Genomic DNA, 72089 nt, shown 5'->3' with positions numbered 1-72089 from the left:
TTAAATGTGAGCCAAAATCATCACAATTAAAAGAACCAAGACTTAAGCTACTTCAGTCTGTGTGCAAATTTATTTAATACACGAGTTTCAAAATTAGAGTTGAATAACTGAAATAAATGAACTATTCCACAACATTCTAATTTATTGAGATGCACCTGTATGTTTTATACCAGGGGTCTACATTCTTATATCATTTGAGAGCTACTTTCTAAGAAAAAAAAAAGTGTCTGAGAGCAACCCAAGTAAAAAAAAAAATTAATAATTTACCAGTTCAAACTTTTGTTACAATGTTCTGAAAACGTTCAAACAATACTGATACACAAGTAATATAATTTTACCAATTTTATTTTGAAAACCAACAAATAAATTAGCAACACTATGCTGTTTTTGTTTCCATAAATATTGAAATAAAAATATTAAATTATGGCCAGACTTTTAATGAAAACATTCATTTTATATTCATCATAACAAGTTATCTGCTAGACTGTACTACATACAAAAAAATAAATAATAATAAATAAATAAAATTAAAACACTAACAAATAAAGTTTTGTCCAAAACAAACAAACAAACAAATAGTTTATAAATTTATGCAAACAAAGTTTCTTGTTATTATTTTTGAACTTACTTATTTTAAGGACTTGTTTGCATGAGATGTAGATTCAATAGCAAATTCAGTGAGTTCACTCGTCAAATAGATTCAAAGTATAGCATTTCCTGAAATTTTAAGCCTGATTCATTTATAATAAATGTCATTTTTATTTATTTATTTATTTTATTTTATTTTTTTCTGGGTTTGCTCACATTCAAAAATGTTTGTGCAAGTAAAAAAATGCTTCAAAAGCCAAACATATTTTGCATCAAATCCTGAATTGTAGCGAGTAAGTACACTTGGATAGTCTTGTGCATATATGCGAGCATTGGGCTGTCAATGTAAGTGCACTGACTTCTTCAAAGATCAGACAGACTGACCCACCTGCAGGCTTTTCTCCCAGCAGCATGCTAAGTCAGTGTGCAGGTCAGTCAATCAGATGTGCCAGTCGCATGCCATAACTGTTGCAAGCTTCCACTTGACCTGCTTGCAGAGATGAGGGTGATTTTCTCAAGTGTTTTGTTTCTTTTGCATGAAGCCAGCTGAGCCCACAGAGAGGCAGAGAGAACCGTACTCACTCCCAAATTGTTCTTATTAGCACCATGGTGACAAGTCTAAGTTTACTGCATGTAAGAATACTTAATTGCATATTTGATGAAGTGTGATTGAGGTATTGTGTGAAAAATGGTGTTGAGCTGCCACTTTATGAGCTCCAAATCACACAATCTGACAGGTGATGAAGAGAAAAATGTTGCCTTTTTAGCACATATGTGACATGACATGCCTGCATAGTTAAAATGTGTATTTGTTTGCACATATGTATGTATGTGTATATATATATATATATATATATATATATATATATATATATATATATATATATATATATATACACACACAAGTATATTTAAAACATTAAATTTTACAGTGTGTAAGAGGTTCTATGATTTTAAAATGTATTTAATTTATACAGTGAAAGATGGGATTGGTCAAAAATATAAACAGTACATAAAAAATAAAAGAAAGAATAGTAAGTAAGGTAATTAAGTATAAAAGTAAAAAGTTAAATGCAATCTTTAGCAAATCTTGTAATGAATATGCATTTTTCATACTGTGCTTTATAATATAGTGCCTAAATTGAAAGCATGTATTTTAGTGTAGTTTATATAATTTTAATAACCGCTTTTTATAGGTTATCTATCAACACAATTATCAACTTATCATATCATCAAGAACTTTAATAATGGTGCATTCCTTTTTTTGTACCTTATTTATCAACTTTTCCAAGGCATGCTTCAACAAAATGACATAACTCAAAATACAAAATTGTACATTCCCCCCACCCCCGTAACGGTGGATTCCTAATTTACATATAAAATAGAATAAGACATATAATATGGTAGTACACTAGTCCAACAAAAATTTTACTTTGCGGATTAATAATATACATATTATATTATTGCAGTGTTTGTCTTGTTAGTAGATAGTTTTCTCTGCTTTAATGGAGTAAGAGAAAACAATCTGTTTAGAAGAAGCAATAGAGGAATAGCTTTAATATAATATAAATTATGTCAAATCAAATCAATATTTTATGTTATTATTGGAAATTAAAGTCCTGATCCACCCGGTCTGGTTTATTTGGCAATAATATCCACCTGACTATATGTTATGCTTAATTCCTTTATCTCTTACAATATTAAGAAAACTACATTTATACATGTAGCCCTGTTGGCAGGATGGAAATAGTTTTTAATCTTCAGAGTGCACATCGGGCTGTGGGCGGCTGGGCGTTGACATTTCAGTTTAGGGGCTAAGTTGTGCGGCTGAGGTGATGAAGACTACATTAGTGGAGCCCGGTCTATCTCACTGAGGTTCAATTAATCACGGCCCATAGCCACTTGAGCAAAGCAAACACATTGTCGGGTGCGTACCGCCTTATGGTACACCAGATGTGGGGAGATTAACTAAGGCACCATATTAATGTAGGAAAGATGCATTCACACACACTATAATACTCCCATACTTCACAGTTAAAAGCAGAGCCGCCCTGATTTGAATATAAAACACGCAGAGGTTGCCATGTCTGCAGTGTAGGCATAAAAATGTTCCCGGCAGAGTTGAGAAATGGTTTCTTGACAGTGATACATATGCTCGCTGGTCTGACGTTCCTTTTGATGTCCTTTGGGCTGAACATACAGTCGGGGAGTACTGTAAAATTTTCCAACACGACGAGCAGCACAGCGTGAAGGATCAAATGTAATGGATTATTTCAACATCAGATGCGTTCCCGCCATGCTCCAAGGAGAGCGGCTTGAAAGCAGGAAGAACTAAGTGAGAATTGAGCCGCCTGGCACCTGAGCTGCATCGCAAAGCAGCAGCATGGGCTCACAGAGGAGAGAGGATATAAAATGTATATAATCTTCACGAAATGACTCGGAATGTATTTGAAACAGCTCATTGCCAACAGGGAAATAACGCCGTACATTTATCACGTTTGCACTCTGACATCTCTGAGCTGCTTTGTTTTCATCGTGACTGTAAGACCATCTGTCATAGGCAGAAATTTTAATTGACGAAAAACATCTGTGCCAAGCTTAGAAAAGAATTTAACTAATCAACTTTTGGTAAGCTGTACAAAGATGTAGAGATGACAGCTGACAAAGGTTTAAAAAAAGTCAGAAGCCTGTTACTGTCTATATATACATATATAATAAAAAAGTATTGGATTGAAACAATTTACACTTAGTTTCATCTTATTAATATCAATATTATTTATAATAATTAGGGCCCGAGCACTGCAGTCGAGGACCCTAATGGAATTGCTCCGTTTATTAGGGCCCGAGCACTGCAGTGCGAGGACCCTATTGGAATTGCTCCATTTATTAGGGCCGGAGTACCGATGGTGTGAGGACCCTATTGTATCTGCTCTGTTTCTTATTATTATTCTTCCGCTTCTCCAAAATGAATCGCATTTTTGAGGGCTTAAACATGCTCAAAAAATCATGAAACTTTGCACATGCGTCAAACCTGGTGAAAATTTTCATCTGATATAGGATTCAGAAGAGGGTGTGGCAAAATGGCTCGACAACGCCGCCTATACTAAAAAATCAACAGCCTTCCAGCTATGTTTCACGTACATGCACGAAAATTGGCACACATATGTAACACACCAATACCTACAAAAAAGACTCTTGGAGCAAAATTCTGAACCCAACAGGAAGTCGGTTATTTTTTATATTATGAGCAAATTTTGTGTAAATTTTGTCATTTCCATGCATTGTATTTTAACGAACTCCTCCTAGAGATTTATTCAGATCAACACCAAATTTGGTATGCCTAATCTAAAGGCCTTTGCGATGTTAAATTGCGAAGATCTCGAGTTTTCGTTGAAGGGTGCGTCCGTGATGGCCTGGTGAATTTTGATGATTCGCCATGAAAAATGAAGTTGCTATAACTCAGACATACAATGTCCAATCTGCCCCAAACTTCACATATTTGATAAAACTCTGAACCTGAACAGATTGACATGCCCATATTCAGTTATAGTCATAGCGCCACCTATTGGCAACAGAAAGTGACATATTTTACACTGCGACGAACTACTCATTGAAATTTTATGACATCAATGTCTTTTTTGTGGTCAGTCTAATCTAAAGGCCTGTGCGAAGTTCAGTTGTGAAGATCATGATTTTTCGTTAAAAGGCGTGTCTATGGCGCCGTGACAAAGTTCGATGTCTCGCCATGGGAATAAAAGATGTTATAACTCATGCATAAAATGTCCGATCTTCCCCAAACTTCACATGTGTGATAAGAGTCCTGGCCTGAACAGATTTGAAGGCCAATATTCCATCGGGTGTGGCAAAATGGCTCAATAGCGCCTCCTATACACTTTCAACGGAGTGCACCTCGAGCTACGTTTCATTTACATGTACAAAAATTCGTACACACATATAACACACCAATACCTACAAAAAGTCTCTTGGTACAAAATTCGGATCCCAACAGGAAGTCGGTTATTTTGAATTTTGTCTGCAAAATTTGTGTTGTTTTTGCCATTTCCAGGGGTTGTACTTTGACGAACTCCTCCTAGAGATTTATTCAGATCAACACCAAACTTGGTCAGTTAAATCTAAAGGCCTTTGTGATGTTAAATTGCGAAGATCTTGAGGTTTCGTTAAAGGGCGTGTCCATGGCGGCCTGACAAATTTCGATGTTTCGCCATGAAAAAGGAAGTTGCTGTAACTCAGACATACAATGTCAAATCTGACCCAAACTTCATATGCTAGATAAGACTTCTGCCTGTATAATGTTAAATTGTGGAGATCTTGAGTTTTTGTTAAAGGGCGTGTCCATGGCGCCATGACAAAATTTGATCTCGCCACAGCAAGAGAAGTTGTTGTAACTCAGGCATAAAATGTTTGATCTTCCCCAAACCTCACATGTTCGATAAGAGTCCTGGCCTGAACATATCTGAAGGCCAATATTCCATTATAATGATAGCGCCACCTGCTGGCAACAGGAAGATTGGCACATATATGGAATATTCTTCTTCTTCTTCTTCTTCTTCTTCTTCTTCTCCAAAATGAATCGCATTTTTGAGGGCCTAAACATGCTCCAAAACTCACGAAACTTTGCACACGCATCAGGACTGGCGAAAATTTACATCTGATATAGGTTTCAGAAGTGGGTGTGGCAAAATGGCTCGATAGCGCCACCTGTTAAATTTCAACGGAGTGCGCCTCGAGCTGTGTTTCACGTACATTCATGAAAATGATTATCGGTACACACATGTAACACACCATTACCAACAAAAAAGTCTCTTGGTACAAAATCCAAAACCCAACAGGAAGTAAGTTATTTTGAATTTCCTGTATGATTTCTGTGCAGTTTTTGCCATTTCCTCCTACAGTTTTAATCTGATTATCTTAAAATTTGGTGAGGGTCATCATAAGACCTTTGTGATGTTAAATTGCGAAGGTTTTGAGTTTTCGTTAAGGGGTGTGTCCCTGGTGGCCTGACAAAGTTTGATGTTTCGCCGTGAAACAGGAAGTTGCTGTAACTCAGGCAAGCAATGTCCGATCTTCCCCAAACTTCACACGTGTGATAGGTGTTTTGTCCTGAACAAACACCCATGACCAAAGTCAGTTATAGTCATAGCGCTACCTGCTGGTAACAGGAAGTGAACAAGGTTAACACTGTTATGGACTACTAGGAACATATTAAAAAGCATCAACAAGTGTTAAATAGGTTGGCAACATGCTAGAAACATAATAAAACATGCTAGCAACACTTAGCTAAGTGTTAAAGCATTCTACTAAGGCAGTGAAAAAGGAAGTTGCTGTAACTAAGGCATGCAATGTCCGATCTTCCCCAAACTTCACATGTGTGATAGGTGTTCTGTCCTGAACAAACACCCATAACCAAATTCAGTTATAGTGATAGCGACACCTGCTGGTAACAGGAAGTGACATGGTTAACACTGTTACAGACTCCTAGGAACATATTAAAAAGTGTAAACAAGTGTTAAATAGGCTGGCAACATACTAGATACATACTAATATATGCTAGCAACACTTAGCTAAGTGTTAAAGCATTCTACTAAGCCAGTGAAAAAGGAAGTTGCTGTAACTAAGGCATGCAATGTCCGATCTTCCCCAAACTTCACACGTGTGATAGGTGTTCTGTCCTGAACAAACACCCATGACCAAATTCAGTTATAGTGATAGCACCACCTGCTGGTAACAGGAATTGACATGGTTAACACTGTTACAGACTCCTAGGAACATATTAAAAGTGTAAACAAGTGTTAAATAGGCTGGCAACATACTAGATACATACTAATACATGCTAGCAACACTTAGCTAAGTGCTAAAGCATGCTAATAATGTAGTGAAAAAGGAAGTTTTTGTAAGGCTGTAACTCAGACAAGCAATGTCCGATCTTCCCCAAACTTCACACGTGTGATAGGTGTTTTGTTCCAAACAAACACCCATGACCAAATTCAGTTATAGTCATAGCGCCACCTGCTGGTAACAGGAAGTGTCAATGTTAACACTGTTATGGACTCCTAGGGACAAATTCAAACATGGCAAAATTCTAGAAACATAATAAAACATGCTATCAACATTTAGATAAGTGTCAAAGCATGCAACTAATGCATTGAATAAGGAAGTTGCTGTAACTCAGGCTAGCAACGTCCGATCTGCCCCAAACTTCGGACATTTGACAATAGTTCTGTACTGAACACATCAACATGCCCGTACTCCATTATAGTCATAGCGCCATCTACTGGAAACAGGAAGTGTCATGTGTAACACTGTTATGGACTCCTAGCATGTGTAACAATGTTATGGAGTCCTAGCAACATATTAAAAAGTTCCAGCAAGTGATAAATCCACTGGCAGCATGCTAGAAGCATACTGAACATGTTAGCAATACTTAGCTAAATGTTAAAGCATCATATTACTGCAATGACCCACATGGAAAAAACCTATATAAACATATATGTTTCAATATAGGTTTTGATATATGTTTTTAATATATGTGACATATATAAAATTGGCCGTTTTCCTATATTATATGTACATATATGTAAATATATGCACACATATATATGTACATATATATGAACATACATATTATATATACACACATATATTTATACATATATGTACATATATGCACGCATATATTTACACATATGCACACATATATATGTGCATACATATACCTATATAGGTGCATATATGCACGTATATATGTACCTATATGTTCACCTATAATAGTAAAATTAAAATCCATAGCTGCTAGGCAACATAAATAAAAGTCCAAAATGTAGAAATGTAAATTATTTATTTACTCAAGATCAATCAAATAGTACAAAACAAAAAATATAGTACAAGAACAAAAATAAGACAAAAAACCTGCTTGGCAACATAAATAAATGTCCAAAATATAGAAATGTACATTATGTATTTACAAGAACAATCAAATAGTACAAGAACAAAAATAAGACAAAAAACTGAACAGAAAAAAAAATATCTTTAATATTCTTTGAAGGTCTGTCATGAAGTGCCTCATCATCCTCCTTCTCCGCCGCCTCCTCCTCCTCCTCCTCTTCCTTCCTGCACTATCCAATGACGTTTGATAGGGTGTCCGAGATTTTTATTTTTTCCTCTTTTTTTTCCGGCGCACAAATTTTTTTGTGGCTAGGCCTTTTCGTCCACACGGATCTGGCATTTTGGAAGAGTAAAACCGATGTTTTGAAATCGGGTCCCAGAGTGGATATATTTGAAAACGCCACCTTTGCATTTCTTCTCGATGGCGAATTTCTGAAAATATGGCGTCATCAGCCCACATCTCGCCCCTAGTCAAACACCACTACATCACTTAACTGCAACAAAAACATGAACAAACACTGAACGCTAACATTAACACGGATTAATAAATGTATTGTTCCATGTTCGTTTGTGTACCACGCGCAGCAAATCCATGTCTTCTTCTCCGTTTTAAGTGTATCTCTGTGGCAGAATTACAGCGCCAAATGCTGGTCTGGCATGTATACTACATCGGTTTCGTGTGGACGCGGATATTTGTTGAGACGAGGGAAAAAAAGATCGGGGTTCCGTCTCCGTGTGGACGGGGCTGAAAAAGTAAAGGGTACTTACGGTTATGGATAGAAATGTAGCGGAGTAAAGAGTACTATATTTGCCTCTCAAATGTAGTTGAGTAAAGTCATGAGTACTATGGAAGCATATGGGTAGCAATATTCAATTTGGAATGTAATATGCAAAATGACAAAGCAATATGTAAAATGGCAATGCATTTCTGTATTTACATTTACTTTTTCCAATACATTTGTGCAACGTTTGGTGCAAAATGAAAATTAAAATTAAATAACATAATTTTCATTTGCCATTTCTTGCACCAGTTTTAATATGTAAAATGAATACTAATTTCAAGGCTTTATAAGTTGCAAAATTAAACTGAAAATGTATTACAGAAATGATTAGATATGTATAACATGTTCAAGCAAAAACTGTGGCAAAATTATCATTTAAAGGCTATTTTTCTTAAATGCATTAACACTCACAGTCAAGACACTTCGATTGCATTTTCATTCAATGTCCCGCAATGAATGTAGCAAAATTCAATGTGCACATTGAAAATGCATTCCGAGCCAATCACGTGTCCGCCCCCTCCCGCCATGTCAATCACTGCGTGAACAAGGCGGGGCTTGCAGAAGGTCAGAGACTCAAATCTCAAGAAGAGGATTCAAGTGAGAGAACATGGACAAGACCGTTAGTCCGTGTACGTTTTGATCATTTCGGTTTTTGGCTTCAATATTTCAATCGTACATGTGGGCGGCGCTGTAGCGCTCCTTTCATCTGATTGGTCGAATCGCTCCACCTTCAGCACAGTCTTTTCATTCTTTCAGGCAGAATAAGAGTCAGTGCGAGTGAAGCACTGTAATGTCTGAAACCACCGCTCACTGTTAATTAGCATAATATTTGAATCCGATTATGCTGGCCACATAATTTGTTCTGCTGCCACTTGCAAGAGACCCCGATAAATTATTTCTAGGTTATAGTATTGTATAAATATTGTCCCACTGATAAAAAAAGTGCAAATAGTTCTGTCTCCTTGGATAACAGTGAAGTGAAAATAAATATAGTTAAATTTATGAAATAAAATTAAATAGGATTTTTTGGGAAGGTAAATCTGGCCAGTTATACAGCAACACGAGTCAAAATGTAAATGTAAATACAGAAATGCATTGTCATTTTACATATTGCATTGTCATTGTGCATATTACATCCCAAATTGAATATTGCTACCCATACGCTTCCATAGAGTACTCCCCAAAAATGATACTCGAGTAAAGTAAAGATCCCTCAAAATTCGTAGTTTTTGCCTTGATAATAGAAAATATGAGCTAGGCATCATGTATGACAGTCAAAAATGGGATATGAGCTACAAAATGACCAGATCCTGCCATTAACTATACAGAAGACATATCTTGTATGTATAGGGCTTATATGTGGATATGAAGAAGCAATACAGGAGACCTATATGCACATATATGCACCTCAATTTTGCCTATATGTGGCATATATACGCATATATGCAGCATATATGCTATATATATACGCATATATGCAGTATATATATGGCATATATGCAGTATATATACGCATATATGCAGCATATATATTATCATATAAGTGCATATATGCAGCATATATGTGCATATACACTGCATATAGGTTTCATATATGCGCATATATCCACATATAGGTTCTTTCCATGTGGGGAATTAGGAAGTTACTGTAATTCAGGCATACAGTGTCCAATATGCCCCAAATTGAACAAGTTTGATGAGAGTCCTGTCCTGAAAACATCAACATGCCCATATTCGATGATAGTGCCACCTGCTGGCAACAGGAAGTGGCATTTTTAAAACTGTTATGGACTTCTTACAAAATAACAAAAGCATCAACAAGTGTTAAATAGGCTGGCAACCTTCTAGAAGCATACTAAAACATGCTAGCAACACTCAGCTAAGTGCTAAAGCATGCTACTAATGCAGTGAAAAAGGAAGATGCTGTAACTCAGGCAAGCAATGTCCGATTTGCCCCAAACTTCACATGTTTTTTTTCTTCACATGTCATTTTTAACACTTTTATGCACTATTTGCAACCCATATAAGAGTCCTGGCCTGAACACAACTAAAGGCCAATATTCAACTATAAGTATAGAGCCACCTGCTGGCAACAGGAAATTACTTATTTTATACTAACTTAAACATGAGATGTCTGATCTGCCCAAACTTTGCATGTTTGGTAAGAGTCCTGGCCTGAAGACATTAACATGTCGATATTCAGTAGTCATCATAGCGCCACCTGTTGGCAGCAGGAAATGTGGCACAAATATTTAAAATTTTATAACCATATGGCCCAACGTTCACTGTTCTTCCTATGGGCACCGGGTGGTGGTGAGCCCGGGTGCGAGGGCCCGTTCATCGCTGCTTGCAGCTTTAATTACATTTATATTCAAGTATGTTAATATCTAAACATGCCCTGATTTGCTTGAATCCTTCAGTGAATTGAGAGCTAAAACAACTGGCTGTGTAAATGAACATCATTATCAGAGGGTGTGATTAATTCCTAGGTAATTTCCACTGTATTTGTTGCAGGTTGGTTCCAGTGAGATATTATATATAACAAAACAGGTAGAAAATGTCTCGATGTTTTAGCAAGGCTTTGTAAAGATGCATATTATGGACTGATATACACTTGTCAGTCTGACTGTGTTACAAACTGATATCCACACACTTTCTGAAATGAAATCTCCGGATGCAAGATGTTAAAATTGGAACTGTTACAGATGTGTGAAACGAAAATAAAACCTCACATTGTGTTAATCACAGTTTACACACTCCCTTTGATCGTCAGAAAAAAATTGGATCAGGTTAGATTTTCTGCATTTTTTGCATCCGTAGCAAGCATTTTGATAAGAATATGGAGGACTAAACCTGCAGAAATTAAAAATAAATTAATTAATATATAGATAAATAAACAAATGTAATAAAAGGGAAATAAATAAATAAATGATGTGATAAAAACAAAAATAGTTCATTTGTAATCAAATGTAATCCTGAATTTATATTTTAAATTACCTTTTTCCTTTATGTATTTTCTGTATTTTACATTTATTTGTATTCTTTTTTTGCTTTTATTTAATTATACTTTTCATTTATATATATTTTACTTATTTATTTTTAAATGTATTTATTCATGCATTTATTTTTTATATGTATTTATTTATGCCCACATGTATTTATTTCCAGATTTATTTATTCATATATTTCTTTTTACTTTACAGTGTGTAACTTGGAAATGAGGGAGGCGGTCCTTGTGGAGCGCAGTTGAATCATTGGTTGAGAGCTCACACAGAAGCCTCAGATTAAACTAATAATAGAGATTGGAGTTTGAGAGTGGGATGTGCCAGATCAACTGGAGAGATCCAATATATTTTCACAGGTTCACGTTATTATTTCTATTTATATTTTAGCGACTGAATTCAGTTACTTATCCTCATAGTTGCATCATTAAGCCTGGAACTATCAACAGTTTGTATGTTGATGACACTACTAGACACTCGGTGGAGGTTCCTAAGGCTTGTCTTCATTTTGTAATCACAGATAAAAGACTCCCAAAAGAACTGTGAACCTAAGTTTATCATAAAACCAGTTGCACTAAACGTCTCCAGTCAACTCAGGCTCACAATGCTTTTTGGAAACGCGAACCACTGGCATAAAGTTGGTTTGGTGCTAGACGCTCGATATTCGCAAGTGAAGGGACAATCTCTAAGGTTTCATACGACATTGTTATATGGGTTCGATTTTTTTTATATTTATAAAATAAACTTAAATCATATGTAAATATTACTAAATCAACCTGACTCGTAGATGAACACTTTACAGTTGGTTTAGTGACTGTAATCTATTCTCTTAAAATGATATTGAAATTAGAAACGTGTATACGTACTATTGTTGTATTTAACTTTAGCGATGTTCCCTGAATTTGCAAATACCGAGCGTCTAACATAAAGCCAACTTTATGCCAGTGGGTCGCATTTCCAAAAAGCATTGTGAACATGAGTACACCGTAGAGACCTTAGGTATAACTGGTTTACGATAAATTTATGCTCACAATGCTTTTGAGAGTGAAGATTTTCTCTGCGATTACAAAATGAAAACACACCATAGAAACCTCCACTGAGTTTGTCTAGAGGCGTCATCAACTTAGACTATTGACAATGTTTAATGATGTAACTAGGATAAGTAACTGGATTCGGTCACTATTAAATAATTAAACATAAAAAATGGGAATCTGTGAAAATATATTGAATCTCACTAGTTGATCTGGCACATCCCACTCTCAAACTCCCAAAAAAAAAAAAAAAAAAAAAATACATAAATTAAATAAATATAAGTATATAAGTAATATAAGTAAATAAAACAAAAAATATTAAAAAAAGTAAAATAAATACAGATAATAATAAATAAAGGAAAAAAGTTATTTAAAATATAAATTCAGGATTAAATTTTATTACAAATGAACTATTTTTGTCTTTATCACATCATTTATTTATTTGCCTTTTATTAAATTTATTTATCTATATGTTTATTTATTTTTAATTTCTGCAGGTTTGGTCCTCCATATTGCAAAGGATGACGAATACGAGAAGAAGAAAAAAACGCATACGAACATTTTGGACTCGTTGTACAAGGACCTTTAGAGGAAAAAGAAATAGTTATTGAGTTTGTGACTCCGTCAGTTTAGAATTAATGCAAGTCTTTGAAAACACAACAGCTTGAATAATACTAGTGTGTGTGATTTTTCTTTTGTTTTAAAAGTTTACGGCATTTCGACTTTCTACTCAAGCTTATCGGTTATGCAAATATACACTACAAGTCAAAAGTGTAATGTCTCCACGTCTTAAACTATTGGGGATTTAAAAACTTTAACTGTAGAAAAAAAGACCTTTCTACAGGTGAAGTTAAATGGTGTTTGGAAAATTCTTCTCCACACTGCTGCAGAAGTTCCCACAAGTCTTCTCAAACCAGCTGGATGAGGTTTAGGTGTGGACTCTGGAGAGTCTGGTGGCTATTCCATATTAGGGTGCTTTCACATCTCTAGTTCGGTTCATTTGGTCCGAACCAAGGGCAAACAATTATACATTGTAGCATTTTTCAGCTTTTTTGGTTCCTTTTCACACCACACTGATTGCTTTGGTCCGAACCAGTTGAAATGAACCAAAATGCAGTCACATGACAACATCTACATCACTCATTGGCCATGACGTATATTTCCTAAATTGCTTTCGAGTGGTAGAGTTTACATGCGGGAAAATTCCAACATAAGAGGGAAAGCCAGCAAACAACACGGAGACAACACAACTATGGAGAGACGACTGCGCAGGCTGATTTTGTCCCTGGCCATAATCTATTACATTTTTTGTATACACCACAATATGCGAAAAATTAATTTCTATAATGAAGCGCGAATGCGGCTTGAAAACAACGTTCTAATGCACTGCAAACGGCGAGCGAGCATCGCTCGTAACTTCAAGCGGAGGCGTGCATTAATTCTTCTTAACTCTGACATGCTCATGGTCATCAGACCAAATTTCTATGAGGCTCCGCACCTCCTCACTACTCCAAGTTTGTCCACGAGCTTTCATGCTAAAGTGCAAACTGTCAACAAACACATTTCTTCATCCCATAATGCACAGCACAGATGAATACAGCAGCTGGTTTAGTCCAAAAATGATCAGTACTTTTTGCAGTTGGGTCTGTTCGAGGTCGGATCAGGTTTTCACCACAAACGAACCACTCCAGAGTTTGTTTGAAAGCATAACGAGACCACCTCTTCAAGCAGGTCTCGGTACGCTTGTTTGGCCCGCCTTTGGTGCGCACCCGAGTGCGATTGCTGCTTTCACACCTGCTCAAACGAACCGCACCTAAGGGGGAAACGAACTCTCCATGATTTGAATCCTTTTCTTCTTGCTGTGATATAGCCTGCAAGTACAGTATGTTTATGGTCATTGTTGTATTGTAGGAGCAACCCTTGATCAACAAGGTGTAGACAAGTAGATACAGCACTTTTGGGTTTAGAGTGCCACTTGCAGTTGCAGCTGGTTTTACACTTTAAAGATCCATCCTTTTGACTATTGAATGCTTACAAAAACCAACCAAATGTACCAAACATTGCTATAATGTTTGGTTTGCTGGTCTGCAAGACCTTCTTCCAGTCTTCAGTAGCCCATTAGTGGTAGGGGTGGGGGGGGGGGATATCAATGCGGCATTGTATTGCAAATTTTCTGAGGCAATACTCTATCGATACACTGACGCCAAATATTGACCTTTTTATTATACTATTTGATACAATAATAAAACCAGTTTCTTTACAATCCTCTATATGGTGTTTTTTTGTCTGGTGAGGTCAGCTGGGTCACCATCAGCATGCTGTAAGTTAGTGAAATAAAGATGGCAGCATCACAGAAAGTTATCAGGAAAGCCCCGTCCAAATTAAATTGGATGTAAGACTGTTTCATTTATTTTAAATTTAACAGTAATTTATTTTCAAATGGCCCAATTGCTGAAGGGTCTGCACAACTTTTTTTGTAAGTTCAGGTTACAGTACATTGTTCAAAATACCTGTAGTAGCACAGTAGTGCATAACGGTTTACATTTTGTTAAACTGGGCTACATTAGACTGTAATACAAATAATTGAGTTTGCAAGTCCATACAACATTTATGACATGTTTTTTTGAAAGTTTTGGTCAGTTTGTCTGCTTGACAATCCCATTTTACACTGCAGCATTGAATCGCAATAAAGTAGTATTGTGACACAAGTATTGTGATAAGATCGTATTGTAGGGTCTCTAGTTATTCCCACCCCTAATTAGTAGTGCTTTATGATCCAGACAGTCCTCTCTTTCTTGTTCTTATTATGTTGGTTTCGTATGTTTATGACAAAGATTTATAGCAGTTACAATCTTTATTTTTGAAAATAACCATTTATAGTGTATATTTATTTAAGCATATTTTGAGAAAAAAAAAAAAAATATATATATATATATATATTACAGAAAAAAACTGTAATATTGTGAAATATTATTACAACTTAAAATAATAGTTTTCTATTTGAATAAACTTTAAAAAAAATAATTTATTCCTGTGATGCAAAGCTGAATTTTCAGCATCATTACTCCAGCCTTCAGTGTCACATGTAACATCCAGTCTATCACATGATCATTTATAAATCATTCTAATATTCTGATTTATTATGAGTGTTGGAAACTGTTCTGCTGTCTAATATATTTGATGAATAAAAGGTTAAAAAGAACTGCATTTATTCAAAATAAAAAACAATTTCTAATAATATATATTCTAATAATATATTTTCTTTACTATCACTTTTTATCAATTTAACACATCCTTGCTGAATAAAAGTATTGATTTTATTAAAAAAAAGAAAGAAAAAAAACTACTGACCCCAAATTACTGACCAGTAGTGTATATTGTTATTACAAAATATTTATTTTTTAAAAACATAGCTTCTTTTTTTTTACTTTTATTCATGAAAGTATCCTAAAAAAGTATCACATGTTCTGAAAAAATATTAAGCAGCAGAACTGTTTCCAACTTTGATAATGAATCATCATATTAGAATGATTTCTAAAGGATCATGTGATAATGATCCTAAAAATTCAGCTTTGCATCAAATAAATAAATGATAATTTAAAGTATAATAAATTTAAAAACAATTATTTTAAATTGTAATAATATATCACAATATTACATTTGTTTCTGTTTTTTTTTTGATCAAATAAATGCAGGCTTGATGAGCAGAAGAAACTTCTTTCAAAAACATTAAAAATAGTAATAGTAGTTTCCAAACTTTTGGTCTGTACTGTATATACAGTATATATATATTTGCTCATTTAGGTTTTGGAGAGTCATACTGCGTGACATTTTACTACCTGAATAATTTGTCCTGCGTTTCTTCACTTGGAATATTTTTTGAGTTACTTGTCTGATACGACTGTGTGCAGGTATCCATGGATTGAGAATCGACCAGTCAAGGTTCATGGTAGGAGCAGAGAACATTGAAGAGCAGATCCGATTCAAATCACAGGTAGTATGCTACTACTAGATATTGTTGACTATTCATTCAATTTGGTTTGATTTCAACTGGTTCAGAGAGAATAAGAACAAGTCGAGCACCAGAAAATAATAACTTTAACTGTTCTTTTTTTGCTAATGTCTGGGAGGTCACTGTGTAGAGAAGATGCGTTCATGGGTGACTGTTTTTTGACCTTTTAATCAAAATGTTTTCATCTACTGTGAGTTTGTCTCTAAAAATACTCACTTAAAACCACTGATACTTTTGACCGAATACCCAATTCTGAGTCTGCAAGGTATTGGAGAGTTGGATGAACGACTGTCAGTCTCATGACCTCAGACTAATTTGGCACATCGCTGTGCTGTTCTGAGATATTTCATTTGTGTGTGCTTCTCTTTTTTGTTGTATTTCTCTAACCTCTATCATACCTTGAAATTGAGTTCTGTGAAAGGCTTGTGGAGATTATAATATTTCATGGTAGGCTGACTGGAGTTGATATGCTTTAGTGCATTAAACGTGTCTGGTTGCTCTCTATACCAGTTTTATTAAAGCAATAAGTCATTATAGGCCATCCGTGAAACATGCTTAAAACCCCTTCAACAGAGGTAAAATCACTGTAATGCATGTCCTCAAGCGACTTATCCTTTATGTAATAAAAGAGTAGCAACTGCAGCTAGGCCTGTCACAATAAAAAATTTTGCTGAACGATAAATTGTCCAAGAAATTATCGCGATAAACGATAATATCGTCATTCTAAGACCAGTTTCAACGAATATAATGTTAATGTCATAAAAATGCAGGTACACCTTTTCAAAGATCAATAAACTTTTATTTTATGGCAGTTTCAGAGCAGGAAATACCAACATGTTGAGTTTGTGTGGCTTAAAATGAATAAATTTTGTATAAGTAATTTCTAATTACTTATACACACGCCTGTGTGTGTGTTAACTGGGCGCATTGACACATGCAACCACACGCCTACAGGCATATTTAGCTGAGCAAGCCAAATGAAGCGAGCGAAAATAAGGCCAATTTCGACAGAAAGGGCAACGAAGTTACTTGCAAAATATGTTACGCGGTATTAAAATGAAGTACAATAGTTGTGCAAGTACACAGCTGTATCGCTTGTGACGCAAACATCCACAAGCAAATGAAAGGCACTTCCCAAAGCTGGTCACTCTAGCGAGACGTTATCTCTTTATTCCTGGGACATCTGTGCCATCGGACAGGGTGTTTTCTGCCGCGATCTGTCCACAGGCTGCGCTCCAGACTAACCGCACATCACATCATGACATGTTTCATTATTCAAATAAAAATAGAAAAAAATTATCGCGACCGAAAATATTATCGAGCTCATTTTTTTATCATGCGATTAATTGATTTATCGACTATAGCGACAGCCCTAAACGCAGCATCATAATAGACATCCCTTCCATTTTCTCAATCACTATTAAATTCTTGTCAAGTAATAGAATTCATGAAAACATGAGCTATTTTGAAATGTAGCCATTTGGTATATTAATGAACAAAATTACATTTTAGTAGATATACACTACTGTTCAAAAGTTGCTTAAACTAATGACTCATTGGATATATGAATAATACAATATTTGTCTTTAGGTACTCAAGATAAACATGAGATTGGGAGAAACAAATTATTATTATTTAATTTTTTTTTAGACATAACTCAAACATAGGGCCCTATTTTAATGATCTTTGGACATGGTTTTAAGCGCATGTTGCAGGTGCACTTAGGGTGTTTCCGAATCCACTTTTGCTAGTATAAAAATGGGAAAAATGCTCCCAGTGTGTGGTCTAGAAGGGTTATCCCTATTCTGAGTGATGGGTGTGTTTATGGGCATACTGTGCAATAAACCAATTAGAGTCTCCTCCCATTCCCTTAAAGAGCGAGTTGTGTTCGTACCATGGCGGATTCGCTATTTAAACTGCAGAATTTTAAGGCGCACAGACTGAACGCATCTCCAGAGAACAAACGGATCTGCTCATGCGTGAGCAAATAGGTAGGCTAATTCTATTAAACGCAATGACTATCCATTAAGACATGTATGACATTTTTATATTTATGTAGCCTACACAACAACATTCCTTTACACTGTTATCCTTTAATTTTTAATATCTGGTATGTTTCTGTGCTGCTGTGCGTATCTGTGTGTAATAAGTGAATGCACGTTGTGGACTCGGCGAGAGGTACATTTTCTGCTAACACGCTTTTAAATAACAAAAAATAATATGTAGATTGCACCATTGACTTTAGACCAGGTTCTAGTTGGTATATGATGCAGGACAGGAAAATGAGAACTGCATCGGGCTGAAACTAGCAAAAACATTTGTGGCGCACTTTGTGCCGGATGTATGATAAAGCCTAATGCGTCATACTGACTCCAAACATTTCGACTGTAATGTGTATGTGTATATGCACTACATGAACAACAGTATTAAAACACCTGCAAGGACCATTACATCAACTGGAACTTTAATTAGATTGCGTTCTAAATATGAAGAAATTTATGGAGTTGGTCCCTTCTTTGCAGCTATAATAGCTTTCATTCTGGGATGTCCTTCAACAAGATTTTTGAGTGTTTTTGTAGGAACCTTTTCCCATTCATCAAGTAGAGAATTTATAGTTTAGGCACTGATATTGGAAGAGAAGGCCTGGCTCACAATCTCCATTTCAGTTCAAACCTAAGGTGTTGATCTTCCAAACCAAACAAATTGAAATATGTCTTTATGGACCTTGCTTTGTGCAGCCATGCTGGAATAGTAAAGGGCCCTTCCCCAAATAGTTCCACAAAGTTGGAAGCATGGCATTGCCTAAAATTTTAATGAATCCAAAACTACAGTTGGCACAATGCAGTTAGGCAGGCAACATTCTCCTTCTTCAAAGGCCAAATAAGAGGTATCAGATGAACACTGGAAGATCTTGACTTTGCAGTGGACCTGGTGCTACTTTCACATACCAACCAGCACATGCAGGAGAAAACAACAGCACGTAGCCTTGAAGATCAGAAAGACAAAAAGAGAGGTGATATCTTGGAAAGATAACACTCCCAACCCTCACCAGTAGAAGTAGTAAATCTTCTGGCCCAAAACCATCTCTAATCAACAACTACTTGCCCAGGGCAAACAAGAATGTGTGGAAACCATCATCACGAGAAGGCAATGGAGATGAACTGGACATATCATCCAGAGGGAACAAAAGATGATATCTTCTGGATTGCCAAAAGAGAGGAAGACCTGGCACCGAATAGTGGAAGCAGAACTGATGGCCCTGAACCACACCAGTCATCAGACACTGGCCCCAAAAGACAGGAGTGGTGAACTTTTGTTCCACTATTCCAAAAACCAGTGGTAGCGTGTTTTACACCAACCTATCCGATGCTTACTTGGTGATGTGATGCTTGCATGCAGCTGCTCGACCTTGGAAACCAGTTCCATGAAGCATGCACTGCATAGTTTTTGTGCTAATATTAATGTCAGTGGAAGTTTGAACTCTTAAAGAGGAGGTCATATGGTATTTTAAAGTGTCCTAATATTGTGTTGGAGTCCCCTACAAAAGGTTTAATTGTCATTTGCCAATGATTCCAAAATGATTAGATCCTAGCAAGTTCGAAGTAAACCCCTCCTTTCCATAAGCCTACTCTGCTCTGATTGGTCAACGCACTTGTCTCTCCCACATATAACTCACCTATAACTGCCAGTGCAGCAAAATAAACAACAATTTCATAATGATTATAAAGTCTGTGTGCCACACTACATTCTTTATTATTAAACCAAGTAATTAGAACAACATCAGTCTACAATAATCGACACATTCTTAGGAAATAGTGGGTTCACAGCGAATTATCAGAACTACTTCAATAAGAGAGTAATATGCGTTACTTGGAAACCTAAAGCTGAAATTGAAAATGTACACATAAAATATCAATCGTACTACTTACAGGTTGTGGTTCAAAAAGCTTGTTAGTCCAAATTAAGAAGATTAGAAGCCAATGAAGATGAAAGCCAAGATTAGAGAAGCAGTCACTGATAAAATGACATGCACAAAACGAAAGGTAACGATGAGTTGAAGGCCACTATTCCAAGAAACCTGGGCTTCCATACCACCAGCAGTTCCACAAACTGATCACCTCCATGCCACGCCAAATTAAGGCAGTAATTAAAGCAAAAGGAGCCCCTACCAAGTATTGAGTACATGTACAGTAAATTAACATACTTTTTTTTTTATTGGTCTTATGAAGTATTCTTATTTGTTGAGATAGTGAATTGGTGGGTTTTTGTTAAATGTTAGCTAAAATCATCACAATTAAAATAACCAAAGACTTAAACTACTTCAGTCTGTGTGCATTGAATTTATTTAATACACAAGTTTCACAATTTGAGTTGAATTACTGAAATAAATTAACTTTTCCACAACATTCTAATTTATTGTGATGCACCTGTATGAATGTACAGTATATATACAGTATATATATATATATATATATATATATATATATATATAAGATTTAAAAAATTTTGACTAACGGGGTGGTATATTAAACTTGTATACCAAAAAGTGCTGTACATTGTATTGCATAGATGGGTATAACATATAACTGAATAAGACAATACAAATCTTCATGATCTCAAACACAAACACACACACACACACCTGTTCACTGTAAACACACAGCATTTTACTGTTTGCGGAAAAAGATTTTGGTCTATATAGCTAGTTTTGCCCTTCATGACAACTGCGAGGGGGGTGATTTTTTTATTTTATTTTTAGAACTCATCCTTTAAATTATATTAAGCCTTAAAGTTCTGTATAATTAAGGGTCGTGATCACTTGAGTGACAGGTGGATTGCCGCTTCTGACAATGTCATTGGGCTAGGTGGGCGTGGCTTCAGCAACCATCTCCCGTCTTTTGCCCATTTTAGATTTTTCGGGAGTGCTGCGCTGCCAAGATGGTAATGGCCCACTCCACCCACTTTGACCTTCAGAAATAATCTTCAGAAAACTACGGGTGACGTCACGGACACTACATCCATGTTTTTATACAGTCTATGGTTCATATGTGCTTCATTTTCACTGGAGGAAACAGCTGTGGTGTGATGAGGGCTGAACAAAGCGAAGACTTTAGTGTAGATGTGGAACTGATTGCTCCCCCATGATATTTTGTAAATTGTATTCCTGACAAAGAACTACGCAGATACAGATATTATAACAATCTATCAGTAAACACACACCTTGTCCTCTGTTTGTCGCTCTGCGTCGTCCCGGTCTGCAGACTGAAAAAGAACGCAGTGAAAGACAGGGAAAAGCCAATCGATGTCTGCCGCCATTTTTATGTGAAATTTAAGGGGGACTGAGACAATCACGAATTTGTGTACAGTTTATGGAGCTAATCAGAAAACTTTAGGGGGGGCTATAGCACCACTAAAAATGGCCTAGCGACGCCCATGTTATTGGAGCTTTTCGTATTATAGTACTTTTGCAAAATGAAAGATTATAGTATTTCTTGTTTTGTCCTATAAGGCTATTAATAATCTAATTTATAGCACGTAATGGAGGCAGCAACATATGATAGACTCCTCTATCTATCATATGTTGCTGCCTTCCTTACTGTGCTATACATACAAAAGAAATGTCTTTTAATTTGTTTATATTTATATAAATATTTTACTTGTTTTCAATAATGTATTTTACAATAATACAGAGAGCAATGTGTAATATTTTACCAGATTTAGTCCTACATATTCACTTTTATTGGTTCACCACTAAATAATGTTATTTCACCAAATGTTTAGATTTTATAAAATTGTGCACTCATGATTTTTCTAGAATAACTTTTGCTGCTAAATTATCCACTAACCTAGTTTATAATATAATTTTTGTCATAGATTATGATTATATATTTTTTCATTTGTTATTCTTCATTAAAATGAAGTTATATTAAGTAGATTGTGTTTAACACACAAAAGAGTGTCGGTCAGGTCAACACACAAAAGTATAGAAATTCTACACTGATTTAAAAGAAAAACTGTGCTGGTATCAGACCGGATCCGAATCGGCCGATACTCAGAATTTTCTGGATCGGATCAGATATGAAAAATTGTATCGTTGCAAACCTATTTTGCAGTTCAGTTTACTAATGTGAAAATTTATGTGCAAGGTCCTTAATTTGCAGGCACAATTAATATGCAATATTCTTGTTAATACCTGGTACTTTCCGCTGAGATTTCCTTCAAATAGCAGTAGTTAAACTCTTTTGAATCATTCATCCGTTTCTTAGCATTGGTAAGTGACATGCCTCAGCACCTCTGTACAAAGTAATTGAGTGCAGCATTGAATGAAAGCTAGTCAGTGATTAATTTGTAAATTATGGGGTCCTGGAACAGTGACAAATATGGCACTTCTATTAGAAAGAGCCCATAAAACAGGTGCATTGACATAGCATTTCTATATAGAGTGGTGAAGAGTTAAATATTTAATAGAAGTTTAAATGCAAAATATAATAATAATATAAGTTAATATTTTTTATTAATATGAGGATTTTGCTAGTTATAGTCAACATTACTATTAACTGAACTTGCTAATGCTAATCATATTCTTACAACACCCTAGCAATGGCATAGAAATAGCAAAGAAAACAAAAATAACGACTTTATTCAACAACTCTTCTCCTCCTCATCCAGTATGGTGTGCCATGATACTCTCTCCATAATGGCGGTGTGCAAGAGCATATGGGATAAGGAGGAGAAGAATTGATGAATAAAGCCTTTATTTTTGTTTTCTTTGCACATAAAGGTCTTGAAGCTTTGTAAAATTACGGTTGAACCCCTGATGTCACATGGACTATTTTACCGATGTCTTTGCTTTTTTTCTGGACCTTGATCGTGGTAGGACCTTTGCTGTCTATGAGAGGGTCAGAGAGCCTCATTTATCTTTTTTACAAAGATTATGTTGTTGAATTATTGAGTATATCTCACAAAAGTAGCTAGAACATCGACAAGCTCATTTTCAGAGCAGTGGTGGATGAAAATCAAGTGCATTTGTAGATATATAGAATAAAATCAGTGGTCTGAGGTTCTACACCATTTTCCAACAAGTCAAAAAAAAAAAGTATATTAATATACATTAATATAAGTTGCTGGGACAGGGACTCCAACAAACCATCTTAGACTAGTCTGAGCAGTTTTCTTAAGCAAGATTTCCCATTTTTACTGCATTGCCCTGTGACCACCTCAAAGTTTTCTTTCCTATCTGTCACCTCATTCGATCTTACTGGAGAGTCAAGTTTTTCACTCCAGAACTAGAGTTGGTTCAAATGTCAAATGCTCTTGATAGGAATTGTGTAACATTAATGTGTTGCATTCATTCTAACACCACCTCTTCATCTTAACCCTTATGCGTTGTTGGGGACGTTTTCGTCCACTAGGGGGTAAAGTTTAGTCTTATTTTGGCCACAACTTTCTCTGTGTTTGAGCTAATGGAATGATTTTTGGTGACAAATCTTATTTTGACCCATATTTTTGGAAAATGCTTTGAATTTTTTCAAAAACTCAACGTTACACTGTGGGCAAATTCACTACCCTTTCGGTATGTTCGTGGATGAAAACATCCACTAAATTAAACTGCTGTAAAAATCTATCGGATAAATATTTTTTTTCAATTTTTTTTTTTGCATAAATCTATTAATCAACCTCAGTCCTGATCAAAACTACCAAATGTTTAAAAAAAAATCCAAGATTTTAACTCTTTAATTACCAAGTTCATGTCACTGATTAGGGGAAAAAACACACAAAATTACATATTTTCAATATAAAAAGTGATTGTGGACTGGATTTTTTTTTACCTTTTATCACAGTCTTGGGCATGTCAAAGATTAGTAACAAGATTGGCTTTGATGCATTGTTAGTTTTTGTGCCGCATTAGATTTAAATTTTTTCTCCCTAATTTGTTGTTGGTGGCTGTTTTTGCCCCATTGACTTCCATTATAGCGACATTTTTTGATTGCAAAGCCATGACACCATATAATCATGCATTCTTGATTGTTTGTGGTTTTCCCTTTTGGGAAGAGGTAAAAAAAAATATTTTTACAGTTGATCACTAGGTGGGACCATTAACCCTTTAGATAAGCCTGTGCAAAAAAAAGGCTTAGTTTCTGGCTTGTATATGGAGTTATATGGAGCATAACATCAAATTATAGTGTTTGTGTGTGTGTGTCAGATTCTTGATTGTTGGTGGTTTTCCCTGTTGGGAAGAGGTAACATTTGTTATTTTTTACAGTTGATCACTAGGTGGGACCATTAACCCTTTAAATAGGCCTGTGCAAAAAAAGGCTTAGTTTCTGGCTTGTATATGGAGTTATATGGAGTATAATAGCAAATTATAGTGTGTGTGTGTGTGTGTGTGTGTGTGTGTGAGAGAGAGAGAGAGAGAGAGAGCGAGAGAGAAAGAGAGGGTGTGAGAGAGACCTTTGTGCACTTACCTTGATGTACAGTATCTGAAAAAATCAGGGGCTGATCTACAGTTACACCGTTATCACAGTTTGATGATAAATAGTATGTGTGCACACTACAAAATGGCACAGGCTATCATTTACAAACTTAATCTCATGCAATCAATGTCTTGCATTTGAAACAGTTCATATAAGGAATAAGTGACCAAACCCCATAAGCACCACCACACTCACTAATGCATACAGTATGTATCGACATGTAATTAAGAGCATTATATAAGATTCAGTGTTATCAATATGTCAATTTATTATAAGAAACACAAGACTTTAACAGCCAATTACATTTACAGCTGGGGAGACTCAACTGATTTTCTACTGTTTAGTGTTAATCGCCATCTAACTCAACCAGTCAAGAGCTACATTTAGCCTTAGATGTAATATGGTCCCTGAAGCATAGGTTTTATTAGCTGACAATAATAATAAATAAACATTATAGGCACAAATACAAATGTACTTTTAGAAATAGTTTTTGAAAAATGTGGTGTTATTATTTTGGCAAGTTTAAATTAAAACATCTATGAAAACTTGTGTGATATTCCTTTAAAATAACGTTTTAGTATATCTTTTTTTATATATATAATTTAATGTGCAATTTCTTACATAATTTCTTTGAGTTAGACCAAACTTTTATTTTGGTGGGTTGTAGACAGAGTTTCTGTGTTTTGTAATAAACTATTATTATTATTTGCTATTAGGCCTACTTGAAGTATGTCATACTCTTCTGTGCAATAGTACTATATTTCTGTTTGAATTTCTTCAAGTTATACCGAAATTTCATTTTGACAGGTTGTCATAAAGACATTGCCGTTACTATCAGTCTGTGTATACGATATGAATGAATGACGATAGTTTTATCAAATAAAATGGTGAAATCCTCTATAGCGTGCTTGCGTGCACATGTGTAGCCTACATCATTTGTCAATATGAAGAGCTGAAAACACCATGCGTGCTTCAGTATGTGTGTGTAGTAGAGCACACATTCCCAGAGATGTGTATAACAACTCCTTCAGGGCCTCTGCTGGCCAAACAGGTGCCCTAAGCAGGACTGTATTGTTGTGTCCCCCTTCCTCAAATATGATGATGAAAAAAAACACGTACCATAGAAAATAGAACTTTAATCAAATAAAAAACTTAATGAATAAATTTTATTATTTACAAATTACAATTGTAGCTCTAGACATTTACCTATGGCTATAACTTTATTATGACTCTAATTTATTTTATAGTCTCAAGCATAATGAAATCATGCAAAAGGAAATTAAGCAGTTTTACTATGATAAAACCATGGTTTATTTTTGTAAGGGTTGTGATATGCACATTTTTTGTTGAAGAAATTATAAAGGCTGTGTCATCTATAGCAAAAAGGTGGCCAAAAATGAAAGATTAAGTGAATATTTGAATTAAATTTCAGGTCAGTAGCCTAAAAAAGGATTTGATTGTCCTGTAAGTGTAACAGCAGCATTTACATGGCATTTGGCTCCCTTTGCAGGCATTTGTAATAGCGTACATAAATGGATTATTTTGTATTTGCCTACATTATGTATTTTAACAGTGTTATTATTAACCAATAATTATTGCCTCATTGTTTTTTATACAATGCAATAATAAGTCATTTTAAAAGCTATTGATGGCTTAGGTCTGTTTTTATAGCAACAACAACATCAAAAAATTATTAAGGATGATTTGTGGTGTTAAAACCATCTGTAATTTTCATAAGGGAACCTTTCATAGGAATGTGCATGAAAGTGATAAACGGACCTTGTTTTTACCTAAATGATTTATAATTTATTTTAATATATATAAAAAATGTATAAGGTGTGCATTGTAGCTGACACCTAAATGAACACATTACAGTTGTTTTTATGACTGCAAGTCTTTCTCCTCAAATGCTATTGAGCTTCAAATTTGCGTTTGAGCCCATGTGAAAAAGTGGCATAATTTACATATGATTTACAGTTTATTTTAATAAATATCAAACATTCAATTCAATTGTGCATTATAGCTGACACCCAAATGAACAATTACAGTTGTTTTTATGACTGTAAGTCATTCTCCTCAAATGCTACTGACGTTAGAAAAGTGTATACCAATATCGCATGTAACTTTAGAGACGGTCCCTAAATTTGAGACTCTCGAACGTCCAACGTCAAGCCAACTTTATGCGTTTTTTTTTTTTTTTTTTGTAACTTTCTTTAGTTTTCTTTTCTCTGCGCCGGATTGCTGATGTCCTTTACCCGGGCATAGATGTTCATCCATCAATTATGAACATTCAGCCGAAAACATGAGGTGCGAGCGGTCGCGAGCACGGATGGGAGAATGGCGGAAGGTTTTTTTTTTTTTTGAGCAACTGGGATGGTGCCCCCTCTGGGAGTTGGTGCCCTACGCAGATTGCGTACTCTGCGTGTAGGGAGCGACGGTACTGAACACCTTTAATATTCACAGACACTAGTCCATATCGAGATTTGATTAAATGTACATCTCTACTTTTGATTTATTCATTCAAAAATGGCCGAATTTCATGACGTTCTGCTTCATACAGAAATTTCCATTTGGTACTGAATTCCGCGATTCAATCAAGCTGTTATGTATCCTCACGCTTTTTAAAAGTGGGTAACGTATCACGTAGTAGACTAACATTACACCACTGTAACGTTAGCTATTTATCATCTCAAAGTCTGTGCTTTCATTAAAGCTTCATTTCTTGATAGATAGATAATCCATGTTTCTCCTGTGTCTCATGGTTCCCTCGCTTCGCGCGTACTGAGAAAGTTTTCCAAACAAATCAGTCTCTTGCATACTGTCTATAGTCTCTTGCCGCTGGCGTCTTCTCGTGCTGCTGCATTCACTGCAGTCGGACACTGGAGATTCGCGCTCGTAAATTTTCAAATTGGCCATAACTTTTAATTCGTTGCTGCCAACTGGGGTGGCAGCAGGGGTGGCAAGACTTTCTTTTAGGGTGGCATTTGCCACCCCATGCCACCCCAGTAGATCCGTCCCTGGAAAAAATCCAAATGTGCACCTCATGCTCTCAGAACTACATGGAGTAAACAATAAAAAAAGAAGTGTGTTTATGCACCTGCTTCCTTTTGATGGTGAAAAGTACAGATGGCCTATAAGTGAAATGCTCCTCTTTTCTTGATGGTAAAGCCAGTTTAAAACCTTAAAATCCTGTAAAAAAATCTACTTTGCATCAAATTTATGAACAATGTATTATGAACCAAAATGCTATACCAACTTCAAATAAGCTGCAGCTCGCTGGAGGGGTCAAGCTACATAATCATTTCTAAAACTTTGGTACAAGTCAAGCCCTTTCTCGTGTTGCTTGCTGCTCTTCTCACCATTAAATGACCAAAACGATGGCATGCAAGTGTTTAAATCCACGTACTTTGCTTTTGTTTAGTCTATTCGCTTGTTAAGTTTGACGTCACGTAGCAGCGCTTCCGTGTCCAAACGCTCTATCAGTTACCACGAGAAAACAACAAAAGGTGCTAATATAAACTCACAATGTGTTAGAATACTAGCGTTATAATATTAGACTTTAACTCCATACCGAAGTCCCAGATAGCCAGACAATGAAAATATAAATATATAAAAAATATATAAAAATTATTTGTGTTTGGGACGCTGTGAGCACGGAGACTGTAGTGTATATCGTACGTTTAACTTAAATTATCAATATGAATAAACAGTGCTCATAAACGGCTGCTGAGGTCATATTCTCAAGTGAAGCGAGTTGAGGACTGGACCCGGAAACAGCGCTTCTTACGTCATCACTTAACAACTGAATACTTTCACCACCATTAAAAGGCAGCAGGTGCATAAATACACTTTTGTTTACTCCATGTAGTTCTGAGAGCTGAGGTGTACATTGTGATTTTCTGAAATACATCAAGGTAAGTGTGCAAAGGTCTCTCTCACACACTCTCTCTCTCTCTTTCTCACACACACACACATACACACACAATATAATATGCTGTTATACTCCATATAGCTTCATATACAAGTCAGAAATTAAGCTTTTTTTGCACATGCCTATTAAATCTAAAGGGTTAATGGTCCCACCTAGTGATCAACTGTAAAAATAACAAATGTCACCTCTTCCCAACAGGGAAAACCACCAACAATCAAGAATCTCACACACACACACACACACACACACACACACACACACACACACACACACACACACACTATAATTTGCTGTTATACTCCATTTAACTCCATATACAAGCCAGAAACTAAGCCTTTTTTTGCACAGGCCTATCTAAAGGGTTAATGGTCCCACCTAGTGATCAACTGTAAAAATAACACATTTTACCTCTTCCCAAAAGGGAAAACCACAAACAATCAAGAATGCATGATTATATGGTGTCATGGCTTTGCAATCAAAAAATGTCATTATAATGGAAGTCAATGGGGTAAAAACAGCCACCAACAACAAATTAGGGAGAAAAAATTTAAATGTAATGCTGCACAAAAACTAACAATGCATCAAAGCCAATGTTGCTACTAATCTTTGAAATGCCCAAGACTGTTATAAAAAGTAAAAAAAAAAATCCAGCCACAGTTACTTTTATATTGAAAATAAGTCATTTTGTGTGTTTTTTCCCCCAAATCAGTGACATCATTTATTAACTTGGCAATTAAAGTGTTAAAATCTTGGATTTTTAAAAAAACATTTGGTAGTTTTGATCAGGACTGAAGTTGATTAAAAGATTTCTGCAAAAAAATTGAGAAAAAATATGAATCTGATACATTTTTACAGCAGTTTAATTGAGTGGATGTTTTCATCCCGAACATAACGAAAGGGTAGTGAATTTGAACAATCCACAAGGGTTAATATCCTACTGTCTCTGAGTGTCTATGGGAGATTACACAGGATGTGCCTTAACCATTTAGCCACTCAGGATTACCTCTCCATTATGGCTCCGACAATGATTTCACATGTCCAGTCGGTCAAAAAGACGCTGACGGTGGTCTGACTAGTACTGTAAAAACATTGGCCAGTGGCTGACAATTGGCGTTTTGTGGCACTATCCTCAAACTATTCAACCTGACCAGACTGGTATGCCATGGGTTGAGGTTGGTCATAACTTTCAAAGTTGACCAGCTGAAAGCCCTTTGATTTGAAAGTGACTTCTTTGTGAGCAGTGAATCATACATCAAAAATGTATTTGTGTTTTTTTTGGCTGTGAAAATTCACTAATTTGACTACATCTTTTTCTCAGCAAAATGCACCTCTTTTTTTATCCACTCCCAACTGTCACCTCATTTGTTTTTACTGGAGAGTCAAGCATCTCTCTCTAGAACTGGAGCTGGATCAAATGTTAAGTGCTCTTGAGAGGATTTACCCCTCTTTCCTTCCTTGAAGATCCACTTCAAGAGCTTTTGTGCCTCATTTATGTGTTGCTTTCTTTCTAAATCCATTTCGTCAGCTTAATTTTGTACCATCTCTGTGCTCTTACATGGGATTACGCAGAGGTGCCAACAGTGATTCAACATACACACCATAAAAAACTGGGCCAACAAATATTCAATGGACCGACATTGGTCGTGACGTGTGTCATGGCTAAATATCAAAGCTGTCCAGACTGGAAAACCAACAAACCATCTTAGGCTACTCTGAGATAATTTTCTCAGCACAATTTCTCTCAGTTTTACCATATTGATGTATGACTACCTCAAATTGTCCATTCCCAACTGTTACCTCATTGGTTCTTAATGGAGAGTCAAGCATTTATGTCCAGAACTTGAGTTTTGAGAGGATTTACCCCACTCCAAGAACCCTTGTGTCTCACTAACATGTTGCATTCATTCTAATTCCACCTCTTCATCTTAATATCCTACTGTTTCAAGCCTTTATGTCCAGAACTAGAGTTTTGAGAGGATTTACTCCACTCCAAGAACCCTTGTGTCTCACTAACATGTTGCATTCATTCTAATTCCACCTCTTCATCTTGATATCCTACTGTTTCTAGCTCCTATGGTGGATTACCCATGAAGTGCCTTATCAAGTCTGACCTGAGCATGTTCTCATCACAGGTTGCACTTCCCCCCGTTGACCGCTAAGTGCTCCTTCACATTATGTGCCCTCTGGAAGTAAAAACTTGAGCCTCCAGAAGAGGAACACAGCAAAGCTGATTCTCTTACTCCCTGATATGGCTCGCTTCTGATGAACGGCTCTTCGCAGAGCTGACTTTTTTGCACAGGTGAGGCAGATTAATAAAGTTTACAGTTCTTACAAGCTTCAGCCATTTATCGCTGACTGCTAGTAATGTTCTTCTCTCCTTCTCCTATTAATCTTTAGCTCAGACGAGCTTGCTACTGCAACACCATGCTGTGGCTATTCCCATGTTTCATCCTGCTAAGAGCCGCAGCTTTTTCACAGTCCCTAAACGACAGCTTTCCTCCCAGCATTCTTCAACAAGGGGTAGGTGTAAGCTATACAGGGAGATACGGTTCACGGTGCCTGTGTGTGTCCGTGTACACCTATGTGAAAGTGGTAAATGATCCTCCGTGGCGATGAGCTCAGTGATTTGTTCAGGCCCATGGGTATCGATTCCCCAGCTGCCCAAAACTAAACAAAACAAATGATGAGCATGGGTGAATCCTGAGCCATGTGAATAAGAGCTGCAATGAGAGAGAGAGCACTGCGCTTCACCCATTTATCTCTATCAGAATATTCACTTCCCAGAACTTGAGTACAGCATGTCATGTCACTCCTGAGCACTCACACCACTGCTGAACTCTTGTGTATGCAAGAACGTGAATGCAAACACTTGTTGCTATGCAAGATGTTTCAAAATGTTTCAAAAATGTATCAGACAATTCAAGTCAAGTCACCTTTATTTACATAGCGCTTTTAACAATACAGATTGTGTCAAAGCACAATAATGTCAATAATGCAAAACAATTATGTTTTGCATTCTCAGTGCTGTTGGCCCTGCAGTTAATCAACCTATTTATTTATTTATGTATAGTTCTTACCAGAGTGTTATTTCCACCACATAATCGAAAAATCTAACTGTGTTTAACACCATGCCATGACAGAAATTACATTTTTGGGATTTGGATTAGGTTTTTGGAATACAATGGATAACATCTTTGTTTTGTTAAGACTAATTTAATTGCTAGCCTTTTCTGTATCCTAAATACACACAATTAAATATTTTTCCACCATAATTTAATACAATTACAGATTGATTGATTCCTAATAAGAATATTGCAGTTATAAGCAGTGCATAAGCAGCAAACTGTCTTCTGATTTGATATTACAACAATAATTAGCTGATAATTTACTATTTATTGCCAAAATTATTAAAACATTTTTTTATGCATTCAGAATTTTAAACAGTTTAAACATGCATTGGCTCTTGATGTCTAGAATTTCTGTTAAACTAATACACACACACATTACAGACCAAAAGTTTGGACACACCTTCTCATTCAAAGAGTTTTCTTTATTTTCATGACTATGAAAATTGTAGAGTCACACTGAAGGCATCAAAGGCTATTTGACCAAGAAGGAGAATGATGGGGTGCTGCGCCAGTTGACCTGTATATAATTCCATATATAATTCCACATGTATTAATTCATAGTTTTAATGCCTTCAGTGTGAATCTACAATTTTCATAGTCATGAAAATAAAGAAAACTCTTTGAATGAGAAGGTGTGTCCAAACTTTTGGTCTGTACTGTCAAATACTGTACTGAGCTTATATATATATATATACAGTACAGACCAAAAGTTTGGAAACATTACTATTTTTAATGTTTTTGAAAGAAATTTTTTCTGCTCATCAAGCCTGCATTTATTTGATCAAAAATACAGAAAAAAAATGTAATGTCATATATTATTACAATTTAAAATAATTGTTTTAAAATGTATTATACTTTAAATTATCATTTATTTCTGTGATGCAAAGCTGAATTTTTAGGATCATTATCACATGATCCTTTAGAAATCATTCTAATATGATGATTCATTATCAAAGTTGGAAACAGTTCTGCTGCTTAATATTTTTTCAGAACGTGATACTTTTTTAGGATACTTTGATGAATAAAAAGTAAAAAAAATGTTTTTAAAATATAAATATTTTGTAATAGCAATATACACTACTGGTCAGTAATTTGGAGTCAGTAATTTTTTTCTTTCTTTTTTTTTTTAAATAAAATCGATACTTTTATTCAGCAAGGATGTGTTAAATTGATAAAAAGTGATAGTAAAGAAAATATATTATTAGAATATATATTATTAGATTTTTTTTTTTAATAAATGCAGTTCTTTTTAACCTTTTATTCATCAAATATATTAGACAGCAGAACTGTTTCCAACACTCATAATAAATCAGAATATTAGAATGATTTCTAAATGATCATGTGATAGACTGGATGTTACATGTGACACTGAAGGCTGGAGTAATGATGCTGAAAATTCAGCTTTGCATCACAGGAATAAATTATTTTTTTAAAGTATATTCAAATAGAAAACTATTATTTTAAGTTGTAATAATATTTCACAATATTACTGTTTTTTCTGTATTTTTTTATCAAATAAATGCAGGCTTGATGAGCAGAAGAATCTTTCGAAAACATTAAAAATAGTAATGTTTCCAAACTTTTGGTCTGTACTGTATATATATATATATATATATATATATATATATATATATATATATATATATATATATATATATATATATATATATATATATATATATATAATATCTTGTGCTCGTAAGTTGCAGAATATGCAAATATGTTAATAATTTAACATGAAAATTGCATGTTATTTTTTATTTAGTACTGTCCTGAATAAGCTATTTCACATTAAAGATGTTTGTTACATGGCTCTGTAGATTACTTGATTCTGATTGGTCAATTGCGCCATCCAGCGGTATGTTATTCCCAGATAACAATCGCCAAATTGAATAACACACCCCTTTTACGAGTACTAAGAGTTTTCTTGACTGGTACTACTTATATGCTTATGAGTCACTCCACTATTTTAAATTATAACCAATTGCACACAAGTCTGTTGAGCTTATAAATGCAATGACCAATCAGAGGTGTTCAGATGATTTGTTGCTTAAACAACATTTTTGTTGTTGAGTGTTCGTGTTGACAGCTGTCTCAAGAATTTTCTCATCATAAACAAGTGCAGATATATGTTTGATGTAAGGAAGAGCTTCATTCATCAGTTGAAAGGGTTTAATCTTGCGCTAGACTGAAATTAGCCATAATATTCTCTGACAATGTAAATGTTCTTTGCTCACTTTCTTCGTATAATTTATTCACTGTTTAAATAACTGTGGAAGGTACAGGTAATTCATTACCTCATCCATAAATATGATTTGTGAATTCCATACATCTCTTAATAATGAAAACGATGACTCCCATCGTTCCACCCCCTTCATAAAAATTTATACTTCTGTGTCGGACCTACGCTGTAGCCTTTTCACCGTAGGTGTAACAGGGATGACGAGACATGAGACGTGTGGATCCATGTGCAAGCTTTTATTACACAGAGATGTGATCATAACAAGCATGGGTCAAACACTGGCAAACAGGTATACAGAGGGCAAGACAAAGAATGTTCCTAGGGCACGCATGGGTCTACAATGAACGAGAGGGGTAATCCAGAATCCAGAGCAAAGGGTCAAAACATGAGTAATAGAGTGCCGAAGTTTAATGTGCCATATAAACGTTGACAGATCAATGAAGAAGATTAATGTAAATGCTAAAAAACTCCATTCTAATATAATACAAATATTTTATTGTGTGATTTTCCCCCACCCCACATTGTAATTTTAATCTGTAAAGGTGTAACTTCCATAAAACTAATATTGCTTATTTTGAATTTATCCTCAGACGAGCTGACCGAAAGCCCAGTGTCCATTCTCGCATCTGCAGCTGTCATTTTCCTGCAGGGGAAAAAATGTCCCTGTTTTGTTTTATCCACAAACCATGTTCCCACTGTACACATTTTGGAAGATCATTCATACTCCCTGAAATGTTCAACCATCCATTGTAGCAACAATGTCATCTTTCCCTGTAGAGACCCGTTGTGACATCAGTTTTTGCAATTAGTATATAGTTTGTTTTCAGTTTACTTATTTTATGAAAATAAAGATGTTTACTACAGCTCTTGCTGTAAGGTTTCTGTGGCTCAGTTATTAGAGCATTTTATTAACTGTGCAAAAGGGTTGCGAGTTCAATTCCCAGAGAACACGCTGATATGTATAGCCTGAATGCATTGTAAGTCGCCTGTCTGAAAAATACCAAAAATTTAATGTTAAACTATTGTATACTACTTGTATACTATTGTAACTACACTCCAGTCAGCTCACAGTAATGTGAATGCGAGATAAAATTTACTACACTGGCTCTCACATTGGGGCTTGTGGATTACCAGGTAAAAATATTTAGAAAATGTGAACAAAATGAGTATATATGGTTTATCCAGGGAACATATATGGTTTATTTATATTGTATTATAATAAGCATTTGTTGATGTTATTGGACAATTCTCTTTAAATTCAACATATGTAATTATATACAACTATTATATTAAATGTTTGGAATTTAACTGTGTTATGCTTGTTCAGAGATTGTTTGTATAGTTATCTTAAATACATAGAACACTATTATAACTCCTCTAACGTTATCCCTCCCTAGTTTTACTTACCGAGACTCGATAAAACTTGTCCTTCATGCTGGCCCTTACAATACGGGTAAGTAAATCAGCATCTAAAATGCACTGTTCTACATGTCCAGATTTATAGTGGTTCTCTCCTCAATCTATGGTTTTTCTATCGTCTGACAAACAAGGACATAATAATGGAAATTGATATGGCCATAGCTAACCTTAGTGCTTCTGAGATGGTAAAATCGCGTTTTTTTTTTTCTGGTGAATTAGCAAATGGTATGCAAACATACAATCAAACATAATACAGTGAAAGATAGTCTTTAAAGTTTATTTGGGGCACAATGATAAGGCATAATAATCTTAATCACAAAGAAAATAATATTAAGGTTTATATAAAATAACAAAATATTACATTAAACATTAACAAAATATTAAAAAAATTCTTCAGAGAGACACACATAAACAAAATTAGTTTCTAACATAAAAAAAAATGAATAGGCAATATTCTCATGGAGAAGTGGATAAGTGTTCATACACAGCGCAGATCATAATGAGCGAGCGTGTTTTTTTAAATAAAGTTTGAGGAAGCTTGATGATGACGTTGATCTGCGACCATGGTGTGCTGTAGTCCGTTTATAGCCTACCGTTAGCATTTTATATCTGACGGCTTTATTTAGGCTTCAAAATGTATACATTTTGGAGTAATTTGTAAAGATTGAACTGCCCCCAGTTCCTTGAACTGCCCCCCTCCTTGAACTGCCACCTTAACGTGGTGGAGGGGTTTGAGTACCCGAATGACCCTAAGAGCTATGTTGTCCGGGGCTATATGCCCCTGGGCATATATATATGCCCCTGCGCCCGGTATGGCGCAGCTGGGGCCCCACCCTGGAGCCAGGCCCGGGGTTGGGGCTCGTATGCGAGCGCCTGGTGGCCGGGCCTCCCCCCACGGGGTCCGGCCGGGCTCAGCCCGAAGGAGCGACGTGGGGCCGCCTTCCCGTGGGCTCACCACCTACAGGAGGGACCGTAAGGGGCTGGTGCTTAGACAATCGGGTGGCAGTCGAAGGCGGGGGCCTCGACAGCCCGATCCCTGGACACGGAAACTAGCTCTAGGGACGTGGAACGTCACCTCACTGGCGGGAAGGAGCCCGAGATTGTGCGTGAGGTTGAGAGGTTCCGACTAGCGATAGTCGGGCTCACCTCTACGCACAGCTTGGGCTCTTGAACCACACTCCACCACTCTGGAGTTGCCCATGGTGAGAGGCGGCGGGCTGGTGTGGGTTTGCTTATAGCCCCCCAGCTCAGCTGCCATGTGTTGGAGTTTACCCCGGTGAACGAGAGGGTCGCTTCCCTGCGCCTTCGGGTCGGGGATAGGTCTCTCACTGACGTTTGTGCCTACGGGCCGAACGGCAGTGCAGAGTACCCAGCCTTCTTGGAGTCTCTGGGAGGGTTGCTGGAAAGTGCTCCGACTGGGGACTCCGCTGTTTTACTGGGGGACTTCAACGCCCACGTGGGCAACGAAAGTGACACCTGGAGGGGCGTGATTGGGAGGAACGGCCCCCCTGATCTGAACCCGAGCGGTGTTCAGTTATTGGACTTCTGTGCTAGTTACAGCTTGTCCATAACGAACACCAGGTTTAAGCATAAGGGTGTCCATCAGTACACGTGGCACCAGGACACCCTAGGCCGTAGGTCGATGATCGACTTTGTGGTCGTTTCATCCGACCTCCGGCCGTATGTCTTGGACACTCTGGTGAAGAGAGGGGCGGAGCTGTCAACCGATCACCACCTGGTGGTGAGTTGGATCCGATGGCGGGGGAGGAAGCTGGATAGACTCGGCAGACCCAAACGTACTGTGAGGGTCTGCTGGGAACGTTTGGCCGAGTCTCCTGTCAGAGAGATCTTCAACTCCCACCTCCGGCAGAGCTTCGACCGGTTTCCGAGGGAGGCTGGAGATATTGAGTCTGAGTGGACCATGTTCTCCATCTCCATTGTCGAAGTGGTCGCTCGGAGCTGTGGCCGTAAGGTTTCCGGTGCCTGTCGAGGCGGCAATCCCCGAACCCGGTGGTGGACACCGGAAGTAAGGGATGCCGTCAAGCTGAAGAAGGAGTCCTATCGGGCCTGGTTGGCTTGTGGGACTCCTGAGGCAGCTGACAGGTACCGGCAGGCCAAGCGGACTACAGCCCGGGTGGTTGTGGATGCAAAAACTCTGGCCTGGGAGGAGTTCGGTGAGGCCATGGAGAAGGACTAACGGTCGGCCTCGAAGAGATTCTGGCAAACCGTCCGGCGCCTCAGGAGAGGGAAGCAGTGCCCTACCAACGCTGTTTACAGTAGAGGTGGGGAGCTGTTGACCTCAACTGGGGATGTCGTTGGACGGTGGAAGGAATACTTCGAGGATCTCCTCAATCCCGCTGTCACGTCTTCCATTGAGGAAGCAGAGGCTGAGGGCTCAGATGTGGACTCGTCCATCACCCAAGCTGAAGTCACCGAGGTAGGCAAGAAACTCCTCGGTGGCAAGGCACTGGGGGTGGATGAGATCCGCCCTGAGTACCTCAAGTCTCTGGATGTTGTGGGGCTGTCTTGGCTGACACGCCTCTGCAGCATCGCGTGGCAGTCGGGGACGGTGCCTCTGGGATGGCAGACCGGGGTGGTGGTCCCTCTTTTTTTGCGTGATTTCACATAGAGCAGCTGTTACTACACAGAGCCATTGTTAACTGAGAAGATGCGCAAATCCACGTTCATTTTCAGCGTTTATTGGCGCATCTTCTCAGTTAACAACGGCTCTGTGTAGTAACAGCTGCTCTATGTGAAATCATGCACCTGATGGAATTAACCGCTGATTAGAGAACCGGCTTTACTGACGAGATGCGCATTAACGATCGGCCGATCGTGATCGGAGCACTCCTAATAAGGACGATCCGTCGTCTTTACAAAGACACAGCCGTGAAGCTCTTTTAGTGAAATTTGCTCTTTAGGAAATGCTCTTTTAGTGCTGAGGCGCACAGGGGAATTGGCCACTTGCAACACAACAGGGGTTAGTCCAGCCTGAAGTGCGCAACTCATTCGACACAGTAACGACCACCGCTGCAGCGCCGTCTCGCCAACACACAAAGCTTCTGAGAGCGTTCTGAACTCGTAGTTCACAGCAGACACAGTTGAACAGAACGATACTAACGCTCGGCTCCGAAGAGAAAAGCTGGTATGCATTGCACCTGCTGCCTTATTTTACTTACGCTGTGATCAGTGACAGCTGGATACAATAATTGCATGCCAATGTGCATTGGCTCGTTTAGTTTACACTCAAAGTGGATTGGTCTATCGAAGCGATATCTCAATTTCGTCAGTCATCGACGTGACGTCAAGAGTGACCGACTGAAAGGAAACTTTGATTCTCGTTCAACAAAATTTACATTTTTTTCAGTCATTTCATACATTTTAGCAAAATGTAATTAAAATGTTACGTGTTAGGTTTAGAGTATGGGGCTGTCACGTGAGGAACAACTCAAACCCGGGGAATCGAAAGGTGAACTAATCAATTCTCTTTCTGGCTCAGACTGCATTGGTTAAACTTATGGGGCTGTCACATGATGAACGAACGACTCAATCCCGAAGATTTGTAAAACAGGTGAAATAATTCCTGTACAGATACCATAGAATGTTGAGCATGCACGACATAATGAATCACTCCCTGAAACGACTCGTTCTTCCCGAGTCACATTAAAGATTTGTTCAAAATGAACGAATCATTCAAGAACAACCCATCACTAATTTCCTCTTCCACAAAAGGTACATTGTGTTGTCAAAATGTTGTCAAAGCAAAAGAATGCATCTTAAAAGAGTGTCTATGGTGTGTCTGTGATGCCCATTGCGGCATCTTACCAGATTTTAAAAAACAGCTCTTGTCTTACAATTTAAAAATGCTAGTGGCAATCATGAGCATCTGTGCTGCTGTTCATCTGATTTTTTTTTTACGTTTAAACAGAGCTGGCAACGATGGCCACATTTGTATTCAAAGCCACATATTACCTGCTTCAATCTACAGTCAAACTGACAGACGAGCCACACTCTCTAAGTCAAGGACATATGACTAAGCACTGGAGTCTGCTCAGCTTTGATTCACAGTTGATTCCAGCTGTTCATGAGCCTGAGGATGGCGTGCGGACGCATGTGACAGATGTGCTAGCAAAAGTATAATGAGTGCAGATTTGTACCAATGAACTCGCTGAATCATAATGAGCTTCAACTGAAAACCCCAACAGGTTTTTGTAGACTTTAATGAAGACAGACAGTAGGTGATGAGATGCCACTGATACCCGCTGATTTACATACATCTTGTAAATCAAAAAGAAAACAAGATTATGTTTCAGCTTCTACATTTTTGATATCATGAAGCAGGAATTCTCTTTGTAAATGGACAGTGCTGTTTCAGGGTTACTTTTGGTGTGGACCTGTTGGACGTCAGCCTTTTTTACATCAACCAAAAACAGGCCAAACTCTGACATCAAATAGACACAGCTTTTATTTGAAAAGAGAAGAATAAGGTAAATGACAGTTCACACAGGACATGTTCTTGCAGTTTATCTGCACTGTTTTGTTTTTTTAATTGGTCATGTACGCACAGTAAACCTATAGATTGATGTCACTGATCCATTTCTGGGTTCTGAAATCTTGTTCAGATACGGTCTGATTTTTGCATGTGCTTTGTCTATGCTGCCCAATCTATAAAGATAGATAGATAGCTGTTATGGAAAAGAAGAAATGCACACAACCCAGATAGCATGTGGATGTGGGCCACTTAAAGCAATAATATAGCACTGTTGGCCTTCTTATGGCCCGGACAAAATGGATGTGAGCCTGAAGTGACCCATATTTAAAGCAGCAAAAAATGGACCAAAAGTATCAAAACATAAGTAGGCCTCTCTAGGTAAAGATGTGGTGTTGTAGGCAATGTGTAATCTGAATGTGACCCTAAAGTGACCCATATTATAAAAAAAGTGATTATGGCCCAAATGATGCCAACCAAAAATGTGGCATTATCGACAAAGGCTAATCACGGTGTAAACCAAATGTGGTCTACATATATTTCAACAAATTTGCCAAAACTGGCCTAGATATGTTTGAATGTACCTGGGCCATTTTTGGCAAATATATGGCAATGTAACCACTGGTTAATTGTGAGCCAAAGGTGGCTTGCATATAATAATACCAGTGTGGCCCAGTTATCCTAAAACATATATAAGCCAGTTTTGGCAAAGAAATGGCAGAGTGAGTACTGGCTAATGTGGAAGGACTGGCTAATGTGGCTGTGATCCTAAAGTTGCCCACATATGATGCCACAAATATGGCAGTTGTCCTCAAGCATATTTTGGCCAGTTTTGGGAAAGAAATGGCAGAGTGAGCACTGGCTAATGTGGCTGTGAGACTAAAGTGGCCCTTATATGATGCCGCAAATGTGAACAGAGCAGGTCAAGGGGCCGCTATCAACAGCTGAGTTAGCTCTGATAGCCACAGCAGGTTCATCTAAAGTGGGGCCACCAGAAGAACCTTGTGTTTCTGTTCCCTTACTCCCCTGATTACCTGTGGGATCAGAGTGATCGGGGTAAAACCATAAAGGAGAAGGTTTGGACAATCATGGACCAAAGCATCCTTTGTTTTTAAGAAATAAACTGGGCTGTGAGAGTTGTCTTCTGCAGCGAAGAGGTCTACTTCGGCCTTTCCAAAGATCTCCAAGATCCTCTGAACCATTTATGGATGGAGCATCCACTCCCCTGAGGGAACATTGTTCCTTGGTTTTTGCCCAGTATATGTGCTGTCCTCAGCGAGCTCTGAAGAGATGCTTTGAGGAGAGGAAGCCTTCCTGGCGATTTATGTAGGGCATCACAGATATCTCCGATCGGATTAGCACATGGCGACCTTTTAGGACTAGCATGAAGAACTGACAGGTTCAACATACTGCTAGTATCTCCAGGCAGTTGATGTGGAAACCCTTTTTCTGCCTTCGACCAGTGGCCGAAAGTTGGTGTGCCTTCGCACAGTGCCCCCCAACCTGAGTTGGAGGTGTATGTCATGACAACTGTCCTTCTGCAAGCCATCCTGCAAGACCTGTTCCATCGAACACAGGCCTGACTCACCCTGATGTGCAGGCATCTGTGATGCCAGGCATGGGATGGAATTCGTGGTTTCAACCAGCATTGGAGAAGGAGCATTTAAGCAGACCCAACTGTAGCACTGACGATGCTGCTGCCATGAGGCTCAGCATCCTTTGAAACACTTTAAGGGGTGAGTGGAACCAATCTTGAAAGAGGTCGCCAGCCTCCATATAGCCAGAGCCCGATTCAGTGCAACTACAGCTCTCATTTGGGCTGAGTCGAAAATTTATCCCAGGAATGATATTGGCTATCTGAGTCCCAGGCACTCCAGGTGGCTGAAAAGGAGGGTCCTCTTTGATATTAATTCTTCCTCTGACTGGGTCAGAAGGAAGTTGATGTAGTTGAGAATGCAGTTTTCCATCTGTCTCTGATGGGAGAGCATCCATGTACTTCGTAAAAAGTGCAGGGGGCCAGTAGTATGCATCCAGCAAAAATGAACTAGACTCTTGAGTGAATTTGCGCAAAGATCTGTTTCAGCTTAGTCATCCTGAACAACCTTTTCATGAGGGCATGATTCAGGTGTCTGAGATAAAGGATGGGCCTGAGGCCACCATATATTTTGGGGATGATGCAGTAGTGGCTGTGGAAGCCTGACTCATTCTGAGCTGGGTGAACCGTTTCTACGGCTCATAATGACAGCAAATGCCAGGGCTTACCTGCTAGAAATAAGCTCTTTCATAATCGCTGGAAGACGGCAAGGGAAACGTACCGGAACTGCTGCATTGCTGTAGCGGCAAAAAGGCAGGTCAACAGTGCTGAGAGGTCTCGATTCCAGCTACGAAGGCGTATTCATCGGCGAGTGGCTTCGAATCAGTGTAGAGACATAGTGGACGCTGAAGGAGAAGAAATCTGAGAATCCTGTGGTGAATGCCCGCTTATATAGCCAGGCTTTGGCAGGTTTGGCGGGCTTTCATCACCATAAGCTTGTGCAGCTCCACTGCCTAGCCATTGGTTAATTTTTTAATACACTGCACGAAACACTGGCTGTGCAGTTTCACTGCGTGAATGAAAAAGGCTTCAGTTCAGGAGAAAAAAGGCTTTTTCCCATATGCGTCTAGCAAGACGCAGTACGAGTGTAGTATCGAAAGGGAAACAATTGTTCAGAATGTGCAGTTTTACTAGTTGATAAGAAAATACACAAAATGTGTAACTGTTCAATAATTTAATGTTGTAAAAAATCTGATCATAAAGATGTGATACTTATGTTACTTTTACTAATAAAAATATATATAAAAATGCTGTTTTGTGTCAAGGTTATGCAATGGCGTCATCACGCAATGACATCACGTCATTTATCAACAAATCGATCTGCCTTTAGCTACTTCTACTTAACACTGGATGAGTGGCCATCCACAGGGGGCCAAAGGTGTTTGATGAAGTGAAGGAAGATACCCTGGGGTGCAGAGGCCAGTGAAAGGCCATGCAGGTTTTTCTAACACAGTTGTGTTTCTAGCCAGCACTCTGGCATCTCAGCACCCAACAAAAAAAGTCTGAACCTTCTGCTCTCCTCTGAGCTAGTGGACACCAAAATAAACTATGCATCATTAATCAGTTGTCTGTCACATTACACCTGCTGTGCTGCTGGAGAAGCAGCCCTTTATCTCCCACACTGAACTCCACTCTAGTCTGTCTTATAGAGTCTCTTTTTTATGATGAACAAAGTTTTTCTGTTCTGTTTGTTATCTTTTGATAATTATAATGATCAAATTTATTGATGAAGTTTTGTTTGTGTCATAATGTTTCAGAAGTTGATAATTGTGTACTGGCTTATAGAAAAAATAATGACAGTGTTTCAGTGTCTCATTTCTGCTAAATTGTTCTTTAACACATTTTCATCAACGGCCAACCAGTTTCAGGAAAATAACCTCACAAAATCCCATTTTCACATGTCCAATGAAAAACCACCATATTTGTAGGTGATTTAAAAAAATCAAGTATTTTGATAAGAAGACTTTGTTAAAACATGCTAGAAGCAGGGCACATTGCATTTTTGCTGTTGTCTACAGTCATGGCCAAAGGTTTTGAGAATTACATAAATATTGGAAATTGGAAAAGTTGCTGCTTAAGTTTTTATAATAGCAATTTGCATATACTCCAGAATGTTATGAAGAGTGATCAGATGAATTGCATAGTCCTTCTTTGCCATGAAAATTAACTTAATCTCAAAAAAACCTTTCTACTGCATTTCATTGCTGTCATTAAAGGACCTGCTGAGATCATTTCAGTAATCGTCTTGTTAACTCAGGTGAGAATGTTGACGAGCACAAGGCTGGAGATCATTATGTCAGGCTGACTGGGTTAGAATGGCAGACTTGACATGTTAAAAGGAGGGTGATGCTTGAAATCATTGTTCTTCCATTGTTAACCATGGTGACCTGCAAAGAAACGTGTGCAGCCATCATTGTGTTGCATAAAAATGGCTTCATAGGCAAGGATATTGTGGCTACTAAGATTGCACCTAAATCAACAATTTATAGGATCATCAAGAACTTCAAGGAAAGAGGTTAAGTTCTTGTAAAGAAGGCTTCAGGGCGTCCAAGAAAGTCCAGCAAGCGCCAGGATCGTCTCCTAAAGAGGATTCAGCTGTGGGATCGGAGTGCCACCAGTTCAGAGCTTGCTCAGGAATGGCAGCAGGCAGGTGTGAGCGCATCTGCACGCACAGTGAGGCGAAGACTTTTGGAAGATGGCCTGGTGTCAAGAAGGGCATCAAAGAAGCCACTTCTCTCCAAAAAAACATCAGGGACAGATTGATCTTCTGCAGAAAGTATAGTGAATGGACTGCTGAGGACTGGGGCAAAGTCATATTCTCTGATGAAGCCCCTTTCCGATTGTTTGGGGCATCTGGAAAAAGGCTTGTCCAGAGAAGAAAAGGTGAGTGCTACCATCAGTCCTGTGTCATGCCAACAGTAAAGCATCCTTACACCATTCATGTGTGGGGTTGCTTCTCATCCAAGGGAGTGGGCTCACTCACAATTCTGCCCAAAAACACAGCCATGAATAAAGAATGGTACCAAAACACCCTCCAACAGCGACTTCTTCCAACAATCCAACAACAGTTTGGTGAAGAACAATGCATTTTCCAGCACGATGGAGCACCGTGCCATAAGGCAAAAGTGACAACTAAGTGGCTCGGGGACCAGAATGTTGAAATTTTGGGTCCATGGCCTGGAAACTCCCCAGATCTTAAACCCATTGAGAACTTGTGGTTAATCCTAAAGAGGGGAGTGGACAAAGAAAAACCCACTAATTCTGACAAACTCCAAGAAGTGATTATGAAAGAATGGGTTGCTATCAGTCAGGATTTGGCCCAGAAGTTGATTGAGAGCATGCCCAGTCGAATTGCAGAGGTCCTGAAAAAGAAGGGCCAACACTGCAAATACTGACTCTTTGCATAAATGTCATGTAATTGTCGATAAAAGCCTTTGAAACGTATGAAGTGCTTGTAATTATATTTTAGTACATCACAGAAACAACTGAAACAAAGATCTAAAAGCAGTTTCACAGCAATCTTTTTGAAAACTAATATTTATGTAATTCTCAAAACTTTTGGCCACGACTGTACAATATGATACTGCCATCATGAAAAGAAAAAAATTACGGAACATCAATTGCATAAGGTTGTACATGGTGAATTATTATCCAGCTCAGAGAGGAATCCTGTTCCCAATTCCAACCTAGAGAGGGTCCCTGTTCCCACATCCAGCCACCCAGAGAGGGCAACAGTTCCCGAGTCAAGCCTAGGGAGGGCCGCTGCTCCTACGCTAAGGCCACGGAGGCAACTCTGCCATGGCCCCCTGAACTGCCTGCTCTGCCATGGCTCCCTGCTTACTGACAATGCCATGCTAATAGAACAGTGTTTTAGAAAAACCCAAGGCACTTCAAGAAAAACCCTTTATTTTGTGGGAAAACAGTGAACAAAATGATATGAGAACTGCAATGATTGTAGCACAAAGATAATTACAACTAAAATTTCGGAAGGTTACAGCAGTCAAAAATTAGTAGAAAGAGTTTAGGCCCTTGCTTTGAATGACTCTGCACATCTGCGGTCTCATGACATCACTAGTCTCTCACACTAAGTTTGGCACCCAGGGTTTTCCTTAGATTTTCAATCAGAGCCCCCTGAACTGTCTGCTCTGCCATGGCTCCCTGCTTACTGACAATGCCATGCTAATAGAACAGTGTTTTAGAAAAACCCAAGGCACTTCAAGAAAAACCCTTTATTTTGTGGGAAAACAGTGAACAAAATGATATGAGAACTGCAATGATTGTAGCACAAAGATAATTACAACTAAAATTTCGGAAGGTTACAGCAGTCAAAAATTAGTAGGAAGAGTTTAGGCCCTTGCTTTGAATGACTCTGCACATCTGCGGTCTCTTGACATCACTAGTCTCTCACACTAAGTTTGGCACCCAGGGTTTTCCTTAGATTTTCAATCAGAACTCTGGGCCAGCCATTTCATTATTTCAATGTTTTTCGTGTCAAGGAACTACGTACATTATGTATTTTGCAATGTGAAAGGGGCATTGTCCTGCATGAAAATAGCTGGCTGATGATTGCAGGGAATCTCATTTAGGTTTTTGTGCTGTTTTGTGCTTAAAAAACTGTAGAACTAAACAATAACCTTGATATTTAGGAAAATGTAGGTTGTTCTCTGATTTCGATCTCCACTGTATATTACAAAACCAGTTAAAAATATGAACTTCAGTGTTTTCCTCTTACTAAGAAGTTAAATAACTTTTTTTGCAAATAACAAAAAGAGTCATATTTAAATTCCAGAAAGCAATGCACAATAAAAATGTTTTAAAGGGATTCATGTGCAGAAGAACACAACTGTAACTCTGGGCTTGCTTGTTTTAGTACAGTTTAAAATGTGAAAATGTGTATGAGTAAAAAGTAGCATCCTTATTAAGTAAGTTTTGTTCAATTTGTGAACAGCTTTTCTTGTGCATGAAATCACACACAGACCAAAAAACTGATGAGGAACTTCAACAGTAATCACGATTCATAGCAGCTGATCACTACCCCAGCTCTGGAGCCATGGTCTTGATTATGTTAAACACTTTACACTGAAATGTTTATTTATATAACTAACTTATGTTTAATTGATTGTTAATCATCAAAAACAGTATGTCCAGCTACAGACAGGCTCTAAAAACTGCTAGGGCAGAGCATATCCACAAACTCATTGAAAATAACCAAAACAATCCATGGTTTTTATTTAGCACAGTGGCTAAATTAACAAATTACCAGACGCCACCTGATTCAAATATTCCACCAACGTTAAATAGTAATGACTTTATGAATTTCTTCACTGATAAAATAGATAACATTAGAAATACAATAGCGAATGTAGATTCTACAGCGTCTAACACTTCAGTTTCATCCATCGCACCCAAAGATAAACTGCAGTGCTTTACAAATATAGGACAGGAAGAGCTAAATAAACTTATCACTGTATCTAAACCAACAACATGTTTATTAGATCCTGTACCCACTAAATTACTAAAAGAGCTGTTACCTGTACCGCTTCTCAATATCATTAACTCGTTGTTATCTTTAGGTCACGTCCCAAAACCATTCAAGCTGGCGGTTATCAAGCCTCTTATTAATAAACCAAAACTAGATCCTAGTGTACTGGCAAATTATAGGCCTATTTCAAATCTTCCATTTATGTCTAAAATTTTAGAAAAAGTTGTGTCTGCTCAATTGAGCACCTTCCTGCATAAAAATGATCTGTATGAAGAATTTCAGTCAGGTTTTAGGCCCCACCATAGCACAGAAACTGCACTTGTTAAAATTACAAATGACCTGCTCCTTGCGTCAGATCAAGGCTGCATCTCATTTTTAGTCTTACTTGATCTTAGTGCTGCGTTCGACTCCATAGATCATGACATACTCATAGATCGATTACAAAACTATACAGGTATTCAAGGGCAGGCTCTAAGATGGTTTAGATCCTACCTGTCCGATCGCTACCATTTTGTTTACTTAAATGGGGTGTCATCTCATTTATCATCAGTAAAATATGGAGTGCCACAAGGATCCGTCCTAGGTCCCCTTCTATTTTCAATATACATGTTGCCCCTTGGTAATATTATTAGAAAACACGGAATTAGCTTCCACTGTAATGCTGATGATACTCAGCTATATATCTCAACGAGACCAGATGAAACTTCCCAATTATCTAAGCTAACAGAGTGTGTTAAAAATGTAAAAGATTGGATGACAAATAATTTTCTCCAATTTAATTCGGATAAGACAGAGATATTAATTATCGGACCAAAAAACACCACACAGAATCTTGTAGATTACAATCTGCAGCTAGACGGATGTACTGTTACTTCCTCTACAGTCAGAAATCTGGGTGTTATATTAGACAGCAATTTGTCTTTTGAAAATCATATTTCCAATGTTACAAAAACTGCATTCTTCCATCTTAGAAACATTGCCAAGCTACGAAACATATTGTCTGTTTCTGATGCAGAAAAGCTAGTTCATGCATTCATGACCTCTAGACTGGACTATTGTAATGCACTTCTAGGTGGTTGTCCTGCTTCGTCAATAAACAAGCTACAGGTAGTCCAAAATGCAGCAGCTAGAGTCCTTACTGTAACAAGGAGTCAGAGGCATTCGGATCCATATGCAGCATTTATTAAACAGAATGATCATACAGGCAGAGATCAGGAATGGCGTCAGGTGTGTCAGGGATAACCAGAATCGTAACCAGAAACAAGCAGAGATCGGGACAGGCAGCGGAGAATCAGAGTCGGAATAAACAGTCCAAAGGTCAAAACACAGGAATAACAAACACAGGGAAAACGCTCGGAAATGTCAGACTGGCTAAACAAGACTTTGCAGTGAGTGAGAGTGAGTGTGCTGCTTTTATGTCTGTGTGTAAATGAGGTGCAGGTGTGGCAAGGAAATTGGCTGATGAATGAGGTGCAGGTGTGGCAGGGTGATTGTGATGCAGTGACTCATGGGTAATGTAGTTCGGGTGTGGTGCAACATTTTGAGAGGTGCTAGTGTCCAAGTGACAACTGGTGGTTGATGGGTGGAATGGTCCTGACTGGAGTGCCCTCTACTGAAGCTCATGGGCACTCCATCTAATGATCGTGACACTTACGAGGTCAAGAAAATAGGATCATATTACCCCAATTTTACAGTCTCTGCACTGGCTACCTATTAAGTTCCGTATCAGTTACAAATTATCATTACTTACCTATAAGGCCCTAAATGGTTTAGCTCCTGCGTACCTAACTAGCCTTCTACCACGCTACAACCCATCACGCACCCTAATGTCACAAAACGCTGGACTTTTGGTAGTTCCTAGGATAGCAAAGTCCACTAAAGGAGGTAGAGCTTTCTCACATTTGGCTCAAAAACTCTGGAATAGCCTTCCTGATAATGTTCGGGGTTCAGACACACTCTCTCTGTTTAAATCTAGATTAAAACACATCTCTTTCGCCAAGCATACAAATAATGTATCTTTTAAATTGTGAGTGTAGTTGCATCTGATCAAATGTGCATTTTTATTCTTTAGCTTGGGTTAAACAAATTTTACTTTGTTGGATCAGCAGCTATGCTAATTATGTCTCTATTTTGTTTCTATGTTTTGCCACGGGATACATCCCGTGGTAACTAGGATTTACACAAGCTCCAGTCTGGATCCAGAACACCTGAGAAGAGATGATGCTGACCCTCAGAGGACCCCAGATGATCCTAACCTTGAATCAACAAACAGAACTAACAATTATTGCTACATGTGTGACTGCATCATATAATAACTATTAATTAATAATATTGATAGTTCATCGTCTAGCTGACTACGTCTTGTATTATTATTATTATTTTTTATTTTTTCTAAAATCCTGTCAAACGTGCACAAACTACTAGCTACTACTAAGTATTGTAGAAACATAAGTTGCTTTGTAACGATTCGTATTGTAAAAAGCGCTATACAAATAAACTTGAATTGAATTGAATTGAATTTAGTTTTTAATAGTTTTTTTTGCATGTGCTGAAATATCATTTACCAAAATCTTTCCGTATGTATGTATTTATTGTGATTTAAAAACATTTAAATTAAAAAAAAAATGATTATTTGTTTGTTTTTTAAGTTAACTTCCACATTTACTGTAAGCTTACCTCCACTGCCTAAGAGAAAAAAGAAAGCAGCGGTTAATTTTCGTTTTGCCTTCTCCATTGAAAGATGAAGGCCACTGCTGCTTTGTGAGAACAGGAGATGAGCATCACCGTCTGATAGATAAATATGTGTCCTTCCTCCCGAGCCAGAAAATATATGAAAGTCTTGAGTTGTGCTCCTGTGCTCAGCATTACACGCTCCAGAGTTGTGTACTATTATGAATCATCTGAACAGCTAGGTATTTGCTGTAGTGTGGGTGTACCAATCAATTCAAGGGTTTACTGCAGACGGGAATTCAAAATAATTATCCTGAAATAACTGCAGCACTCCGCCGGACATTAGTCCTAATGGAAGTGACTCTACAGGAATGGTTAACAGCTATTTTTCCAGTGTTACATTAGAGCAAATGCTATTGTGTGAGGATTGAATGTAATCACAAGAAGTCTCACCATTTATTTATATAATTATTTTTTGGTTTCTCTGTTATGACAGACAGTCTTTTACATTGGCTCTGGCAGAGCAATCAGGCAGCGGAAATGGAGTGTTGTCGTGTGTTTATTAGAACGTCGACGGACTTAAAGCTACTCTGTCAGCTGTAATGCTCAGAACACAGAGACCACAAGCCCAATCACCTGACAGGCCTGGAGAACCTGCAGACAGCATCCAGACAGCTGTAGCTGGAGACCAGCAGCACTCAGATCAGATCTTGACTAATGTTCAGGTAACTCATGAAAACATCTGTTTTCTGTATGTCACCGATGCCAAGCCAAGCCAAATGATCCAGGACCTTCGATTTTTGTTTTCTGTGGATTTCTTGAACAGCCGATGGCTGTTGACGTGAAGCTTCTCTATTTCTGTTCAGCTGCTTTTACGTTTTAGTCTCATGAGGCCTAGTTCTATTTTGTTAAAAACAAACGGCATAACTTAACGGGGTTATATTCATTCTCAAAGCAAACAGTGAAAGCAGAGTGTGTATCATGTCAAGTCAAGTCTTTATTTCTATAGCGCTAATACACATTGTGTGAAAGCAGCTTCCCAATGAAACACAGAAAAATAACATAAATTATAGAAAATTCATAGGGTTGCATCTGCTTCACTTAAGCAAAACATGCCTCATGTATGCATGTCTTCACAAAGCAAATCTAGGGAGATGTTACAGTGAAATACATTTTGATGGTGTCTTAAGTATTTAAATTGGGCTTTTGGACCCATCCCAAATAGGAATGCACAATCATGATTTTTCTTGGCCAATTCCGATACCGATTTTTTACGAGCAAACTGGCCGATTCCGATACCGATTTTCCGATTTTTGTTTATCTTTAAGCAATCAACAAGAAAGAAGGAAAGTGTGCATAAACAATATTTTTATTTGGTATTTAATAGGCCAAACTGGCTTTTGGCTATTGAAAACAATAACCATAACCATCTGAAATTAACAGCAGTAACTGCACAGTAAGTAGCCTTCATTCAATACAAACATAGATGGTACAGAAATCGGCATTTAGCTTTTGTTTTTGAATTGGGTTGAATTGAACTGGCCTTAAATTAACAGATTAACTGTAACCATGTGAAATTAAAGGCAATAACTGCATAGTTCTACAATCCAACCAACACACATTTAATAAGAGGTTTCAGTATTTGTTTTAGTTTTTAAATTTGGTTTTAAATGTAAAAAAAGGTCTTAACCAGTGAGACTAAATAAAAGTATGCTATATAAATAAATTATTCCAAAATGTTAAAATTAAATAATGTTGGTGCAAATAAAACAAAGATGCAAAGTGTTTCATCCGTCCACTTAAAAAATTCGAAATACTTCCATACAAATGAATGATTACAATGTGTCTGTGCACGTGGGCGCACTTCCGGAAAAATCGGCCCGAAAAAAAGACCAAAAACCGGCCGATGGCCGTATTTTAAGCAAAAACCAGCCGGTTCCGATTTATGGCCGGTCAACCGGTGCATCCCTAATCCCAAATGGTGTCTTGACCAATTAAATATTGTTTTTGATTGTTGTGTTTTGATGTTTCTCATCCCAATATATAAATCACTTTATCTTAACAGTCACGTGGTCCAAATTTTCCCGCTCTTGCAGATAATGATTTTTATAACGAGAATATGATACATTTGACAAAGTATTGATTGATATAAACATTAAAAGCATGAACTTTCAAACTCATACATACACAACACGAATTTAATCCTATAAATTATTCAATAGTTATTCAAAATACGTTCACAATAAGTGATTAGAACATGATAGTCAAATGTGTGGGTTACATACATAATATGGAATTAGGCATATCAATTATTAGTTGCTTATTAGTCTTTTTTGTGTCTTTTATGTGCATGTATACATGGAAAGGCAGTTTCTGTGCCATTCTGTGGATGTAAGGACATGTTCTGTGAAGACCAGAGAGGTTAAAAGGTCTCCTAAGGAATCTCAGTCTGGTTATTGTCCTGGGTGAGGGAAACCACCAAACAAAGTTTCTACTAATGATTTTCCTCATGTGATGGTCATGATATGCTGTGTCTTTGACCATTAATCTTGGTTACTTGCCCCAAATTTGACAGTCGCCATCCTGAGTTGGGATTATCAATAAGCATTCTTTTTAATGTTGCAAGCTGTTCTGTGAAAGAGTTGGTCGGTTAGGCTTGCTTTAGACTGGCTGGTGCTAGGATCTGATTTAAAAACATCCTGTTGTCTTGGGCCTTTCTGTGGAATTCAGCTCCTTGAGTTTCAACCATGTTCTTGATCAAATCTTAAATTGTCTGATTGTCTCTGTTACCCTACATTATATTTGTACACACACACACACACACACACACACACACACACACACACACACACAATTAATTAATTTGAAGAGAATAAAAATCATGTTGAATAAATGTCAGTTGTTAGACGTCTCAATTAATTTTGAAACATTTATTGCACCATATCACTTTTTAATTACTAGAATTTTGCAGAGACTTTACACAATATAATTACTGCATGATTAATTATAATCTTAAACATAAATGTAAATGAAATAAACACAAAGTTCATTTTACATTGTATTAGTACATGCAGTATAGCAGGTTTCCTATTATATATTAATAGGATATATCAATTATATATTAATCATTACTAAAATAAATCAAATCGTAAATGACCCCCCCCCCCCCCCTCCTGTTTAATAAAAGCAATAAACCACTCAAGGACATGCATTACAGTGGTTTTACTATGCTTTACATTGTGCCAAGATTTCTCTAGTTCATAGGCTTGAATGGCTTTATTAAAATGCTGATACAACATGGTAGTTGTGATTACCCATTATAAAAGTGATTAATTAGATTTTGTTATTCTGTGCTAGATGACCTGCTTTCTGTATCAATCATCAGTCATTTTCATTGTATTCACTGATCTGTAACTAATCTAAATCATGTACTGCTTTGAACTGATTGTTTAATCAATATGCTTTTATGAAACAACACCACTGAATAACCAGCTGTGAGTGTTACTGGTCAGCAGCAGGGTCTGAACTTTAATACCATCAAGACAATGAAGCAAAAGGTAGTGATTACCTCTGTCACAGCTAGAAAAACAAGAGCTGAACCCTTCTCACAGACGATTCACCTCTTCTGGATTGTAGCAGCCGTTTCATTAACTGCTGGAGGCCAGTTTTCTGTTGGCTAAATTGTGATGATTATAATCAAATGAAACACTGTTTCAACCCATTTTGCATCTGTATTTTTGAGTGAAATTTTATTCAACAAGAAAAATAGACAAGGCTGTGCTTGATTGTATTCATTGGGAATTGGCTGAATTATGAAAAGTAGTTCGAAGCCAAGAGGTTTTGACAGTTAGCATGACCCAGTTAGCCTTATTCGCATGAGCCTGCCACTCCAAGTCCAAAAGTGCAAAGCAAGTTCAGCATGTTCAGCTGTGTGGGAACCATTATTGCAGATAGTAGACTTATCTGAGCAGGAGCCATGATAAGATGATGCTGAGGCGGAAATAGGGAAAACAGATCTACTGGAGGTGATGGAATTGGAGGGTGACGTTTCAGATGTGTACAGATACATATCCAATGGGAATTGAACTAGAAGGGGGAGTGTGGGAAACTGATGAGAATGCCAGTACTGACAAGCAGCGCCTTGCTGTTTGTGTGTCAGTACAGTTGGAGACGGAGGCGATGTTGCTGCTGATGGCAGCCGCCATCAGGTACTGGCAAAAGAAGATACGATTAGGGGAAAGAAATGACATTGGCTGATTAAACAAGCAGTACCGGATGCCAGGGTAAATGTAAAATGTACAAATGTACAAGTCTCATGCAACAATCCTCAGAGGCAGAGAAGATGACACCAAATGGAAAAGTGAAAACAAATCTTCAGATAAACAAAAGCACTTGAGGCACAGCAATGAATTTGTACATTTTCTTAGGAGAATATAAGAGGTGCTTGGCCTGCAAACCCAACTGACACAGTTTTAACGTATTTTGTGGGTGTTTGGCAGAGCAGACTTATGCATAATGCACATAAAACTGGATATTACTTTCTCAATCAAGCAACCTGTAATCCGATTGGCTGGATTTACACCATTTCTAGTGATCATCTTGTGTGGAAACGCAATCATGTTCGCAATATGCCAGGTTAATATAACGAGAAAGAAGATCTAATGACTGGATTGGCCGAAGTCTTTTAGGTTAGTGGCATCACATCTTAGATACTGTGAATTTTGTTTGAGGAACTTTGTAGCAGGCTGGTTGTTCAGTTTACTTAAAATGGGCTAATGCAGCATGATTATTAACTGCAAATGGGCAGGGAATTTGTAGGTCCCAGCATGCTTTGAATAGGTCTTTATAGGGAAAATAAATTGCTTATAAGTAAATAACGACTTTATTCAATGATCTCTTCTCTTTTGTGTCTCTCTGCTGCACATTGCATTGACTGACTCGGAAGTGAAGAAATCATTGAATAAAGTCATTTTTTATGTTTTCTTTGCACACAAACAGTATTTTCGTAGCTTTATATAATAAGATTTGAACGACAGATGTCACATGGACTATTTTAACAATGTCCTTACAAACATCTTGCTGTGCCTTGAACGTGCTAGTTGTGTTCCTGTCGAGTTAGAAAGTTCTTCATCAAAGCTCTTTCATTAAAAAATTCTTAATTTGTGCTCAGACGATGACCAAAGGTCTTACAGGTTTGGAATGACACGAGGGTCAGTAATTTTTTGGATGCACCATTCCTTTAATGGGTGAAATTCATCTATATGAATCTCAAATGGATCAATCTAAAATTACTAATTTCATTAGCTCTGTACTTGTACTCTGCATAATGACAATAAAGTTGAATCTAATCTAAAAAAAAAAAAATGTGGACCACAACTTAAAAAACATTTTCAAACGAATTTATTTTATTGGGGGGAGAGGGGGGATTACTTCCAAGTGAGCAGCATGAGAGGGTTAAAAACACTAATGATTTAATAACAGTTTAATGTAATCTGTTGCAGATATCAGAATGAAAGTTTGTACTGTTCATTACAGGGGTATCCCTAAGGGTAAAAGTGGCTTGTTGATACCACTCTCACTGAATTTCTGACCATTATCGCATGCTCTCATCTGCTTCCACAAACATTTTAATATTGTATATAATTTTTGTGCATCAGGGCACCGCTATCAATATGTGAGGTGTTTGAATCCCTTTGAATGAGCCCTCGCAGTCGCTGTTCACTTTTGATTTCGCGATCGCGCGCGCACTGTGTGAAGGGAGCACATCTATATTTGTCAATAAACTCGGATTTGTTGAGGAGCAACATCTTTTCAGTTATCTCTCCTGTGCATGTTCTTGGGATGCACAATTAAAATGATGGGATCATTATTTTACGTTCCATGATCATTCAGACACGATCAGGTGCAGTACTGACACTTTGTCAAATCAAGCACTCTGTGATCACAGGTAAACTGTCTGATCAGTCAGATGTTTGTCATGAGAAGAGTACCACAAAAGAGCTATGGTTTGCAGACAGTTATAAGAGTTGATGTTACAAATACATTTTTTGAATATACTGTGTGAACTCATTGCCCCGTTAGCTCGGAGAGCTTTATTTTCCCTCCTCAATAAGTTTTGTCAGTTGTTTTGTTTATTTGTCTAATTCTTGGTTCTTGGGTTGCATTGGTTAGTCACTCAATCAATTCTCTTTTACTTTGTTCCCCCTTTCTGAAGTATGTTGTATTGATAAGGAGTTATCACAAAGTAAGGCTGTTTAGTTGTGCTATCTTACAATCAATATATAGTAAATGTAAGTTAAAGTGTCGCTTATGTAAAGTTAATACTTGGAGTGGCAATGAGGTCTTAAAATGTATGGGAAATGTCTTAAAAAGATCTTAAAAGGTATTCAATTTAACTCCATGATTCATGTATATACCACGTCTTAACTAATTGGTCAAAAAGGGTTGCTAAAATGTTGTGCAGAACCTTGGCAAGCATAAATAGGGGTTTTGGAACCGGGGTTGAAGAAACAGCATCTTTTCAACACGGTGACAACATGCTACTAAAGCAAGTCTTCGTTTTTTGTGTTCTTTTGCACAGCGCAACCAGGACTCGCCTGGAAGAAGCATGTTGTAATCCGAACAAGCCATTTGTTGTTCCTTTTAGAATGTACTTTGAACTTCGTAACGTTGCAGAACTTTTTATGCTTAAAAAGCAACATCACACACCAACAAAATTTGAAATAGTGAAAAAAAATAAAAATAAATAAGACTGCTTTAAAATGAGTACATCTCCATTTTGATTAATTTCTTCTATCATTGTGGTACAAAACATGTCAGATAACCCCTTCCCTTAACTTGATTTACACTACAGTAATTGGTCTGTATTTAGTCTGGCTAATGACACTATGGCTTTGCAGTTTGCTGCATTGTTTCTAGAATGTTGTTGTGTGGTAGCTCTGTTATTGCTAGATGGTCTCAAGTTTATACAACCCAGTGCCAAGGTTCTATGATATTATGGTCCCTAGTTATGGCATAACAAACAATTTTTCCCACTCACACACATAACATCACAACACGACTTAGAACTTAGAACTAGTTGCTTATCAATAAAGAAGGATTCCCTAGGGCTGTCTCCCCATATCACAACTTCCTGTTTTTATGCTATTCCAGCCAGTTCATCTCAGAGCATACTGAATTCGATATGGAACACATTCTCTAGACTGGCCTTAGCATCACTTCAATGCTATGGAGCGATAAGAAGACCGGACAGATTCAAAGCCCACTCTTGCACATACTCAGCTGGAGATGGTAGAGATGCAAATGAAGCTAATGTCCCCTAAGGCCTTGTCCAATAATCTACAACCATGAAGAGATAATTTCTCTGAGTGCCACACTCTGACAACTCCTTATTCTGCTGTGCCTTTGATCTTTCTGGAGTCTATTACAGCAAATAAACAGAGACAGGCTCCTTACATGGGAATAAAATTGAGGAGAGAATTTATAAAACCAAAAGGATTTAATTATTCAGGAGTCACGTTAGGGTTTTAATTCAAAAAGAAAGAAAAATGCTATTTGTTTTTCAGTTCATTCCATTTCATGTACATCCCACCATCTCAAAATAAAAATCCTTTCAAGTTCATTACATGAAGTATAATCTTTCCCTCTGGACAACATATTTGCCTGGAGCAACATCCTCCATTCACTCCCTGTTCCAGGAAAATCACTAAATAAAATCCTACCCAGTGCCCCTGTTCCTGATGTACATCAATTCTGCTTGATTTATTTACAAAAGTATGCATGGATTGGTTTTGAACCTGGGGCCTTGTATGAAATTCAGAGAGTGAACCTCTTGACCAATTCATACTAACAATCTATTTAAAATATATTCAAATATAACTAAAATATATAAATAAAGTATTATTATTAAAATATTATTGTTTTTGTTGTATTTTCTGTCAAACAAATGCACCCTTGCTAAGCATATAAGACTTTAAAAAAATTAATATATATATATATATATATATATATATATATATATATATATATATATATATATATATATATATATATATATATATATATATATATTGATCCAAAACAGTATATGGTTATGCTGTTTTTCTGATTATGCTGTTTTCACTTGTTTCATATTAATGTGTGTAATATGATTTAATAATACTTTTTGTATTAGCTTTTTTAGCATGCAGACAGTGTTTAAGCATGCAGACAGTATGTCTCCTGTGTGTGCAAAAAAAAAAAAAAACCTTTTGAGGGCGTATGTGCTACCGGCTACTTCACAATAACGCTGCAAAATTGTCTTAAAGCCCACAATGATTGCATTCCTAATCTCTTCTACATAATAACTTAATTCCTTGAAGCCAGCTGAAAAATTTCTGCTGTCAATAAAAGAGGAGACATTTCTTTAAACCGTAATCCTCCACAGAGATGAGAAATCATATTAGGAATTAAAGAAAGCATTTCTAGGCTTGGAAATTTAGATAATTATGCTTAATGGTGCTATGGCCTGTTATGATAATGCCATGAGCTTCAAACAGCTATTATGCTCTGATGCTGTCCTGATTTTATTAAAGATTTACAGCAATTTTGTATAATAAAAGGATACAACACCAACAGTAAAACACAATAGCAGTCTTATTAAAGGTCCCATGACATGAAAATGTCACTTTCTGAGGTTTTTCTAGCATGTATGTGGTCCCCAAGTTTCTAAAATTTTAATCGGTGTAAATCGAGATTTTACTATCTTTCTCTGCTTTTGAAAAAAAGGAAGCTCAAACGGGCTGATCTGGAATCTCCTCTTTGTGACGTTGTAAAGAGAAATGTTACCTCCCCTTTCTCTGCTTTGCCCGCCCAAATATTTACATATAATTAACAGTGTTTATTAATGCCTGATCTGTGATCAGGGATTTCTGATGTGTAGTTAATCATTCAAGTTCACACAGACTTTGTTTCTAAATCGTTTAATACTGTTTATGCATCAGTGAATCAAGCCAGTGACTAAACGATCAACTTCACGTTGTTTCTCTTAGTAGCATGAAACAAATCTGTTATTTAAATTGTGATTTAACTACAGAGAGCGATCAAAGAACGCTCCCTTTTTTTTCGGAGCTCTCACACATCGCGAGTTTATCTGCACACTTGCCTAAACTGCCGTTACAACGAATGACGCTGTTATGCTGCACAACGGAGCTCTTACTGTATTCATGTGTTTGCTGTTAGTTGTGGTGAAAGCATTTTGTGAGAGAAAACGTGTTGCAATAATGACGAGATGACTGCATTCACGTGATAAACAGACTCTGTCTACTCAGTGCTCATCACTGCAGCCTTTCATGTGATGGGAAAAGATCGAAAAAATAATTATATAATCAACAAATCCACGATTCGTTAATCTCGACAGCTGTCGTATATATATATATATATATATTTGAGAGGGGTCCACATGTAATACGCATTTCAAATGCAAAGATGTCAGCCAATCACAACAGTTGTCGTTTCCTCAGAGTCTCACAGCAGACACGCCCCTTCAAACAGAGCATTCAAGCCAGAGGGCTAATATCAGGATATAAAAAATGCTTTTTATTTCTAAATTTTAAATGTAAAAATCATACTAACAATATAAGTACTCCTAAGGAAACATTAAAAAGCATTTAAAGAAAAGAAAATAATCCATGTCATGGGACCTTTAAGGCAATCAGGTTTAGCAGAAGTAAGGAGTACCAGCATGTAATGGACCATTTTAAATCGAAAAGTAGAGGCAAGGTCAGCTGTCAAAACAATGTTATACTGTAAAAATTAAGGTAGAAATTTTAATTTTGCCATAAATCTTTTTGAAGTAGAAATGTTGCATTTGAACTTCCTGTCAGCTAATCTATTACTGGAAAAGGTCAGAGGAAGTGATCGTGCTCATATCTGACAGCAGAGACATACTGCAGCTACAGTTACAACTAATGTCTCACCTTGATGAGCCAAACCAAATATCATTCTTGACAGTGACATTCTATATATGCTATATACTATTTCGTCAATAGAGTAGCATTGTATGAAGCACAGCTCATTTAGAGATTTTTAATCCAAGCAGCTATTTGTTGGTTACACAATGAAAATGTGTTACCAACTCTAGTCTTTTGCCCTCACATAAATTCCCAGTAAATAGTTGCACACCTCAGAATGTTCGTTTATCAGAATCAAGCATATCAACGTGGCAAAATTTAGCTAAACGCGAATTCCCCATAAATAATTGTACACCTTAGAATATTCATCAGCCAATCAGAATGAAGCATGAAACAGCTTCTAAACCAATCAGCTTTCAGTTTGAAAAGCCCATCAACCAATCAGAATTAAGCATTTAACTGCCTTTAAACAAAGCAGCACTCTGTTGATCAATGTGGCGAATACATAGAAATCTCACTTAAATTCCCAAAAATGTACTACACTTTTTTTTTAAACAATATGAAACCAAAATGAATAAAATCAATGATTTTTAACAATTATTTTAATTGACACATTCAACCACTGTAATATAGCGGCGATAATGCTTGTTTTATCTTTAAAAAAAAAAAAAAAAAAAAAAACCTTGGTATACACTGTTTGGCTCTGAACCCATTTTCTCAGGTAATCACAAAGTTTTGGACCCACTGAACATCAACAAAGAATATTGTTCACAATACAGTTCCACGGGGTAAAGAAAGAGCTTTCACATTACCATTTTCTCCATTAGAGATACAACTGTTATTTTACATTTCAATTGGCTGTTTTCTTGCCAACATTCTCTCACTGACTACAATATCATACACAAAGACAAGCAAAAAATACACAAAATTACAGAGTTGATGCATGAAATGCAGAATATGACCAGAATGTTGGCAGCTATATTTTCCTGTGCAGTTGATACTTGAGAGGGTGGAACCTGCTTCAGTGAGATAATTTAACTACTCTTCCTTGAGATTTGATTCTCTGTCTCTCTCCTTTTTTTAATAGAGACTGTGATCAATCACCAACAGCTTAAATAATGACACCAATATTACCCAAGCAGGGGCCAGTGCTGGCTCTGCAAAAACACCAGTGCCACTGATCACTCTCTCTTGCCACATGGAGAGAATGTGAGATTGAGTGGTGTGGACCTCCTCAAAGCCAGTAATCCCTAATGTAGTTTTGCTATTCCTGCCACCCATCCTATCTCACTGGAGCAGACCCCGGCATCTGTGCTTCCTATTAATGAAATGAAGGGCGAGGTAAGGCTAAGTGTTTAATAGATTCTTCCTTTAGGGAAACGAACAAGGCTAGCCACAGAGAACTGTTCTGCTTTTGCTTTGCCCTTTAATAAATCAGGTTTATTACTTTGAAATGGGCCATAGGAAAGTTATTACCCAAAACAACACTTTGGAAACATAATTTGCCTGTTTAAGGGCACACAATGTTAAATGGCTGATGAGCACAGGGCTAAAGCACATGGCTAATGCTCTGTTATTAGAACAACCTACATTTCCATTAAAAAGAATCATAGCTTGTCCTCTTATGCGCCTAAATAAAACTCATTTACAGCTAGTATTAGCATCAGTTTTGAGCAATCTAAAGTTTGATAGTGCTAAATACAGGTGACGAAAATGGAGTTCAAAATGCTTTGCATTAATTCAACCACTTTGCATTTGTAGTGTAAATATGGTAATAGTTTAAATTAGGAAACACTATTCACTAGTAAATAGTTGCTTATTATCATGCGTATTTCTAGCATATTGTCTGTGTATTAGTAATGATAAAGCACATATTAAAGGGGTCATCGGCTGCAAAATTCACTTTACAAGTTGTATGAACATAAATGTGTATTGGAGGTGTGTGTACATATTGGATGTGATAATGAATATAGTAGTCGTCATTTACTCCTGACACCTGAGCCGCTGAAGATGCAGAGGATTAAAGTTACATTCTTTTTTAAAGGAAATGCGCCAATCCTTGATCTGCCTAAATGCATCTATGTTCATGCGAATCATTTGTGATCCAACTTCATCTACAGAAGAAGTGAGTATATGTTTTTTTTAATCTTTGTAAATCGCCTTTCCTAAAAATGTGCCAATTTTACAGTCTGCTCGTCACCCCACGGAAGAGAGGGGCAGGGTCAGGAGAGCTCATAAGCATGGACTAAAAAAACTGCTTGCTAAAAACAGAGCTTATTTTGACAGGATGTGTTGGAGCAGGGTCGGAACAAAACTCTGCAGGGCTCGGGCCCTCCGGGAATTGAGTTTGACACCCCTGTCCTAAAGGATCATATCAACTTGTGGAAAATGCATTTCAGTGACCCCTTTAGTGCCTTGCTCTGTATGATAGTAGTCTAGATCCTTTAAATCAACCCAAGACCTAAACTTAACTATAACAACAACCAACTTAATTACTATCAATTAGCAACAAATTAGTATTTTATTCAGGGAAAACCCCTAGTTACTAGTTACTGTGTTCCCTAATCTTAAGTGTTACAGTAAACACAAATCTTTCTTGCTGCTTCTGTGAAAGAAATTAAGAACTTACTACTCACCTCTCAGTAAAATTTATGAAAAATTATGTCTGACTTCTCCAGCAGGGTCCAATCTTGTTTCCAAAGGGCTGCTGTCCTGGAGAGTTTTGCTCAAACCCCATTTAAGCACACCTGAACCAGCTAATCAAGGTCTTCAGGCTCTCTATAGAAACTTCCAATCGAGTGTGTTGGAGCTGGTTAGAGCTAAACTCTGCAGGACGTTGGCCCTCCAGGAGCAGCATTGGAGACCCCCGGCCTTGTTGAATCGAGCCCATCTAGTATCCCAAGAGGCAGGTGTTAGTAACGGCTGATCAAAAGCCATAAAGTTTGCTGTGACTTACATAGGGTGAAGGCCCCAGTATAGTTCAAGTGAAATTAAAGAGCAAACTTAAGCGATGTATTCTCATGCAAAATGAAGCCAAAATGTTCATTTGGAGTTTTTTTCTAGAGTTTGAAAAATAACTTCCCAAAGCGAACAAAGACCTTCAAGTTACCATTGGTATGTGGTGAGTAACATGTAGGCATGCTCTGGAACAACGTCGTCTTTGATAAAAACAAAGAAATAAATAAAAAAACATTGCTGTTTATTTATTCTGTTCAGTCTATCGAGGTTGGATATCCATGAGTACAAACACCCGAAACCTGCTTTATAGTTAAAATTTAAGTTGTAATTCCAAATGATAGAGACACTGACTTTTCATGTTTAATACAGTAAAACAGGGGTGTCCAACCCTGCTCCTGGAGGGCCAATGTCCTGTAGAATTTAGCTCCATCCAGCACCTGCACACTTGCCTGGAAGTGTCTTGTTAGTCTGAACAGAGTTTGCCTTATTGGGAGACATGAGTGTCTTTATTACTTACCATTGGAGAAAGCATAACAGTCAACTTGCTTCACATGTGCCATGATAACCAATCACATCACAGCTTTGACGTCATTGAATTAAGTTGTGTCACAGTCATTTGGCATTTATGGATAGCATGGGAATGAATGAAAAATGACCAACTTGCTTCCAACTTGTTGCAAAAATGACAGGTGGGATTTCATTTTATTTTTTTTATTTTTTTGGTGTAAACTCAAAAAATTGTTAGGTCTAGCTGAAGATAGATTTAGTTGACTCATTAAATAAGCTGTTTATTCAGCGTAGTGAAGCCTCTCCTTTATTGACATCCATTCAAGGTCCCTGCGTTCTGCCAAAGCGGAAATTAGTAAAGGCTGCAGTCTTGTCTTCCAGTGGCTTTGGTCTGAACACCTTTATTAGCTGGCTCAGGTGATTTTAATTGAGGTTGGAACTAAACTTTGCAGGACAGTGTCCCTCCAGGAACAGTTTTGGCCACCCCTGCTGGTAAAGTTACTTGCTTTGAAACAGGGGTCTCCAGCCCTGCTTCTGAAGAACTATCCTTATGCACAGTTCAGCTCCAAACCTAATTAAACACACTTGAACCTGCCAATCAGCTCCTTCAGGGCAACTTGATAATTACAGACATGTGTGTTAGAGCAGGACTGGAAATTAAGTCTGCAGGAAGGTAGCGTTCAATGAACAAGGCTGGAAACCTGTGCTTTAAAACAATCTATTGTAGGGTGACCATATGTCCTCTTTCCCGGCCATGTCATGTATCAGATTTCTAAATTGCCAAAAATGTGTGGGTTTTGGCTTTGTTTTTCTATTGAGGTTCTTTCTACAGTCCTCATACATCATATGTACAGGTATCTGCATCTCTTTGAACATTTTTCGTAGATTCCAACTTCTTTCATGGCACAGTTGGTTGATTATGTACATTACCTGCACACTGTGTGTCAAACTACTGTTCAGTCATTACCTTCAGCAAGTATAAAATGCAACAGGAAAACACTAATCTATATTAAGTGCCATATAAACATAAAGTGACTTGACAGGAGGACCGGATTGCAGAGCTGGTGCAAAAATATTCAAACTACTATGATCAGATGCTTTCTTAACTGCTGTTTTCTCAATGCTGTAATTTTGGTTGTGCGTCTTTGTTATTGAAAGGAAAGTGTGCAGCACATTTATATATTCATCTAAATAAAATTCTCAACATCATCGATCCCATCTGGCCAGCATGCTATATTAGCAGTGTGCTAAACTACAGTAGATTGATAAGCCTGCAAAACCTTTGATTAAAATATAAGCTAAATAAATAAAATTAATGGGTGTGGTGTTCTCAATAAAATGGCTTTAGAAAATCTTCATGTTGACTTTAATGGTCATAATATCATTGTTTAGAAAACACAAAACTGTTATGTATAATCAAGAACTGAATATGGTTCCCATTAAAATGTCTTATAATGGAATTGCTTTGGTGCTCTGAACAAACTTGATTCAACAGGAAGACAGGATGACTTCATATCATTTTCCAGTTTAAATATTTGGAAAAGCCCTGTGTGTCCCAAAACTGTCTGTAATGACTTTTTGACAGATAATAAATGTTCATGGTTTCTGTGTACCTATCTGGTTGTTCCTGTTCCCTTTAAAATATTAAAATGCTTCTCGCAAAAACAATTTTAATAAGCGTTCTGCACTGCAGTTTGTAATTTGTTGTGACCACCTGAGAATATATTTTCAATAAGCAAAATGCATTAAGTGCAATATAAGCCAGTCAGAGGCTAGTTAGGTGGAATTAACTTTGCCAGGCAAAATCAGATCACAATGCAACAGAAGGATTTATGGCCAATTGTGCAGTTAAAATGAAGATAAATTGTCATATGTAGCAGTGAAGCCCTCCCCTGATGCACATTTAATTTCCCTGTATAGGTTTTTTTCATTCATATGATATGCAATTAATGTAAAGATTTCATTATATCTTTGGCTACTGACTGGTTGATATCCTTTGACATATTGTTAATATTCCTCAGAGCAAAGTCCCTTTCTTTTACAGGAAAGGAAGAAACCAATAAAACTACAATATTTTTTTTACTCTTTCATGTGGTGAATGATGCTTTTCAAATTTCATTTGTCACCTATTTCACTTTTTATGTTGTGAATGGTGGCTCGGAATGCCTTGAAACTCTTGATGATATCTGCTTTATTCAATAACAATGAACATTATTGAATGAAGCCGCTTTCTGCACTGTGATTCAATAACTTTATCCTTTTTGTGTGACATGTCTGATTACTTTTTTTAGGTTCTTATTTTGATGTAAAACCAGCCAGACTTTAAAAGGATCATAACAAGAGAAGTTTCTTGGCAGATGCTGATAAACTTCATCAAACTTTTTTTTCTAACAGCACATTTTTCAGAGTGCATTAGGTTAAAACGTCAGACACTGTTTTGATGTAATGTAGTTTCTTCAATCACTTAGCTCTTACATCTTTTTATATATTCTTGTTTGTACAAGAATATGCCTTAATGTAAGATGTTTTGGTGATGTATTATAAAAATATGTCTGGGTGGTCCAGTATAAACAGGCTCTTCATGACAGTAAAACTAGAAACTCAGTTGTCAACCAATAAATTGAAATCGTTTGATGGAAGTTATAAAGCCTGGATGATTTATACAGCACTGATTGAAATAGTTTAGGAAAGCTGTTATTTTGTATTGCTGTGAAAAAAAGAGTCCTCATTAACACAAAACAGACATTTTCAGATGTTGTTTGGGATGATGCATTAGCAGTTGTAGAATACCCAGAAGTCCTCTAAAAATCAGGATGGAAACTGGTGTAATCTGTGCAGTGTGAGAAGGGTTTGGAGAGTCTTTTCTCATTTGCTAGAATGATTCTTTTCTGGGAATATACTGGATCATTATCCACTACAAAAAACAGCCACAAGAAAAACACATTTATGACCTAAACATACCCTTTGTCAGCATGGTAAAATGTGGGTCCTGAACAATGATGATATTGTGAAGTTGATTGAAGCTTCTTCTCTGATATTAGGCTAGTGAATGATCATTGTTTTATGTTTGTCAGTGGTGACTGCTAGAGGGTTTTCAAACCCCCTAACTTTAAAGGAACAATCTGGGGCCTTTTTATGTATAACAAGGTGCAGGACACACTTCTGTCTAATGTTTTTTTTTTTTTTTTGTAAGAGAAAGGGCCATTGGCGTGCTGCAGGCAGTGCCAGTCAGATGGAGTGAGCCATGTCACTGTGCCTCAACTGCATAGCAGGTTTCAGGAGGCTGGAAGGACAAATGACCATCCAAGATCTGGCTGCCCTCGAGTGACCACATTAGAGCAGGACTGACACACCACTGCAGAATGGATATGTGACCCTCTCACATCAGCCAACAACTTAATCAGGTCCTTTTGCAGGAACTGGATCATACTACTGCAGATTCAGACACTCATTTGGCATTATTCACCGGAGGTCTGCATGATGTGGTCAAGGCAAAATGTAGTTTATAGTAGATTAAGAATTAAAGGAATAGTTCACTTAAAAATGAACATTTGCAGAAAAATTGGCCGCCCAAAGGCCATGATGTCTTCATCAGACAGATTTGGAGAAATTAAGTATTACATACGTTGCTTACCAATGGATCCTCTGCAGTGAATGGGTGCCATCAGAATGAGAGCCCAAACAATAGAGAATAAAAACCTCACAATAACTCCTGTACATCAATTAATGTATTATGAATGAAAAGCTGTGTGTTGGTAACAAACAAACCCATCAAGATGTTTTTGACTTCAAAGTGTTGCTTCCAGCCGAAATATAAGTCCTTTATCAATAACTTTGCTTTTTTTTGTTATTATCAGCTGTTTAAACTCTCATTATGATGGCACCCATTTACTGCAGAGTATCCATTGGTGAGCAAGTGATGTAATGCTACATTTCTCCAAACAAAACATGTCAAACTAAAAAAAAGCCAACTTTTCAGCAACCGGCAACCTCTCGTGAAGCCCATACGGAAGTGACTTAAACTGTAATTCAACAACTGGCCGCTAGAGGCTAGCTGCAAAAAAGAGTCAGTCCCATAGACTCTCCATGATAAAATGGCCAACTACAGCCTGGTTCAAAAAATTATTTAGGTCTATATAGCTAATTTTGTCCTTCACGACAACTTTGAGGGGGGTGAATTTTTTTTAGAACTCATCCGTTTAAATTATATTAAAGCTGAAGTAGGTAACTTTTGTAAAAATGTATTTGTGAAACCTGTCATTATGTCCTGACAGTAGAATATGAGACAGATAATCTGTGAAAAAATCAAGCTCCTCTGGCTCCTCCCAGTGGTCCTATTGCCATTTGCAGAAATTCACCGCTCCCGGTAAGAAACAACCAATCAGAGCTGCGGTCCATAACTTTTTTTGTGTTCAAGATTTACAAAATGTATATAATAAGCGAGTACACCATGAATCCATTTTCTAAACCGTGTTTTTAGCCTCTCCTGAATCACTAGGGTATATCTATAATAAGTGTTTATATTCAGACTATTTTAGATTCGGGGGTACCGCGGCGGAGTAACCCGGTACCTTTGTGATTCTTCAAAGACATAAACAGAGAGAAGTAGCTCCGGCTACAATGTTCTACCGCAAGACGCAAGCAGTTCTGTCTATTAACCGCTAGAGCGTCAAAAGTTACGGACTGCAGCTTTAAGCCTTAAAGTTCTGCATAATTAAGGGCATGGCCACTTGGATGACAGGTAAATTGTAGCAGTATCAAATTTATGCTGAAAATTCAACTTTGCCATTACTGGAATAAATACATTTTAAAATTGTCAAAATAAAAACTCCATAATCATCGGGAAGAAGGAGGCGGGAACAGGCGGACAATCAAACAAAGACTTTAATAACAAAATAAACACAAAACCCCTCACGGACGACTGATGTGCACAAATAAAATCAAAACATAAAATAAAGCCCAGGCCTGGTCCTCTCTCGTCCTTCACTGTCGTCGCTCCAGTTTTATATCCTTCCATCTCCTCTGTGGGACTCAAGACCGGTGGTGGGTCGCAGGTGTCGCTCATTTCCCAATCACTCCACCGGCCTCGCTCGTTCCCACATCCCTCGGCCCCGCCCCACTCGTCACATACCCCCATCGCCCCTCGCAGACGGGGGGGTACTCCCAAGACTGCGCTCTACTCCCCCGCCCCCGCTCACGTGGACCTACGGGAACCTGGGGGTAGGACAGACGAGGCAAGAGAAAAGGAGATGGAAGGAGGAGCGACAGAGACGAGAGGGGGGAGAGAGGAAAAAAAAATTCCGGTTCCCAGACGCACTGCTGCTCGGCCCTCCACCAGCTGGGTGATCTCCTCCGCGGTGTCTGGCGGTGGCACTGGACGGCCCTAGGCGGACGGTACGACACTCCTCCGCCGCCCGGTGGATGGCGACGGCTCCTCCAGTTTTGGGCAGCCGGCAGAAGTCGCCCGTTCCCTGCTCCTCCGGATACCTTCACGGACGCATCAGGCTCCGGCCCCCTGGCGAACGGCGCCGACTCCTCCGCTCCCTCACAGACGCCAACCACCCCTCCGTTAGCGAGCTCGCCCATCCACGGCAACTCACTCCTGCCCACCGCCTCGAGCGTCCATGGCGGCACACTCCTCGCCTGCTCGATGGCCCCGCGGATTCACCACAGCGGCGAGGGATCTTCAGCAGCGCATCCATAATCATCGGGAAGAAGGAGGCGGGAACCGGCGGACAATCAAACAAAGAATTTAATAACAAAATAAACACAAAACAGCGCATCAGCCCCTCACAGACGACTGATGCGCACAAATGAAAACCAAAACATAAAATAAAGCCCAGGCCTGGTCCTCTCTCGTCCTTCACTGTCGTAGCTCCAGTTTTATATCCTTCAATCTCCTCTGTGGGACTCGAGACCGGTGGTGGGTCGCAGGTGTCGTTCATTTCCCAATCACTCCACCGGCCTCGCTCGTCCCCACATCCCTCGCCCCCGCCCCACTCATCACAAAAAAATATTTAAATAGAAAATAGATATTTAAAATGTAATATTTCATAATATATGTGACCTTGGACCACAAAACCAGTCTTTTGTGTCAATCTTTCAAAATTGAGATTTATACATCATATGAAAGCTGAATGAATAAGCTTTCCATTAATGTTTGGTTTATTAGGATCGGACAATATTTGGCAGAGTTACAACAATTTGAATATCTGGAATCTGACGGTGCAAAAAAATCTAAATACTGAGAAAATCATCTTTGAAGTTGTCCAAATGAATTCTTAGCAATGTTACTAATCAAAAATTATGTTTTGGCATAAAAGAAAATTGTTACAATGTTGTTGTCGTTTTTTTGGCTATTGCTAAAAATATACCCCAGCAACTTAAGACTGGTTTTGTGGTCCAGGGTCATATATATATATATATATATATATATATATATATATATATATATATATATATATATATATATATATAGATTAGTTACATTACTTTCACAGTAAGTTATTGTTTAATTTTTACAGTAAATAATTGTAAAACAACAGCTGTATACTGTGACCTCACAGTAGTTATTCCATACTGTGATTTTGCCATCAGATTACTGCAATGCTGTAAAATTACACTGTAAATTGTAATAGAAATGCAAATCAATTCCCAGTATTGTGCTTTTAATTTACTGTAAAATGTATTGTTATTCGATATAATTCAAAATGTATTGTTAATTTATTTTAAAATACTGTAATTTAGAAATATTATCTTTTAAACCATCAATATCATATAACACTGGAAAGATATGTTCAATTCAAATAAACACAAAACAATCAATTTTACACATTTATTTTGCAGTTTAATAAATCTTGTCTAAACTTTCCAGCAAAGAGGTTTAGATGATCATGCTTCTCTCCATTGAACCAGGACACACTATAGAACATATTCAGGGATCATCTTACTGCATGCCCACATCTAGCATAACACAAAGCCAGAGTTTGATTTGTCCATTCTGGTGTTACTGTGGCTTACACACTAGATTGACATCCATTCAAAGTCAATGAGTTTCCTGAACAGTGTACAGACTTGTCCTCTCTGCCTCTTTATAGTATGTGCCTGTCTCTGGATTGATGCCCTAGAAGTACCTATAAACAAAAAGGCAGAAAGGAAAGCTGTTTCTTTCAAGTGGTATGAAAAAAGGTGTCAGTTCCTGGCAACCACCTTCAGTGGGTCACTGCTGTTGCAGTACAGTTCAAAAAGGTGACATAATAAAGTGACCCTAACCATTTAAATAACAGCAGCTTAAAAGCATTTCATCACAAACACACACTGTCAAAACCAGTCCTGCAACAAAGTAGAGGTGTGTGATTTATCCAGGCAGAGTATTTGCACACAACAGTGTTCATAATTTTATAGGAAGTGTTTGCAGAGGAAGGAAGATCAGGATCCTTTTAAAAACTTTTTCCTCTCTGGTTTCCAGCACAGACACAAAAGTTGAATCTGCAACACACCACTTGTTTGATGGGTTGGCTTGGCTGCTGTGGTCCTACACGGCTCGCAAAATCACAACACATCCAAACATTCCTTGTTTAACCCACCAAATAAGAAACAAGCTCTCAAGTACAATATTATGTAGAAATTACCTTTGATAAATTCCAGAGTGCAAGAATCATCTTCAGCTTACTTCAAATTGAAATGGCAAAAAGGGCAGCCAGACCAGTGATGAAACCAGCTTGTCCTTGCAATACCCTCGACTACACTGTGTCACCAAAAACAAATATACTGTTACCTACTCTTCGGGAAAGAAATCAAGATTTATTTAAGTATTTAAGAAATTAGAGTGAAAAGAGTTGTGTGGTGGCATACTCTAACTACGAGAGTTTTAGATGACTATTTTTAAAAGAAAATATTTGCAATCCACCTTATTTTTCAGTGTGGACATAAGCCGTTTTCTGTGAATGTGTGTGGCTGCCGGTTCATTAGCTGCTGAATAAGTAAATGGCAAAACTTTTTGCACTACAAATCAGTTTGTTCATAATTAATATAATACATGAAAATAATATGGTAAGAAAACACAAATTTGCAAGTTTAAGCAGCAAAACATCCTGCTTAAAGCTAAAAATAGCTGGAAGCAGATTAGACTGGAAGCATGGAATATTAAAATTATATTTAAAAAAGAAAATGAAAAATTATTCTTATTTTTAAAATAAGGTGAACAAAATCTAAATGCTGAGCCTATGGGTAAAAAGTAGATACAGTTGCTAAGGTTTAAAATTCACAATTTTACATAACTAATACCTTAACAGTTTTGATATTACAAATCTGTTATTTTCATAATAGATAATTAATTTTCTGTTTTAAAACCAAGAAAAAATATATATAATTTAACAAAAAATAAATATTTTCAAAGCCAAATAATTAAATTCTGAAGTGATAGCAGGTCTGAATCGTTTATGTTGACTTTAGGCAGTGGGGCAACCTTTTGGTTTACATTTACATCCTTTAAATAAAATGAATACATCATTAGTATCACGGTCAGAACAATTCTCTCTCTACAGCAATGTGTTTTTCCAGAAATCATGATCCGGTTACTTAAGATAATCCACAGACTATATTGTGAGCAGTTCAATGTAGAAACTATCTGTAGAAAGAAAACAGTTCCTTCATGAAACTGCTCACAACAAATTTGTGGAAGACTTGACACTTGAAAATACAATAGAAATTAGAAGGACAACATTACCTTGAACAATCAGCGGCTGTAGCTGTAGCACAAGGATCCAAAAATAATTTATCAATACAACAGAAGTACAGTAACTCTATTAATAATCTGTACCTACTGTACAGTAGGACAGAGTCAGAAATTGCCCACAAATAATCTCTTGCCCCTTTCAATTAATCTTATATGCACTTCATTTTTCAGTTGATGAAGCAGACAAAGTCTGATCGTATCACACACAAAGCAGGAGCGAAAATTATATGGAAGCCCACTTAACGTTACT

General features: G+C 37.5%; 2 long non-coding RNA genes across 3 annotated transcripts; both read left to right on the top strand.

The window, feature by feature from the left end:
* The first annotated feature begins 16215 nt into the window (after positions 1-16215).
* LOC132112957 (uncharacterized) lies at positions 16216-57356 on the top strand. Of its 2 annotated transcripts, XR_009425062.1 has the most exons (4): positions 16223-16300; positions 18195-18309; positions 50244-50472; positions 56900-57356. It is a non-coding gene; the product is annotated as an uncharacterized LOC132112957 (long non-coding RNA). The 2 variants fall into 2 exon arrangements; XR_009425061.1 differs by lacking the exon at positions 18195-18309 and having other exon boundaries at positions 16216-16300; positions 56900-57354.
* On the top strand, positions 39009-40126 carry LOC132113272 (uncharacterized). The gene is made up of 2 exons (XR_009425130.1): positions 39009-39083; positions 39441-40126. It is a non-coding gene; the product is annotated as an uncharacterized LOC132113272 (long non-coding RNA).
* Positions 57357-72089: the final 14733 nt, after the last annotated feature.

The sequence above is a fragment of the Carassius carassius genome, chromosome 32, assembly GCF_963082965.1.
Source record: "Carassius carassius chromosome 32, fCarCar2.1, whole genome shotgun sequence".
NCBI classification, from domain to species: Eukaryota; Metazoa; Chordata; class Actinopteri; order Cypriniformes; family Cyprinidae; genus Carassius; species Carassius carassius.
The sequence above is the reverse complement of the archived record's forward strand: the minus strand, read 5'-3'. Positions and strand labels throughout refer to the sequence as shown.